The sequence below is a fragment of the Gymnogyps californianus genome, chromosome 1, assembly GCF_018139145.2.
Source record: "Gymnogyps californianus isolate 813 chromosome 1, ASM1813914v2, whole genome shotgun sequence".
NCBI classification, from domain to species: Eukaryota; Metazoa; Chordata; class Aves; order Accipitriformes; family Cathartidae; genus Gymnogyps; species Gymnogyps californianus.
Window position 1 is genome coordinate 179,941,142 of NC_059471.1, and position 72,089 is coordinate 180,013,230.

General features: G+C 43.4%; 1 protein-coding gene across 2 annotated transcripts; it reads right to left on the reverse strand.

Moving 5' to 3' along the window:
* Positions 1–39,706: 39,706 nt before the first annotated feature.
* Positions 39,707–55,067, reverse strand: DYRK2 (dual specificity tyrosine phosphorylation regulated kinase 2). 2 transcript variants are annotated; one of them, XM_050914278.1, is made up of 3 exons: positions 54,922–55,067; positions 53,974–54,110; positions 39,707–45,461 (listed from the first exon to the last, which is right to left on the reverse strand). In XM_050914278.1, the coding sequence occupies exons 1-3, from the start codon at positions 54,974–54,976 to the stop codon at positions 43,860–43,862; spliced, it is 1,794 nt and encodes a 597-aa protein (XP_050770235.1). In that variant the 5' UTR covers positions 54,977–55,067; the 3' UTR covers positions 39,707–43,859. The 2 variants fall into 2 exon arrangements, with proteins under 2 accessions (XP_050770235.1, XP_050770244.1); XM_050914287.1 differs by lacking the exon at positions 53,974–54,110 and having other exon boundaries at positions 54,922–54,981.
* Positions 55,068–72,089: the final 17,022 nt, after the last annotated feature.

A 72,089-nucleotide genomic window follows, 5' to 3' on the forward strand; every position in this document is an offset into this window, starting at 1 on the left:
GTGATTTGGCCCCCACATGCTTTTCCTAGAGATGATGTAGTCGAGTGACTCGCAGATGAGTGGGAACTAGGGGAATCCTGGTTCCATATTTAGCTCTTGACTCAGTACCAGACCTTGGAGGAGTCACTTGACCTTCACAGAGAGCACTCAGTCTGGGTGGAAAATGGGGAGAGAAAACCACAGAACACTGCTCTTGCTGGAAACCAGAAAACCTGCTTTTCTGGATGGAGAACAGCTGTATATTTCCGTTAAAACAAAGTGTGGTTCATCAGATGCATCTGACTGCTACCACACTGAATCCTTTATTAATTAATCATTTAGGAGGCTCTCTCTTGGTTTATGGTCACTAGATGCAAGGGGGCTTGTTTGTTTATAGAGAGGAATATAAGTGTGCTAACAGCAAATGAAAGTCCTCCTGCTCCTAACAGTACTTTCTCACTTTCCTATTTGGGCATTTAAAACATAAGGTGCATCTTTCTCTCATCGTCAAATAACATTCCATGAAAATAAGAAAAAAGAAGAAAAACACAACTGAGTTGTTCACATTATAATAGCTGCCATAATTGCATTTACATGCAATATACTTTTGCTGATTAGTTTGCATGCGACTGAAACAAGAGGGTAAATAAACACTCAACGAGGGCTTTGTTTTGCCGTGCAGTAATTGCTGTTCATCAGAACTATTGTGGTGGAGGTATAAGTCAGCTGAACTGCTTTTCTTTTTATTGAAAAAACAGGAAAATGTAATTTATTTCTGTACAAGACCCTCTAAAGATAGCACAATCCGAGAGTTTCCATCAAGAGTCAAGTGGATTCAAACACATTTTGGCATTCCAGCAGCCCCCTCCCACATTTAAGCTGCTATTCCCATGTGCCTGTTACTAAATATAGCAGCAGCTTTTCAGATTGACAGGAGAGTTCCTGATCCTGGCTCCTGGGCTTTGCTTCATACGCTCCTAATATGGTAGAGCACTGCAGCCAAGTGAGCGCTCAGGGAGGACTCGAGAGGGTAAACTGGGTCCGCAGGATCGTCCCTCCCCAGTTAACCACGCCATGGGAAACTGAGCCGCAACAGCCACAGAGAAGCTGCACCTTAACCTTTTGGTGTCTTGGCTCCGGATCAGCTGTCAGCGAAGCAGACTGGCTTCTCACGAAAGTGCATGACTGTTCAATACTGAATGACGCCAACCTCAAGTTGACACCAGCACCGAGTATTCCCACTTGTCCCCTATCTCTCACAGCAGCAAACCAGCATACAGAAACATCTGGTTAGGGCAAGAAGGGACAAAATGCTGACAGTGTTTGTTGTGAATGTGGTTTAGGCTCATAAATGGACATGTAAAGCAACATGGGGGTCATTTTAGTCACCCTCCCCATCCTAGTTTTATGAGCAAGACAAAACTTGTATGCAGTGCTGGCTTGCACATCTCTGCCAGGGCCTTGAGCTGTGGAGGCCATGCAGATAGAGCCTGAGAGATTATTTCAGAGAGCAATAGTTGATTTAATCTACAACTATTTGCCAATGTTTTTATTACTAATTTTAAAATCTTTCCTGCATGACTGTATGAGTTTAGCAGGAGTCCCTGAAGCCACAGATCCTGGAACTCCATCAACAGAGCTACAAGGAAGAAATTCGCCTCTTTGCAGAGGGTCAGCAGGTTTGCTTGAAAAAAGCTACAAATGTCGGACAGTCCTTTTGCTGCCCCTCATCCTCACAATGAGCATTTTTGCTCCAAAGCCCATTCTCCAAAGTCCCTAGCATCTCTAGCTCATTAAAGATCTCTGCTCCCTTTGCCATCAATCTGCAGACACCTGGGAGCTCTGAGAATACAGTGTTTGGGACTTTCAGCCCCAGGTGGTGGTTTCCCAAACCATAAAAGCACCCTCTGGGCATGCAACAGGACCACTCATTTACACACTCCCAGCTCTTTGGAGGTTCATAGGGAAATATACTTTATAAGTCTGTACTGCACGAAGGCCAGCTGAAACAGAATTCATGATGGGAAAGGCATGGAGAAGGATACTTTAAAGCAGCAGCAAAGTGTAACCAGTTACCAGTACAAAAGTGGGGAGGAGAAGAAGGAAGAACTTCTTTGGCATAAAATTTACTGTTTAGAAATGTATCATTTATAGCACATTGCATCCATTCTTAAGTGGTCATGTATACCACTCATTCCTTTTTATTGATGGGAGGGAGAGGAAACAATGCACAGAAAATGGAAACAATTTATTCAGATTGCAAGGTAGGAGACGAAACATCCCAAATTCCAGAATCTTTGGGTAAAGGACATCTCTAGCAGGGTCAAATGCTCAGGGAAGCGTTTACATCTTGAAAACATTTTTATCTTTGTGGCTGCTGTGGATGGATAAGCTCCTGTAACTCTGGTAGGTAAAGGCAGATGGGAAATCCCTGCAGGAACATCTTTCAGTATGTTAAAGCTCCACTGAAGCTTATGGCAGAGTTTTCATCTTTTTTTCCTGTGTTTCATTTCCACTACCAGTGACGCATGAAGGAAGCTAAAACTGCAGATAAATAAAGGTTCCTGTTGCTCAGGTTCCCTCAGTACTGAAAGTGACAAATACACATCATTTATACTCAGAATAAGCCAGTAGCTACGGTGTGTATTTCTACCACTATAAATTGAATAAATAGATTGCCTTTCACCACCTTGTTAAGCCCCGCTGCAGCAAACTCCTCTTTATACATTGATCCAACCTACCAGCTAGTGTTCATCAACAATAAATCAAAAGTGTGATCTAAAATACCTGCCTTTGGAAGGTAAACTGAAGTGGGCCACCAGAAAAAAGGTTCAGATTGGAGGTATCGCTCTGAAACGAAATACTCTACCAGTGGCTCTTGGACATGCTCACTGAGGGAAGATAATCACCTCATCTCCTTCAGGGTAGTTTAGGTATGCATTTAGGCAATTCAGAGCATCTAAGCTAGACAGTATGAACATCCCCTCACATGGGAGGTTTTTGTTGATCACCATCTCAGCATTCTTCATTCATTGTGCTGTACGTCATTTGTCTTTTCATTCAAATGCCTGTTTACTCAGGATTACTAGCAGGTCAGAAAAGCCTAACTTCATATGTCTATATAAACTGCATATATAGATAAATAATTTCATATCAAAGGCAACATTTTGTTGGCTTGTGAATGTTTATCTTCTTTAGATAAGATCTCCACAAATACGAAAATCAGTTCAACCTACTTTTGCAATGTTTAAGCAGAAACTCTGAGTTTCCAAGCATTTCTTTTCATTCTTGCTTCCCCAAAACAAAAGTTAGGCAATTGAAAAAAAAGGGGGGAGGGGCAAAAAAACCCCAAACCCAAACAAACAAAAAAAAATGATGAAATACAGTCGTAGTGCCAAATCCAGTCTTTCTACAGAAAAGTCTTATTTAAATATCAGCCTGCTACGTTTGTTTCCAGGTCCCAGACTTAGGTTGGTGAGTGCTTCAAATTGTTGCTGGGAGCTGCCCAAATCCCGTAACGAAGCTGATGAGGTAGATTAGGTAGAATGGATTCCAGAAGCAGCTAGAAATAAGTGAGACATTGCTGATGCCCTCTGTGTGGCCAGGCAGTCCCCAGATTCTCTCCTAGAGGAAGCCTCACCAGGCTTGTCACAGGCTGCTGCCAGGGCAGCACCTTGCAGTACTCTAACCTGAAGTTTAGACTAGGAAAAATCAGGGTCCCTCCTGTTGCTTGAGGTGTTGTGTTGGAAGATACTGCCTGGAAAGTTCATTATGTGGGAACCTGAAAGCCAGCAGATTCTGGAAATACTCAAAAACAGCCTAACTCATTGGCAAAGGTGGGTGCAGTTGGGCTGTGACAGTGCAGTCATGACTTGCAACTGCATCCTGGGTTGCTCCTCTTGCCCATCTCCTCGCACCTTGCACCTTGCACCTCCTCTTGCCAGGTTGTCCGCCAGCTGATTCTCATCCAGCCCTCGGTCTTGGCCAGGTTCAGGGAAAAAAGGGAAATTGCACCATCTGGATCTGCTGAAAAAAAGTCACGGAGCAGCATGTCACCAGCATACTGACGACACAGCAGCCAAACCACAGCTGCCACGTGAACGCTCAGCAGGAGCTGTGACAGAGCGGGTCTGGTGGGATGCACCTCTGAGTTTACTGACAAGGGAAAAACTGAGCTAATGATCAAATCTTGCCAGATCCTGTCAGTAGAGGCACTGGGACTCTCTGATCTGCTTCATTCAAAGTTGTTGGCAGAGGAAGCAAAGTTAGCAACGCCATTTTGACTTAATCCATCATTTGCAGCAAGAAGTCCTGCTGAGAGAGCAGGGAGACCTCTAAGTCCTAAACATGATTGCAGGAGGACAGAAGCAGCAGCTGAGCCCTGAGCAGTGCTGGTGTGGCTCCACAGCCTCTCTTGGGCAGGAAGCCTTGCACTGAAGCAGTAATTAGAGGCTGATCAAGACATATTAAGCAGAGGCTGAAATGGTGTTTGCTTAACCATACTTCTGTAGACATCTACAGTTCTCACCCACAGCAGACCAAGGTATTCGCAGTTCTCTCTTTCCTCTTAATGCACTTGCCTTGCAGCCTCCAGTTCCCCTCACATCTGTATAACCAACATAAAGCAGATCCTGGTATGAGCGTGGCCAGGGAAACACACAGCTTGGCACAAACTAAATACCTGATGTTTTACCCACCTTCCTAAGCACTTGAGGCTGCTAGATGAAGGCTGAGTTGGGCGGCTCTCCACGGGGCTGCTGCAAGAAAGATGAGCACCGGGCCATTGTTCGTGAAACTGCTGAATATTTTGACCTTTTAATTCCATTTCATCCCTACAGCTGAGGCATAAAAGGCATCCTGCGTGGAGGAGTTCCTGGTGGAGTGAAGACTTGAATACACAAACTCCTACATTTGTGCATTTGGATGTACTGGCTGGCTTTTTCCATGCCAGCGACAGGCTGTCCTTGAAAATTAAGGTGATTCATCTCAATTCAATCTATACTAAGACATTTTAAAGCCACTCATTTACCCTGCATCATACAGACACTTAACACAGGCACATTATTATTCTTTGTAACTTACAGTGCTCCTTGGTTCTTACTGGCCTCCTGGCTTAACTCCTGGAAGTTTTATGTTCTCTAATATTAGATGAATAATGTATTTGGTCAATTCTTCTTTTAAATCCTGAACCTTCAATTACAGCAATATAATCTAAATCAAGAAAGGGATTTGTGTGGACTTTCTTACACCGACACAGATAGCAGTCCTTGGCCAGTCTTGGATGTAAGAAATGGTCCTGCCAGGCGTATGTGGAGCCTGGCAGGTAACTTTTATGCATCAGGGACTTCCAGAGGATGTTAGGGCAAATGAGCCACATCATTAGATATAATGCCATCTATCTGGTTGCAGACAGGAAAGATTTAACCATTATCAATCTGTATAATCTCCCAGGGATATGCATTTAGGATGTCTTAGTCACTCAGTTATTCCGAGTCTGGAAGATTTCCAATTGCTAAATGCTCTTTCTACCCCTTCATATGAGCTGAGACTTCTTACAACCATGGAAAAGCATATAGATACTGGGATAAAAATCCTCAGCCCATCTATAAAGCTGTATACTGTGACCCCCATCAGCTCAGGTCTGTCCTGCGTGGAGGACCACGGAGCACGAGGAAGGCCATGGAACTTGCCCAAGGTGGTGGCCAAGCTCTTTCTGCGACAGCCCTTGCAGGACGGTCCCTCTCAGGGCATGAGGCACATCTGGCCTGGCATGACGAGACCCCACACCAGTGCTGACAATGCTGTGGAGAAGGATGGGTTCATGGAGGGCCACAGGGATGCTGGCACTAAGGGCCTCCAGTAAGAGGCAGGCTTTGCTGCTCTCACAAGGAAAATATCGTTTTGATTTGGCAGAGATGATGTCCCATTCTCTCTAGAGCTGCCTCCCAAGATTTGCCTTCCTGAAATATCAAGTTTGGGCATATTTTTTAACAAACTGGGCAATTACACCGACTACAGGAAATGCAGATGCTGCCAGCCAGCTCAAACATTTTGCGAACAAAGAGTGAAGCTTCCCGATGCATTATTTATAACCCGCAGGCTGTAATGAGAGGCTGCTCAGTCTAGGGAGTGAAAGACATGGAGAAATCCAGTGAGACCTGGACAGATGAGTTCAGGTGGAGATTCATGAGGCAGCAAGAGAGGGGAAAGGAGAAGGAATGATGGCTAAGGAAGCTTTAAGGCTGCAGGTTTAGTTGTGTGATGGCTGAGAGAGGAAACGAAGTGCTTTAGCAAGTTCTCAGCACTATCCTAACAGAGGATTTAATGCCTTCCCCCAAATGATTTGGACTGAAACCAACTTTCTATTAGCTACAGCATCCCTTGCTCCTTCCACTCTCATATCCCTGACGTTCATTGACAGCCACTACTTCTACCTTTACACCTCCATTCTTGAACAATGCTTACCCTTGAATATGTGTGTTCTAGTGACTTCAGCAGCTCCACCATGTCTCTGCCCTCCCTGTAGTAGCTGGTTTCACATCCTGCACAAGCAGGTCAGGTTCCTCTATTTTGTTGCCTAGGTGCCTGGTGTTTATGTGTGCAAACATTTCCATTGTTTCTTTGCAATCACAGCTGAGCTTGGGCAATAAAAACTCAGTTGACATGGAAAACTGTTAATTTAGTTCACAAGTATGAGATGTGATTGATGAGGGTAGATAATCCTGCTAGAAAAAAAAGGTGCCAGTTTGCCTTGTTACCATCTTAGGGATAAGTAGTTTCCTACACTTACAGCCGGCGGCCGGCAGTCTTGCTTCTGGAATTCACAAATGTAGAGAAATCCAATGTATTTACTGACAAGGCTCAGCTGGGGGAGGCCGGGCTGACAGGCACATAACCTTGTATCCGATCACTCCAATTTCAGGCTTCAGGGCCATGAAGGCAGTAGCTCGGGGAGTTGTATTTAAAGTACACGGTATGGGGAACTGACCTGCAGTGTGTGTGTGTGTATTCAGTGCTGTATCGCCGCTCTGTTACAACTGCTTAAAAATCTTTCAAAGGTTGAAGTCCGCCAGTTTGCACTTAGCTCAACAGAAATGGCAGCCTCAGCAGGTCCGTTCTGTCTGTCTTTATTCCTTTCTCATTTCAAGGGTTAGCGACAAAATGAAGCCATTCTCTCTTTCGTATTCTATCATTAGTAAAGTCTACAATCATCAAGCTATTTTTTTATGCTTGTGCTCATTTTACAGCTGTGTGATGTTTGCGGGAGAGGCCTCGGGGTCACCTCGGGGACACCTACACCTTGATGCAGGGTAGGGAGAGCATAGCACCAAGCAGTGCACATTTTCCTTCCCCTGCCTGCCAACGGGCTTCATTTTCGTCACAGAAAAACCAACTGTGGAGACCAGGAAGCAACAACCTGACTTGCTTGGACTTTCACCCTCTGGGCTCCAGCCCATACTGTAAGACATCGATTACTCAGCTGTGGCAGGTCCCCTTCCCCCCCACCCCCAGTACCATCAGTTCAAAGTCTGCCCAGGAACGAAGCCGATCACAGCAGCTGGCTGGACGAGGCACCTTCCCCACTGGAGTGACTCTGTAATGCTATTATGGGGCAAAAAGCAGCAGATCAGGTTTGTCTCTCTCACGGACTTTGAAGCAGTGTGTCTGCAAATGGACCTCGCTTTTTATTAAAAGGAGCGCAGAACTATATGCTTTTCACTACAAGAACTCATTTTGCATTCTTGTGTTCGGAGGGAACACAAGTAGCAGCTGTATGTGTGGTTGATATGATGCACTGTTATTTGTATAAGGAGCCGGAGCTCAGGGAATTATACTTACTGTTTGTTTGTAGATAGGAAAGATTATTTAAAATTGCTCCCCTATTGTAATCAGCCAATCACCTTTGACATCAAAAATGGTAACAGGAGCTTGCTGCAAAGGTTTGGATTTGCATACATACGTGACTTAAATCTAATTCCGGTGAAAAGCTATCATCTTGCTGCCTTACATGTGAACTTAAAGCCTTAACAAGCTTACCTCAGCCCCATAAGCAAACAATGCCTCCCTCTCAGCAGGCTAATATGCTCTTTATAACCAAGATATCAAAGGGCAGTCCTCCAGCCGAGCTCAAGGCTGTCTGGTGAGCCTACCTGGGATGGCCCTGACACGGGAGCAGGGAAGCCCTTCCCAGCTGAGACACTGGGCAGCGGGACAGAGCCTGAGCCCTCGGCAGCCCGGCATTGGGAGCTATGCAAATGGCTCTCCAATTTCACCTGAAAAACTAAGTGCTGGTCCTCAAAGCCAACATCAAACGCATGCAAAGCCTTATGCAAACAGCACTCGAAGGGAGTTACGTACATAACTAAGGGCTCGGAGAGAGTGCAAGGACAGGCTGGCCTGGTCTCAGCAGCCGCCTGGGGCTGTAAACCAGGGTGGCTCCACTCCCTCTTGGCACAGGCAAACGCCGCGGGAAGCCGGCACACTGCTCCTGCTGGGTTTGTTGGAAAAGCAAGGAAACCACTGTCCTTGGAAGAGCTGGGAAAACCTGGAAATGTGCACCCTGGGGACTCATACCAGACAACAACCCTGCTTTTAGAAAAAACCTCCTGTCATCTGCAGAGTATTGCTGTATTGCATTGGCAATAGTGCAGCAGAGAAAAAAGAGCTAGGGCTGGCTGGAAGGACCCTTCCAACAAAGAAACTCCCAAGGGCAAATGTTTGTTTCTTACTCATGGCAAGCTTTTTTGTGTGAAATTTAATTTTCAGATTTTTTTTTTTTAAATCTCATTCAAAAGTAAACCTTGTCATGGCTGTTGATATAAAAAAAAAAAAACCACTTTTTGCTTATGCTCACAGACTTATACAACTTTCATGACCATCACAACTAACTTTTGCTTCAGAAGGAGAGTAAACAAAACAACTGACATTTATTAGGGTGAGCTTGAAAGTGGCTTTAATAAAAGTGACTTTGAGATGAGCTTAAGGCATTGGTATAAATACCAATGATGCAACTGAATGAAAAATAAAGCAATATGAGATTTTTGCTTATTTTATTCTTCTCCCTGAAGAGAACCTGTATGAATACAGAGCTCTTCTATACCAAGCTACAGATTTATGACATTTATCAGATGTAATAATCATTTCCTCTTACCATATGCAAAAATCCCAACACAACTGAGGCTCTAAGGACCAGAACACTATTTTTAATCTGTGTTTTAGTAGATGAATCAGTGTAACTGCATGGCAGGAAAGGTAAATTATTACTTTAGCCAGAAGTTTTAGCTTTATTTGGTTCAGTTTTAAAAGTACATTCTGATGTGTTTTTCAGTGTGGCAGAAACCTATTAAAATTGTTTTCCACCGACTATGCAAGCTGTCCATTTCACACAAAATATGGGCAAAAGCAACTTAAATTGGCGCTATATCCACTAGCTACAAGAACAAAAAAACTGAGTAATTTGTTGAAGATTGGCTCAGGAAATGACAGTCAGATTAAAAAAACTATATTGCAGACAAGGAGGCATTTTCTAGATGGGAGCAGGATAAAACTTAAATTAAGAACTAGCTAAGCATAAGCCGGAGTCCAGGATCAAATGGGAGCAGAAAAAGGAGAGTATTGGTCTAGCAGGTTCATATTATATTTTAGTCAGGCCAAGATGATCTGAAGGTGAAAATGCAACGACTGATTGAGGAGACGGATAACTGTGAATATGAGATCAGTACAAAAATAGATATAGACAATAAAGGATAACAATATTCAAATATCCTTTAGAGAGTGTCACACAGCCCAGCTGCAACCCACATGTCAGTCCTTAGGCCAGGGCCTCTAAGAGGTCCCCACCAACCACTTGGTCCCAGACCTCATGCGGACCCGAGGCTTCTCAAGACGCTGAGTCACACAGGTCCTCGTGCAAGGAGGGTACAGACTCACATGTACAGAAGGGATTCGTCTGTGAGTAAAATTCTCTTTCAGATTTTGTAGATAGCATTTCAGCTGCTGGTACATGTTGCTGATGCCCCAGTAAAGGAAGCACATGAACACCGTGCTTTGAAATCACCACTTCTTTGTTTGCATTATATATGTAATTGAGTGTTGTGTTGGACCAGTCCTTAAGTTCTTGGAAACTTGGTTTCCCTGAAATAATGCAACTTCCCTTCCTCTCCCCTTTTGCAGGGTTGTCCTTTCAATGAAGAGTTTTAGGGGCACAAGATTTCAGGTACAGCAGCACGTAGTGAAGAGACACACCCCCCCCGCCCCCAGCACTTTAATCACAGATTTGGGTTTCCTTCTGATAGTAACAGCCCAGAAGAAAATAACGCTTTGTTTGGTAAGTAGCAAAAAGTAGCACAAGGGTAGAAAGCTCTAGGGGGGAAACAAAACAATCCCGTTTTTGAATATGGTTATAGGAAAATTTGAACTCCCAGCAATTTTGAGGTGAGATTTTTCTCTTTGTGAGAATGAACTCTAACATGTAGAGTCTTGTGCAGAGAGTCCTTGAAATTGTTTGGCTCTCTGGATACTTCTGCATTAGGGTAAAGGGAAAACCTTGAGGAAAAGCTTCTGAACACCTGCAGAAGGCTTAAGGACACTCGGAGACAGGTTCCTCCTACCTGGCTCCCTCCATGCACCGTGCATTGCCAGCAGTGCTAACTTACTTTACCCGCACAGTTGTATATGGCAATTAAAATGAGCTCTTCTTTCACATGAGCTGGAAACCTGCTTGCTTTGCAGAGTGGTTATGCCCACGGCAATCGTCTCCCAGTGCCTCCCCACAACCCCCTGCCACAGAAGGGCAGACAAATTTAGTGCAGAGAGGGAGGCCCACTGAGCTGCGAGGCGAAGGGATGCTCCCGGGCACAGTGCTACCACAGCATGCCTGCGGCACAGCCTGCACTGCGGTGAGCCCGTATGGCAAATGTTGAGGCACCCACAGTGCCCAGGGCTTGGTTTCCCCTCCCCATTTTTTTTTTTTAAATCTCAAGGGAAAACTAGTGACTCCCGTCCCTCGCTAATGGATGCATTGTACTGGAATACAATAATCTGTTTTCTTGCTTCTTCGCATCGTGCTGCCATTCCCTGGGTGGGAACAGAAGAAGTGGCCCTCTTTACCACAAACAAAGCAGCTTTTAAAACAATTTAAAAAGAGATAGCAATTAAAAAACAGTGAAGAAAGGACTCATCTGTTCTTCTTTAAAGCCTGGGCTAATATCACTGAAAGGAGATCTGGACACAGCTCTGGGAATCTTTTTAGCAGAAACACTTTCTGGGATGTTAAAAAAGAATCGCCCAAAATGTCAAGTGTTTGTTGGTTTTGTTTTTTTTCCCAAAGGGCTCCGCTTATGATGAAAATGCTTTGAAAGAAAATCTGCAACTCCCCTACTCAGCTTTTCAATTCTAGTCAGCTCTGTCCCATACAACACAATAACTTCTTGCTGTTCATATCACAGTAATTTTGGCTAACAGATGTAGGCTCTAAAGTGAAGCAAGCTCAGACGAAGCTACCTGCAGACAGCATAATCACATCTTTAGTGATCTCGACTCTGACATGGATTTTCAGGTTTAAATAGTTACTTCAGCATTTGTTTCACTCAGCCTTTAGCCAGGTGCAGTTTTTAGCTGGGTGTAGTGCTTACTTTCCAAAGCATGCAGTTGTAAAAGCCTGAGCATGGCTGAGCTAGTAGTTTGTGCTCCCTAGAAACTGAGTATCTCCTTTTGTGGCAGCACGCAAGACGCTTCAGTAATATTCAAAGCAGCAAAAAATCAGCAGGAAATTCATGCTTGTGTTTCTCTCATCACCGACCCTCAGCATCCAAACCCATCCCTGCTCATTTTTTGTACCACTATTTCTACTCTGTTGCAGGCTAGTGCATTTGAGGACCGCTCACATCCGTCCTCGTTGAGCTGCTGTGTGTCCCTCTCACAGCCGCTGTCAGAGGTTTTCCAGGTCTGCCAGGACAGCTGGTGCTGGCCAAGGCGCTGCTGCGAGCAGCATCCCTGTGGATGGCATCCCCACTCATGGCATCCCCGCCGATGGCATCCCTGCAGCGCTCGGCTGGGGCCAGGCCTTGAGGGAGCGGGCAGGAGCCCGCACACTCGGATCAATGAGCAGTTCATATACGGCAGTAACACGTGCCCTGCCAAAGCGCTGTAAACACACTCGTGGAAAGTACCTCTCCCAGCTAGCAAATTACATTACCTGCCCACAGCCCTGGCTTCCAGCAGGGCAGAGGCTGGTGCTCGGCGCTCTCACGGGGGATGTGTACTGCCCAGGTCTCCCCCCGATGGGTCCTGCAGGGTGGGTGCCGGCACTGCGCTCTGAGCTGCACTGCCGTGGAAATAATCACCTCGCCCTATAGCCACACATCGAGCAAATGCGATGGATTGACATTTAAACCCCCTTTCTCTGGAGAGGTTGTCGTAAATATATAACGCATAACAGTCTGCCAGAAAACAGGACATACGTATCAGCATTGTGGACTAGCTGCGTGATCACACCAAAGCATGTCACCCTCTCCCTTATTCCCTCCTTTCCTTCTCCTGTCTCTGCTGTGCACTGAGCATCTTGGTGCTCCGTACCAGAAATGGCGATGCCCCTTTCACGGACGAATTTTCCCCCTCCCCTTTGCACTCTCTGGTGCCCCTCTGAAGAGCATTATACTCCCAACTGACAGGACTGGGAGAGGGCTGGAAACAGGATTTTACTGCCCCCACACCCATGTACTTGACCGCCACGTGCACTTTCTGCCTCTTCCCTTAGGAGAGCTCGATCAAACCAGCAGCACAGGGAAGGAATAGAGACTTTCCTCCTGCAACGTCACCAAAAGAAGGGCAGCAGAAATAGCAATCATTCCCATTTCCTCCTCTCACACTTTCCTGAATAGAAAAACCATGAAAGAGTAGAGAACAAGCCACCAGCACTTCTGTGCATGCACTGGCATATGCTGGCAGCTGGCTTACAGGCTAGTACCTGTGCTTTGCTGAGTTCATGTGGATTCGCTGATTTATGGTGAAATTCCAGCTAAGAGCATAAACACAAGATGAGCCACCAGTCACCCTTTTAACGACTGACAAATCACACACTGTTCCTTTTTCATCCCCTGGCCCCTTAACCCAAGATTAGTAGTAAAATGACATTCAGAAAGGCATTTAATTGGGTGGCTTTATCTTAAAGATCACAGGAGATGGACAACCACTAAATAAAACGTTTGTGTCACTGTTCAGTGATGGCTTTCAGAAAGCAGGGGAAACCCTCTTGAGGCTGACTCTTCCCCTGCAAGTTGCTATTTGTAGCCCGCTCTCCACCGGGTCCTGCAAGCCTGCAATTAAATGTGGTGAAAGACAGGCAGTGCTAAGCAACGGAGAGGACAACACACATGGAGCCAGCCCCCAGGCTGGAACAGACTCCGAGCTGTGAACTCAACCTTTCCAGCTTTCGAGGAGCTCTGAACTTCCTCACACAAAGATTAGTAACCAAGCATTCTTCTTAAAATGGCTTAAAGCTAGCAAAGCTGAATTGTGAAGGTCTTTGATGCCAAAACAGAGCTTTCCTTCCCATCCACAGCTGTGCATGAAAAAGATGATAAATTAAATTAGCTTTTGTTTCTCCAACTGTTTGCTGGGACTAAGAGGGTGTTTTTGAAAAAACTCTGGAATTTAACAATGAAATAAAACCAGCCCCATTTTAATATTTGTATACATAAACTGAAAGCAAGAATTCATTTCCATTTGTGCATTGTTCCCTCCCTACTCCCATACCAATTAATGAATATACATCAACTAGCTGAACGATCTGTTGTCCAAGGCTCTGGATTTTTGGCTTAGTGCTGATATGCTTGGCACTGATCAGACTAATTTAGAAGTTATTTGGATGTTCTAGCTTGCTATTATTCCATTTTTTTTTTTAAAGTGAAATCCCAAACAATTATTAATGCTCCAAGGAGAGGCTCAGTTGCTTTAAAAATCTGACCGAATAATACCAAAACAGTGGGACTGTTGCACTCTGAAGAGAAGAGCTCATGATGCCCTTGCCCAGGCTTGTTTTCCCAGAAAGAAAGTGTAGATTGAAGCTGTTGAAGTGGACGGTTCATTCCTCCTTGCCAGGCTCCTGGGCTCTCCACTACCACTGGGAGAGGGGATGTGGGAAGTACAAAGAAGGAAGCATCAGCTTTGCTATTTCAACTCAAAGACCCCGGAGACCCAGCAAATCACTACTACAAGTCAAAGGGCTGTCCCGGGGGACAGAAGCAGAACAAGAAAACCACAGTGAAAAGGTTCCTTAGTAAGGACAAACAGCAAGGTAGCCAAAAGCTGCAGAAGACTGGTGCTGATGGGTCGTGTTCACTGCTCCACAGCAACAATCCCCCACAGAAGAAGGGCTGCAAAGCAGATGAGGGCTTCTCTGAACTTGTGGGAGGGTGGACGACATCCCCTTCCCCAGGGGGCTGGCCATGGAGCTATATTCCCCCATCCCATCTCCAGGAGGATCCCACACCTCGTGTGAACCTTAGACATATCTCCCAGTCCAGTTTTCTCTTGCTGGGATACAAGCAGTCCTTCACTTATATTCTTGGCAGGAAGACTTGCTTCATAAACAAGTGTTTTAAAAGAAGAAGCAGATGCTCTCCTCCTTCAGCATGTAACAACAGCAAATAGCATAATCAGGGGCTGATTACGAGACCGATTTCCGCTCTGTAATTTAAGATGTGGAGCAGGTAATGGCGTGTGCTGCACACCATGTGCCATAGCTTGTGTGCTGATCATTCCACGCCATAACCTCAGCTCCTGCAAGGCAATGCTTTTTCAACAGCATTTCTCATTCCTGGGCAAGTTCTCTTAAGGCTGTGAGAGACGGAATAATGTCCTTATTCCACCTGCAACAAAATGCATGTTCTGAACACATAATCCATAGTTCACAGGCTGAGAAGATCCGAAACCCAGGAGGACTAGGCAATTTTGCAGGATCCATTGTGAAAATGTCAGCAACCGCACAGTTTGTTCCAATGGTAATAAGCTCAAACAGGGTGTTTAAACATAGTGATTTAATCACCCAAATGATAACCCTCGTTATATTGTGTAAACTTTGTCACAAGTTACAGTATGGCAGGGACAGAAAGGGTATCAAAAAAAGGAAGATAACCAAAGCTGTACTTTAAACACTGTTCTGAGCAAAGAAATGCAAAAGACAAGGAGCAGTTTCAATGGGAAGTATCTGAGGTTGCTGAATAGAAATGGACAATGAAATAATAAACAAAATATAACCTGAGCACAACACAGCCCTGGCACTATAAATCAAGCAGGGGCAAAGAGGCACAACATTTTTGAAGGTTGTCAAGCCACACTAAACAGCCAGCTCATCCCTGGAGTGCCACCAGCGTGCCCAGCGCAGCCTGGCAGAGGGACCTGCATGAAATGCACAGGAGATGCTGTAAGAAGCAGAATTCATTGCTTGCATCCAGGCAGAGAGGTTGAGTGGTGGTAATCTCACTGTGTAAGCTGAGAGGTATGCAAAGATAAATAAATGTAACTTAGAAAAGCTTTGGGGTTTTGTTATGTTTTTAAACATATAGCGCTTCAGTAGTTTAGGACCCATTCCACTGAGCTTTAGTTTCACTCTTCACTTCCCAGTTGCAAAGGATTTTAGCAAAGTGGTATGTCCTTCAGCACCTCTCCTTTTCCCCCATCATGGCAGGAGCAGCATGCGATCTATGTTTCTGGCCTGTGTTCTGGTTTCATCTTCTGCTTGTCCCTCGCACCAAAACCTGATATTCAGGCCATCTCTTACAGTTACTGCTTCTTTCTGTGTAACTCCAAAGCCATCTCCTCTCATCCTACCAGATTTTCACCTCTTCCACACTCTTGACTGCTACTGCCTCCTCCTCTCTGGCAACTTCTCTGGAAACATTGCCATCCTTTCCTTTGACATCATGACCAGCACAAGCATAAAAGATAATAATATAAGAAATATTTCTGTTAAGATCATTAGCAGGACTATACTTCCTTCCTGACCCCTTCAAGTCACCCCATTGATTTCACCTTCCACCACATCAAACAGAAGCTTTCTGTCCTACCTCTCAAAACCTCTTGGGATACAATTCCTGTCACGTCATCTCATTTAGAGAAGGTTACTGTCACTCCACCACCAGGAGCATCCTTAGTCGCCTGAATCTCCATTTCTCCCACAAGCCCACGTTTGCCCTCTCCCACTCCTCCCCTTACCATCGGCAAAATCCCTTTCAGCATTCACGGAAGCAACTTTCACCCACCCACCTCAAAGCTTACTTTCCCCATGAACTATCCAGAAGAAACAATCTGAGGAAGGATGGTCATGCAGCGAGCTGGCGCTTCCACTCCCATGAGAGGAAAAGAGGGTTCACACTGCCCCTCTTCCTGCTTCCTTTTGCTTTGCACATCGCATGTGCTTGAAGACCGAGACTATGATTTTCTACGCATAAAACTACACAACGAGACCTCTGCCATGACTGGCTTCAGGTAAGTACCATTAAGTGAAAATATTACTGGGAGTACATTTCTAGTAATGAGACTTATGAAAAAAATTCCCCTTGCCTTTTACATCATCTTGCTACCTTGATCTAATTCATATTAAGAATTTATATTTCCTTTAACTACAGTTTGTGAAAGACTTCAGAATTTGGAATCACAACCAACGCTGCCATGTGCCAATAGCGTATGTGTGTACGCTCATGTATATACACAGAAAGACACTCGATGTTTAGACTCGCAGATTCTCTTATTAAAAAATAAGACCAGTTTTTAATAAAGATTTCTCATCAGAATTCACCAAGATCATGCATCGATTTTAATATTTATTTAAAACAACTGTGACCTTTTAGAGGCTCACTCAAGGGCTTATTACATTTTTCTATCCAAAATGAAATTGCTTTAATTTTAAGGGTTTACTGTTGTTATAAAGATGAGGAATGGCAGGGTACAGTCAATTGTAATATGGCAGAATGCAATAAATATGGTTTAGTGCAGAGGCTGACTGAAGTGACCCACCGACATACAGCACTGAATGAAAGCAAGCGTTTTCAAATAGAAAGAATAATAACTAGCAGAAGTCTTCCAGTAAGTGAAGGAACCAGGGAAGGTGCACTCTGAGTGTTGAACTTCCTTCTTTGTCGCCCTCCAGAAAGCTAATAAGGGAGAGGAAGGGCAAAGGCTTTCATCTCGGGGTCTGCTGTGGAAGCAGTACGACGGGATGCACATGCCACCGGTTTGAGCAAGCTTTATGGACATCCCGGTATCAGCATGCCCCAGGTGTGTTTGTGTCAGCATTAGCCAATTAATGTACGCACTGAGACGTTTCATTAGATTTAAAAAAATGGTTTGACAATTATTTTTTTTTAAATTCGATTTGATTTCCTCTTTCTTTCAAAACGCAGGATCCTAGGAGATCTGAGGCAGCCTGGCAGAAAGGCAGCCAGGTTTCTGGCTGTGTTTTGGCAGAGGTTTGCTGACACATTTCTGCAAAACCTTTTAGTTTTCCTGCAACATTGCTGGGTGGCTCTAACAAACAGCCAGCTTCTTGCTTTCCTCGCTACTGTCCGTGGATACCCAGATCCCTATGGAAATACAGAGGGAATATATACTCATTTGAAAGCAGGGACTGTGATTCTTTCTAGCTACTGGCAAGGAGCGTTGTCAGGGGAAAAGGCTCTCATGTCCCCAGAGAAGTCTTTGTCATTGCAGGGAGCAGGCTGGCCCTAAGCGATACCTTGACCTCACCTCTGGCGCTTGCTGTCAGCGCAGCAGCTGGAGCCTCCTTCAGCCAGAGGGAACAGTTTCACTGCAGATTTCCAGGGCTGGAGAGCTGCGAGCATATCTGTTTACTGAATACTAATAATCTCCATGTCTTATGCGGCTTGACTATCTAATGTCAGTACTCATTCAGCACAGAAGATAATAACTTGAAGAGAAGAGAGCCACCCCCGCCAAATTTAACAATCAGAAATTCACCTCGTCTTCTGTATTACAAGCACAATCCCATATTTTAAAAATCTCATCTGTCTATCAGGATATTTACTGCATTCTGTATTCATCCCCATGGCTGCTGAGCACTCACTTATCAAAGCATTTGTCTGTAAAGTGGTAAAGAGATATCCATTTAATTCTGACCTTTAAAGAAAGGGGGAAAATGCTTAAGTGGCAGACTGGATTGCAAACAGGACAAAGAGCCTTCGCCCTTCAGACCGCCATCTAAAATGAGTAGCTTGCGGAGGTCTTCGGTGAACTCAATCAAATCTGCAGCAGACAGTTGTCTGGACTGCATCAGGCAGATCGCAGTAGCTGTGCAAGGGCTGTAATTCATCTCTCACTGGCTCCTTCCTGGGGAGGGACTGCTCCAAGCTGAGCTGAGGCTGTTTGGCTTAGCTGGGCTGCACCTCTATTGCAAGGGGGCTGAGGGGGTCCAATGAGTAGCTGGAAGGTATCAGCCTCTGAAAAAATGCAGAGTTGGGGCTTTTGCACTTATTTTCCAGAGCTGGGCCTAGGGGTCAAACAAGATCACAAAGAGAGCCTATGTGAAGGGACATAGCGATAAACAGGTTATTGCCAGAATTATTAATGCCTTCTTCCATTTCAAAGCATGAAGCTTAATTTCCTCTTTACACCTACGATATAATTTTGCAGTGTTCAGCACTCTATGGGGACTGTTGATATATAAATAACTAATTAGATAAGGCTCCATTTATCTGAGAAAGCCACAGTCTTCTGAAGGTAGGCTCACAGTGGAGCAGAGACTGCATGAGTTGTATAATGCACTCCTGGCTTTTGAAGGAAAGCCAGGCCAAGTCCTATATCGCTTTGTTGACTGAAGGCATACTTTTCCAAAAAAATCAAAGCTTAAGTTGGATTCCTGAGTCTGTGTTTAAGCTTCAGAAGTGCAGCTGGATTTTCAACCTACCAACACCCTTGAAGTCAGCATATGTTCCAAGTATACTGGAAGTCACACCAGTTATGTAAGAGCCAAGGTCTGGCAGCATGGCCAAGATGTCCAGAATGCTCTTCAGTGTTTCAGAGGCATGCAGGAGGCCTTAGCTAGAAACCCCAGCCAAGGCATGGGCAACCATCATGATTTTCTTCCCTTCCTAATGCAAGAAGCATTTCAGTGAAAACAGTGCTCTGACTTTCTCGTGCCCTGAGGACTGTCCATCTCTGCTGGTGATCAGCATATAGGGTTTGGTCTCCGTTTTAGACTTAGTTAAGTTTTAGATTTGACCCTGGGACTTTAAGTACAGAGGGTGGGAAAGGGAAGAGATGGAAAAGCATTAGCTAAAGTAAAGAACTAGAAGACAACTCTGGCAGCTACCAAGCAAGATTAGCCATATATTTATCTGTCAGAGAAGGGCTTTTTTCAAAAAAAAAACCCCAAACTAAAACCAGACTTGAGAAAGCCTACCTCTAATTATATGTCCTCCCTGTTGTCAGAAAACATTACACTAAGTAAGGGGAGAAAACTCCCCTACCCCCAAAAAGGTATTTCTTACTAAGAAAAAAATTGCTCTGATCATTTTTGTGGATTGAAGGTTGACAAGGCAGCAGCAGAGTCTCTCTCTGGCCTTTAAAGACAGGTCTATGACAACAAGAATGCCTGAAGTTAAGGACACTTTCTGTCTCTGTCTCAGTCCTCAGTGATGAACACAAATCAAATGGTATAAGACCCCAAGGATGTCTACCCAGAGAGGTTTTTAAAAGGATCTAGAGGTGGGAAAATGTCTCCAGGCAACCTACAAAGACTACTTTTCATGCTGGAATCAGCAGGTTTGGGAAAGATGGGACATCCTTCTGCAGAGGGCAGGCAGCAGAGAGACATCCTGCACCTTCAGTACAGAAAGCCTGTGCTGTCAGAGCTTGCCCTAAGCAACCGTCCAGGATCAGGGCCTTATGGGTGAGAGCTTTATAGATGAACAGATGAAAATATCTCTGGCCAGTCTCAATTTATTCTGGATAAGAAGGTTATCTCTGCTGGATTTCCTTTTTTCTGTTTAGGCACCAAACATTTACTCAGCAACGATGTCCCCGTGTGTCTGGTGTACTTCAGTGGCTGTTGGCACACTACCTTCTCATATCCCTTGAATATTTCCTATGGATTTTTTTTATTTTACAGTACCATGCTACCATGATGAGGGTGCCCCATCCCTTGCATTTCCTGGTTTGCATCACTGCAGGATGTCTTGTCATCAAGACAAAGAACACGGAAGTTAAAAGCCAAAGAAATGAGAACCAATTCTGTCATGGCAAAATAAAAATAAATTATGACTAGAGTTGAACACAGTTGGACTGCAGACTCTGCACTGATAGCTGTTGCAAGGGGGTCTGTAGGGACCCCACATGTCCAGATGGTTAAGGTGAAAATACTGAGATAAAGTTTGGGCCAAGAAGGCAGGTCCACCCTACAATAATCTGCAAGATGAAGTGTGTGCAATAGTTAAAATGGGCCAGGATCCAATGGTGTGTTATTCCTGGCACTCCTCAGAAGAGCAAACGAGAATACCCGTGCTTTGCAGAAGGTGGGCTGGTGGGTAGATGGGTTTCACACCGGGACTGCAACTGTTCTGTTCCCTTCACTGCACAGAGGTGTGTGTGATGGGATGAGGAGCGTATTGCCAACGTCATGCTACCTTAGGGCTAGTGTTGGGCCTGATGGAGGAGACAGATGGGCTGGGAGAATGGGCCATGTCGTGGAGCACCAGTTTGGCAGCAGTCACTGGAGCTTGGTGACTGCAGAAAGCCAGCCTCTGGTGTTCACAGAAGGTGCTTCAATGACTGCACTGGCAAAAGGCCCCCTTCTCCTTAGCAAGACATGAAACTCAGGGCAGACACCAGCAAAGCACTGGTGGCTGCTGGCAAGTATCCTTTAAGCCTGTCTGGAAAGAGCTCTATTGGGCATGAAGGGGATGGTTTTGTCTGTCCTTTCAGCCTTTATCTTCTTCGTTCAGTCTGCTAGAAAGGTTCACAAGCTGTTCAAATGACCTTGGCAGCTCTGTGACACAGGTGCCATTACTGGACTGAGACCAACAACTGATTTCAAATAGTCCAAGTAGCCCTACAGTTAAAGAACTTCTAATTTCACCAGTACAGACACAGCAAATGGAGCCTGATGTCACATTGCATGACGGTCTTTCATCCAGCAAGTTTATCCAGACAGTGTACATGAGTTGCAACAAGAGAAATTCCAATTAGATGTTGGGAAAAAAAATCACCACTAGGATGAACAAACACTAGACCAGGTGTCCAGAGAGGCTGTGGAGTTTCCATCCTTGAAGATATTCAAAACCCAACCAAACACAGCCCTGAGCAATGTGATCTAAGTTCGCCCAGTTCTGAGCAGGGGACTGGCTCAGATGATCTCCCGTGGTCCCATCCAACCTAAATTATTCTGTGATTCTGTTATTCTTCTATAATTTCTTAAAGACTCATGATAAAATTACCCAGGCTTAAAGTAGACAGCTTGGGGATATCGGGGCTTTCCTGTACTCCTTTTGATAGGCTCAGCATTAGAGAACACTTACCCAGCCCAAAGGCAGTTACGTGACAAGAAGGTCCTAGAAAGCTATTTTCTCCTGCAAGGTTGAAAGACGATGTCAGATAGAGTGAATTTTGGCATTTTTATATAGACCTCTTAAGCAGACGTGGCTGTTGTCAGAATCCATCCAGGCAGGTCTCCCCCTCGCCTAGCTGATCAGCCCCAGAGAACAAGAAGGGCAAATCAGAGCCTGGGAGATGCACCACGACTGATGCCAAATCAGCATGGTGGTGGAGTAGCTCAACCAGCACCCCATGGGGGACGGGCTGTAGAGCTGCTGAGTGCGGGGATGGGGCCAGTGGGTTGAGGGGGGGCAGGAGGTAGAGTGGCAGCCTCCTCCCCTTCTTCCCATCAGAGACCAGAGCAGATGGAGCACACCACTGCGCTCCACGTTTCTGCAGGGACAGGGGAAGGGTACTATGCCATGAATAAGTAGATGCAGGACACCATAACAGCAGCAGAAATGCGGAGTTCACAGCTGCGTTGAAGCTTTTGTATTGTTCTTTCCAAACCAAGTTCAGTTTTGTATTGCTTTTAATATCTCAAAGACAAGATTTGAGTACATTGGGAATGGCTGAATAAAAATCATCAGCTCCATGCAACTGCAGTAAAACAAATACAAGTTATGCCAGGTGGGATAATAAAGAAATATCATTTTTTAAAATATGCTATTACAGAGTGTGGATGTTGATGGGACGGTGCCTTCAATGTTGTATTCATCATATACGACACTGACTCTCATTAAAAAAGGGGATAGGAAGGAGAGGGTCCCGAAAGGAGGAAATTACTTCTATTGTCATGTTTGGGATGCTGAGATGAGACTCCATGTGAGAGGAGATTTAACAAGCCACCCACCAAACCAGGGACTATACCTCCCACTCCCACTCTGAGGTGCCTGCTTGTCATAAAATTTGACCAAGCACAAATTCTGCCAAAATGTGGTTACCCAGCACCTCTGGAAAATCAGCATCATGAACTATTTAGTTGGGAGAAGAGCTAAGGGAATATACAACAGGCACTGATTTTTGCTATTTTCCACATAAAGGGAGATAGGGAGGTGAGGGGGTGGGAATGCTCCATATGAGAGGGAAACATAGTAAGATTTTTTAAAAGCCCATGTACCTCTTGACATGACTTCTCTTGCTGTTTGCAAAGGGCAAGCAGCAGAGAGACATCCTGCACCTTCAGTATAAAGCCTGTGTTGTATACAGTTAGTGAGATTGAAAGGAGGGTTAGGATTTATTTTTAAAGATGCCATTTTAGTTAAAAAAAAAAAAAGGTATAATTGGCTCAAACCTCTGCACACAAACATGACAACTTATAGTCATGGAGGAACATCTGCGCAGAAAGCACTGCAAAATGCTACTTGGTTTTGACCAAAAGGATTTTTTTATGCCCACTGTCCATTTTTCTCCCCTCCTCATGGCCAATACTTCCCACCTCCAAAGTTAAGGATCAGCAATGCAAGTGTTGTAACAACACACATAAAATTATATACAGGACTCAGAGAGTTACAGTTACTAAATGCCTTGATTACAAAACACAGCATGAACAGCCTCTAGATGATGAAATCCATTCCAGCAGATCTGTGCCAGAAAGCTAACTGGGACCTTGATCTGAGCAGTTAAAGCAGACCACAACATTGTTTTACTGCACTCACCACCCTCAAAAGATTCAGCTCAGTTGCTAAAATGATTGCAGTGCTCAAAGGGTGAGAGAAATTTTTTCCTTCTGCAATTAAGGAGTCTTAAAAATAAAAGTTGCTCTGTGCTACTGTCTCATATACTGCGCCAATTCCACTCATTATTCACTATTAATATATTTGTTAAATCAGATCAATCTTAAATTATATCAACCCGTGAAGCAGATTTGCAGTTCACTTATTCAAAATTGGTTTGATAAATTAACTTAAGAAAATTAACTTCATTTTGTGTCATTCCTAGAAGCTTGTTTCCATTTAATATCTTCAGAAAGCAAGATACCCTGAGCATAAGTAGGAATTCACAGCAACAAAAGATCATCAAATTTTGGGTTTCCTGGGTTTGTTGTTATGGACATTGGATTCATGTTGTACTGGTCAACAGTGTATCTACCTGTAAGAAGGCCTGAGCTTGGTGAAAAACAACTTTGTCAGATATATTCTGGCATGAAAATTCTATAGTTCTGTACATTTCAGTAAATCAGAGAGGGCTATTGTTTTATTGGTGTTGACCGTCTAATATTTTAGAACACTTCTGATGCAAAAATATCAAGGCAGATTGCAGAAGTGTAGTGTCCTGGTTTCGGCTGGGTCAGTTAACTCTCTTCTTAGTAGCTGGTACAGTGCTGTGTTTTGGATTTAGTGTGAGAATGATGTTGATAACACGCTGATGTTTTAGTTGTTGCTAAGTGGTGCTTATCTTAAGCCAAGGACTTTTCAGTTTCCCATGCTCTGCCAGCAAGCAGGTGTGCAAGAAGCTGGGAGGGAGCAGAGCCGGGGCAGCTGACCTGAACTAGCCAAAGGGATATTCCATACCATGGAACGTCATGCCCAGTATATAAACAGGGGGGAGTTGGCCAGGAGGGGCGGATCACGGCTCTGGCATCGGTCAGCGGGTGGTGAGCAATTGCATTGTGCATCACTGTTTTTCTCCCCCCCCCCCCCCTTTTGGTTATACTCCTTTTCATTACTATTATTATTATTATATTTCATTATTACTATTGTTAGTATTATATTTTACTTTGGTTATTAAACTGTTCTTATCTCAACCCACGAGTTTTACTTTTTTTTTCCTTTCCTCCTCCTCACCCCACTGGGAAGGGGGAGGGGGAAGCGGCTGCGTGGTGCTCAGTTGCTGACTGGGGTTAAACCACGACATGTAGTTACATAAACTGTACAACATTCAATGGAATAATTGTGCTGCATTTTACATATGATAGGAATGAGCAGCTAGATATCAGAATGATTGAAAGGTGTCCAAAATTGCTGCTTGCCAACAGAGAATTATATTCCATATGAGGTTTTTTTTGTACAAGCCTTATCATCAAAACATCTTTTAAAAAGTGGTTAACACCTTCCATAATTTTGCTTTCCCTTTTCTTATTCTCTCCTAAGAGTGGATTATATTCACTTTCTACTATTATGTCCTAATGATGATTATTTTAATGACTTCTGCTGTTGTTCTACATGTTCCCCTCTTTTTGACACAGGCTGGCATGTACTTACATTAGAGAAGCCAAAGTCACTTGGGGTGACCTGCAATCAGGTCACCCAGTTGGGTTTGGCAGGACTCAGGGAAGCTGAAGGTAAATGCTTGGGCTTGGAGGGTTGCAAGTGGAGCAAGTGGAGCCTATCCAAGCTCTCGTGCTGTCTGTCACCCTGGGGCAGTGAACACCATGGACTCCAAAACTGGTGGCAGTACTACAGAGATGAAGAAGTAGGTAAGAGTAGTTGGATGTTACACAGTTATAGCTTCACATGAAATACTTTCTTTCCACATTGAAAATAAGCACATGCTGTGCGTGATATCTGTGGAGGACTCTGATTTAACAGATAAATACTTACAAAAGGTTCAGTATAAGACATTACAGTAATGCTTGTATTACTCTGAAATGCAATCCGAATCCTAAACCCTAGGCGTTGACTACTTTGCAGAATGACTTGCAAAGCCTCTGAAGTACATATCAAACTAGCCCGGGGGCGGGGGGTAAGTAATGAAATGATGCTATTTGATGGGTGCGTGCGCGCGTGTGTGTGTGTATTCAGGTCACCCAAGCCAGTGTGCTAGCACTCTGCGTGACACTCCAAGAACCTCACCCAGTTTCAGATAAAATGTTGCATCACATTGCAATGTGGATTTTATTGTCTCATCTTTCTGAAGCAGCAGGAGGCACTGAGACAATCTGCAGTACAGTTAAAACTACTCGATATCTAATAGAGTACTTTATTAGATCCTTCCTTATGGGAGTCTTCTGTTAAACATTTGAAATATAATGTATTGCCTTAGATAAATATGTAATAGGAATTGGGAGTTATTAATGCATCATAAGAAGTCTATTCCAGCAAGGGTGTTTACCTTATTAATTAGGAATAGCAATCCTGAAGATTCAGTTATTTATATGATTTTAATTTAGTTCCAATTCTAAACAAAAGTTTAATTATAATTGCACCTAATTCACCCAGAGGATGAAAGGGCCCATTTAACAAAGGACATTCTGGCTTCATTAAATGATTACAAAAGGAACTAGGAATTGATGGTATTTTACAATATTGTTCCAGATCCCAGGGGATTTGCATCAGATATGCTCCATAACATTTAAGGAAATCAATTCTGGAACCCCAGTAAATGAATCCATAAATTACACTTTAATATCTCAAAGTGCTCCCTTCCTCAGTTGGAATTTGTCACTCCCAGGATCGATACAGAGAGTACAGGGTTAGACGGGCTTTATGGAGAGCAATTCATGCGACTGCATCATTATACTATGTTTCAGCGTGTCACGTTGCCAATGCATTTGTATGTAAACAAGCAGACACCCCTGTCTTGGAGTGAAGTCTAGATATAAAAATTATATAGGTTAATTCTCTGTTTCAGAGGAAATAATGGAAATTAATGTTAATCAAACTTGACAAATGCATGGGGAAAAGCAACACCCGTAAAAATGATTGAAGCACTTAACACTTCGTAGAGTGGCCGTTGTGGTCTCAGTGCACAAAAATCAAAACAAACGCTTCTTTTTAGCACCAACTTATTGAAAAAATATCTCTCTCTGGAGAATTAGACAAGCAAAATTGCCCTCCAGTGATGTCCAGATATCATCAGCAAATGGACGGCTTGTTTAAACCCCACACAAGGCAAGGGTTTGCGGCATCCCTTTGTTTAACTACACCGGCAGCGAGCAGAGTGCCGCAAGGGATTTATTTGGCGAGAGTGTCAGGTTTTTGATAGGCAGTCTTGTACTGGGACTCCGGACCGAAGTGCCTCACTTCAAAGGCATTTTGCGTGGGTAATGCTATAGTAGCTTTGGTGGGGGCAGTGGGACCTGCTGCCATTTCTGTGCTGACACCGAAAGTCGGACAGCTGACAGCAAGGGAGACCTATATAAAAACATAAGATGAATTGTATGCTGCAGCTAGGAAGTGCCAGCACGTATCCACGTGTCTGGCCCTGAAAAGGAAATGCAGCACTATATTTTCACACTACGAGGGCAGGAAAGGAGAGAGTGTCTAGGGATGGAGAGGCAAAATGAGTTAAATCCTCATTTTCTCTCTCTATTATAATTTTGTGGTTGAAACCATCCACATTAGCAAGAGCCATAGTCCAGCAGTAACCCATTGCTGCTGGGAATCCTACTCCTGCTTTATAAGTATCTGGTTTTTTTTACTGTGGACTGGACATAGCCCATGTCCTCCTGGACCCCCTGCGCATGTGGTGGGGGGTCCTGGTTGGAGGACAGCTGCCCCTGGGCGACCACACCAAGTGCCGTGCTGGCCTTTCCTCTGCCTCACACTGGCTGCGGGAGCATCTCTCTGCCTGCCATTGCTCACTCAAGGCCTAGCACAGAGGAAACCTCTTTTCCTCCTCCGACTCACACTCCTGGCTTGTTTCTGCTTGTTTTGGTTCAGCGCATTTACAAGTGACGGTGCAGCGCCCGCTAGCCCAAGGGCTCACTGGCCAAGCCGAGGAGCGGGTGAGCAGCATAGGCTGTGCTCAGTCTTACAGCAATGGGAGCAGCTGGGGGGGTCCTTGGCCCCTGCACCCTGCCCCATACACTGCAGGGTCCTGCCACCACCCTGTGCCCCATCAGGGCTGCACTGTGATTTCTAACCTCATCCCCTGTTCTTCAAAGGGAGAGCGAATTAATGGGGGCAGACAGCAACAGACACCGCTGGGCATTGCAGGAGATGGGCAAAAGCTGGCACTGTGCTGCCTTGTGGTTATAACAGCTGAAAGTTTCCATTCTTGATTGTCATGTACATCTGCAAAATTGTCAATCAATGCCGGGTTTGTTGCACAAGAAAACGTGAGAAGAGCTCGCTGGTACGTTCCCAGCAAGCAGCCCTGTGTAAGCACTCTGCTTCTCACACTCTGCTGCTTGCTCAGTCAAGAAAACATGCTCCTCTTTGGCAACAGCCGAGATCCCTTGCACAGGGCTCAGCCTCCTCTTGCTTTCTGAGAAGTGGTGCAGCAGCTTTTCCTCCTTCCTTATTTTCTGGCACCACCGCCATGAAAGTGGTGCCCACTATTACAAGCTTTACCTAGTGGATTAAAAGGAGTGATTTTGAAGCATCCAGAGTAAAAGGGGTTGCTTGGATGTTTCCACTGTAGAAATGGCCTGGACAGACACCAGCATCCAGCCACTGGCCGGTCCTATCATGGGTCGCAGGGCTTTTATTTATCATGTCATTGCTTCTCATCTGGCTCTGAAAATTGCAGTATAACTGACAGGAGAGGCAGGCTTTTTTGTCTTAAAGAAAAAAAACCCTACAGAGTCCCTTCTGTCCCTCCTTTAATGCTACCTGCACCCAGCATGAATTCAGTAATAAGAGAGAGCATTAATCTTGAGATCAGCACAATTCATCAGGGTATCCTTCTATTTATTTTTGGAAACTGGTACGTTACCACATGTGCATCCTTTTTCCCTAAATCACAACAAAACCTCTGCATATAAGAGACAACATCGCATTTTAACTTGTAATCAGATCAGAAAATGAGAAATGACTCCTTGTGGAAAGGTGCAAGCAGGCAAGGGGAAAATGCAGCGAGAAAGCAGCAAACTCCCTGCCTTTTACAAGGTTAGCACAAAAAAAATTTTAACATTTTAAATGTTTTACTTTCTGATTCCCCTCATCCCATTATGTTCGAAGGAGATTTTCTCTGGATTACTCAGCTAAATAGGAATAAGACGCACCAAACTGAACTCTTTTCAGATGGCATCACGTACAGTGAGGTACCAGCCAGCCTCATGGATTTTTGTAACAATGGATGATCCTTCTCCCACACATTTTTGCTTTAAAATAATTGAGGTAGTTAAAGTGTCTCTCCTTTTATTCTCATAGTTGCAGTCTGCAAGTGATTATACAGGAAAATAAAGTTTGTTGTGGGTTTTTTTTCCTGGGTCTGGATAGGAAGGAGACCTTTGATCTAAGGCAATATCAAAGTCCCCAGAAAAGAAAGTTTCCCAGATTTAGGGAGCACAGAACTTACAGTGTGGAAAGCATTTTATATGTGAGAGCCAGCAGTTCTCAGACAATGACAAAATATGAATCCAGAATAGCACAAAACAAGGGCTGCTCTCTGCAATGAAGCAGACCGGCCTGGAGAAGCTATTCTGGGGACCATAAAGTATACATGCTCAGACTCGGGGGTAGGCAACATCTCTGAAAGTCAGCCTCCGGGAGACTAAATTTGGATACCCAAAATTAGAGGCCATTTTTGAAAATATGAGCCTGGGTGGAAAGTTTTGCGCTGCACATAAGCAACATGCCATTTTCACAGGCTTATAACAACTTATTCCTAAGCCAGCATTTCTTCAAATACGACAAAAACACCCGTCTTCAGTCAGGATGAAGTTATTTGACTAGTCAGAGTTCACAAACTAAGGCAAACATAAAACCCAAACACAAACAGTTGCAGAATTATAGCCTGGTATGTGGAAAAATAGTCACCTTGTGCTCGGCGAGCTCAAAAAGAGCTTCATCAAGAAATGTTTTTAAAAGCAGTCCCAGAGAAACAGACCTTAAATTTGCTCAGTTGACGCATTGTTGTTTTTCCTTGGGGAACACTGAGCTGCATGGGGCATGGCGGCTTTCCTCCTTCTGGAAAACCGGCCTCTGAGGGCATTTTTGGAGGTAGAAGCCGCACTGTGGGAAACTCAAAGCCCCTCACATTGGGATGCAGCCCCAGAACGGCACTGGATGATGCGGGGCGACTTAGTCCATGGCACAGCCAGTGGGGAATGGCTTCGGCCACCCTGCGGGTTAGTCCCTTGCAGATGTCATCTGCGGGAGCCACAACGATGTCCCACACCGGCACTTCTGTCCTTCCCACACAGACAGACAGCATTTCCTTACTCAGACACATGAAATATTTGGGGGAGATTAATCAGCTCCTAACTACAGGTAAGTTACCGAGCTGATTACTAAGAAGACACTCTTCTGTGTGACTATATGATATATATACATTGTGCAACAGTATGGACCTGTGACAACTCACTCTGCTGTTGCCATTACCCAGCATCTCTCCGGCACCGTTATCAAGCAGCAGTTTCAGTTACTGATATTTCCTTAATCATCCTTCCCTTTTTTATTTCTTGTGTCTCTCTTACTTTGGTTTCAGGTAATAGGAACAATGTCATATTCTTCACTTACATTTAATTTGCCTGTATTTCCCCCCCGCATAGTTTGTACAAAAACAGTCTGTCAATTCCTCCCTCAGAGAGTTAATACTCAGGCTTTCTTCAATTTCTTTTGACCCCTACTACAAAATTCATTTTGATGAATTATTTATGTCTGGAGCTCCCCAAGGAATTATCATTTGCATCTTCTGTAGTTTCTGCCTGTCACCAGCTATTACCGAATTACATCAGCTGGACAGCAGCTGCCAGTAATCAAACCAGGTTCCTCCTCCGCCTTGGCTTTTTGCATCACCCAACGGACACAAACCAACCAGCTCCTGGAGCAGGTTATTTTACAAGCCTGCTCCCTTGCCCATTTTGCAGGTTAAAGTTGGGTTGATGTTATTTCCTAATAACCTTGGTATGAAAGGCAGCAATAAAGAAAAAAATAGATGCTGCTACTTCTGTGCGTTTAGGTGGGCAAATAGTGCCAAAACTAAAATCTATCCCTGCCTCGGACCAGAATATAGTTGTATCTGGCTATGCTCATTGTCAAGTAGAAACAACTGTATTCTCCTAAACTGACTTAATTCAAACATTGTCTTCAGGAAGCAAACGTACCCACAAGCTCCCTAAGCTCTCCTTGAAAAATAAAGCAAACCCTTGGGTGTGAGTATTTACTTATCCAGCAATGGGCCTTGCTTGTCATCTCCTCAGTCATTCATCCAAAGCCAGACAGTCATATTGTCATATTTTCCAGCCACCACAAGAAGTGGGTTCTTCTGGGCTTAAGGTCCTTATTGTTAGATCTCAGAGGAATTAAAATCTTCACAGAAGCCCTTTGAACATGACTTCTAATCCATCCTGGCAATAATAAATGTTTATGTATATTAAGCTAAACAGGCAATAAAATCTTCGTAGGATGGGAGTTTTAGTCAGACAAAACCTCTGTGTACAGAAAATCCACATGTAGACCTGTGTCCTGGTTTCAGCTGGGACAGAGTTAACTTTCTTTTTAGTAGCTGGTACAGTGCTGTGTTTTGGATTTAGTGTGAGAATGATGTTGATAACACGCTGATGTTTTAGTTGTTGCTAAGTAGCGCTTATCTTAAGCCAAGGACTTTTCAGTTTCCCATGCTCTGCCAGCAAGCAGGTGTGCAAGAAGCTGGGAGGGAGCAGAGCCAGGACAGCTGACCTGAACTAGCCAAAGGGGTATTCCATACCATAGAACATCACGCCCAGTATATAAACAGGGGGGAGCTGGCCGGGCGGCGCGGATCGTGGCTCGGGAACTAACTGGGCATCGGTCAGCGGGTGGTGAGCAACTGCATGGTGCATCACTGGTGGGGTTTTTTTGGTTGTTTGTTTGTTTGTTTTCCCTTCCTCCCCCTCCTTTTTTGTTATATTCCTTTTCATTACTATTATTATTATTATTATTATATTTCATTATTACTATTGTTAGTATTATATTTTACTTTAGTTATTAAACTGTTCTTATCTCAACCCACGAGTTTTACTTTTTTTTCTTTCCTTTCCTCCTCCTCACCCCACTGGGAGGGGGAAGGGGGAAGCGGCTGCGTGGTGCTTAGTTGCTGGCTGGGGTTAAACCACGACAACCTGTTTCATTTGTTTAACTGAATTTTTTTCAGTGAATTTTCTGTGTGTCTGAAAATGAAAACTCTATGCAAAATTTTTGCAGTGTTTTCAGTTTCACATTTAAATTGACTTCCACTGGCTTCTTTCAGTTTTAATCTGTTTTCTCCCTCTCTCCAGATTCCTGTAGCAAAATGAGCGAGTGCTGAAAAGGAAAGAAAAAATTGTGAAGCATGGGAAGAAAAACAAAAGCAAAACCTAACACTTAAAAATTCATGCTTTTGACAGTATTTCAAAATAAATATTCAAAAAGTGTTTGAAAAAATGTTTTTTTCAGCTTTAAAGCAGCCATCCATAATACTTTCTTGCCTTTCCATTCCCTGTATTCTCTTAGCTTGTCCAGGAAACTTTGTATTGAAGGAAAGCGCAGAAACAATCCCAAGCAGAAGTCTTTCTTTGCAAGAAAACTCCATTCTTCTGTACAGGAGGGAGTTCACTGTTAAACAAAGTAAAAAGAACGGGCAGTGAAGACTTACACCGAGGCTTCCTCCCTGGTCATCGATGTGGGCTTTGATTTTTTTAGGGAAGTCCCTACATTTGAGATGCACATTGTACAGAACAGCTAGCACTAGAGGTCAATACAGTCTAAACACACCACCTTTGAAGACACGGCTCCAAACCTTGACTTAAACTCATTAGTGAATCCTACTAAAGCCCACAAGTTGGCACATCCCACCCCTCTCACCAGCTGGAACCCTTTTGAGTGACACAGAAGTGGGAATTGGCAGAGGCAGGGGCCAGCCCGTATCTCGCTTTCTCATGACCCGTGATAAGAGCATGCCCCACAAAGTTCAGTCTCATTACTAGTTCTTCATAGGGACTAAATTCACTCCAGCAATTTTATGTATTCCCCATTTTCCACAGCCACTTTATTATTATCATCTTCCTTCTTTGTGCCTTTTTAAGAGAGTAAGAACAGTGTACCTGAGTGCTCAGTGTAAGACATTTCGATGCAAGATGGCCAGGTATGGGACAACAGTACCACCACATCTGGCTTGATGTCTCTCCATGAAGTAACTCTCAATTAAGTGTGTAGAAAACCAGGATTTTTGCTTCAAATCATACTATTTCACATGGTTTTGATAACACCAAGGACTCTGAACACTCAGAAAACCTTAGCAATATTGATACATGTCCTGAAAATTCATTAGTCTAGATTTTAAATCTGCTTTCCTTTTCTAATCTGTTCCTTTTAAGTTCATAGGAATTGTTCTCCGGATTTGGGGTTTACAATATACTTCTTTCCAGACACAGCTCTGAGACTAGAAACTTTTATTTCAGTAAAAGGTCAGAAAATGTAACTGTATAATAACAATTCTAGGAGCGAGGATTTAAGGAAAAACACCAGTTGAAGTCATGAGAGCTGGCAGCATAATAGTCAAAACATCTTTGCTATTTTTTTTGGTGTAACAGCAACACCTTGATATGTCAGTGTTGATTAGAGCCAACTGCATCACATCCTGAAACATATCTTTGAAAAATGAATGCTGAATATGATTATTTTTTCTTGAAGTCACATCATTTCTAATGTTTTCCTAAAAGCTCCAGCTTCTCAAATTACATATACTCATGAGAATCACGGGGTTTCATTTCTCACGATAAGGTGATGGAAATCTAATAGAACAAGTCAAGCAGTTAGATACCAGCCAAGAGAAATTTTGCTGTAACTTGCATCTCATCAGCTGTACGCAGCAGAAGGGAGGAGACGCAGGGGAGCAGCCAAAGGACTGAGGAATGGCCCTGAGCTGCCAGCGTGACACAGAGGAGAAAAATCCTGGGATGTACTGGGTGAAGTACCGCGGAGCACAGGGGGAGGTATTTTTCATACTGTACATATCCCAGGCGGGACCACAACCAGAATGCCATCCACAGCTCTAACAAAGCCGAACTCAAGCTAGAACAGGTGCAGAGACCTAGTAGGATGGGAATGGGGAGTCAGTTTTACTGATGAGACAAATATAGCTTAATAGGATTAGCCTAGCAAAAGAAAGGTTGAGAGGGATACGATTACACTTTATAAATACATGCCCAAATACTAGCGGGGCTAAAGAATCATTCAAGCTATAAGATAATGCTGGCACAAGAACAAAGAGCATGAAAAAAGTCATCAACTATTTTTAAGCTAAAAGCACATTTCTAACCATCAGAGAAACAGTGGTTTATAACAGTCTTCCAACAGCAGCAGTAGGTGCTAGTAAGCTAACTATTTTTATAGCAGAAAAATAGTAAATTTATGTAAGGGATTTTATGACATGGTATCTGCTGTAATAATGGGTGTCCCTTAGGCTCTATGCTCCTAGAAAGGTTCTAGTTGTCATGGTTGGAAGGTAGAAAAGAAATATGTAAATGTAAACTCTGAAAGCTGAGATCCGTGAAGGCAATTAAACAAAAATAAACAGGTAACTTTTTTTTTAATCTCCTGAGTTTATGTGGTTTGAATCTGTTTTTTTAATACAAAGGGTGCTCATGGCTCAAGCAACGAGACCCAAGTCAAACGCAATAGAGAGTTGAATGAACTCTACTGAGGGGAAAAAAGTGATCCCTTGTTTATTGCTTATTGCCCTTCCTTTGCACCATGCTCCCTGTCACTCCAACCTGCCCATCTATGGAGAGGCTGGCTCATGAGGATTTCCTGGCCAAAAGGGGAGTTTGTCTGCCCAACACTGCCAGACCCACCTCAGGCAAGGGAAAACCAAGAAAGTGGGAACAAACAGTCTTATCTTGACCCTCTGCTATAGCCGGGGATGGATTATGTGCCCAGCTCCTTCCCGCTCAGAACGTCCCAGGTGCCTGTTATGCCATAGTTTTGTCAGAGGAGAAAAAAAAAACCCCTACATTTGTATCTCCTCAAAGCCCCATAGCAGCCGTCTCTTTCCTGTTTCTAATCTTGCCCAAGTGAGCCCACCCCAGAGCCACCTTTTTGGCAAGCAGGCCAAGTGGCTTCTACCAGGCGGGGAAAGGTTTCTGCTTCACATCCATCAAAGGCAGAGGCACACTTGCCTTCAGCTTGATTTCACGCACATTTCATTCACAGGCTCTGAAAAGGCTACCAGCATCGCTACTCCCACACAATAGATCATAAATAACTGCACGAGTAAGTATTTCACTGAAGGCCCTTGGAGTGCAACCCTGTAACTCCTGTAGAGTCATTGGCCATAAAGATAATTTGTCTGAGTCAGTACCAGAGGAAGGAGGAAATTTGGGGTTGAAAGGTATCTGCTGTGAGAAGACATCAGCGTTCCTTTCTGGTAGCTCTGCCTGCATTGATTTGCTGCAGGCAATTCTCAATCAACATATGAAGAGCACTGGCAGGAACTACCTGCTAATTATAAATCATTTAGTCAATCAAAATAGAGCTCCTCAGCTACGCAAAGATCTCATTTCTTCTCAAGAGCCTTACATGGAAAGAAAAATGGAAATGTTGTACCAGGAGGAGGGAAAAACTTTAAAGTGACAAAAAAGGAAAGCTTCAGGATCCCATTTGTGGTGTAACTTACAGCAACTTAGGTACTTGTCAAAGCTAATTAAGACAGGCCATCTGCAAACGCTGACGATTGGAAACATTCCCCCCCTGCCCCGTGCCAGCAGTACAGTGTGTTACAGCCTCCTCCCATCCCACCCTGACAAGCGCTAAGCTGCTTTGCCTGATGCTACCCGTCCTGGGGTAGGGAGCACTTTCCTCTTCCTGCAGTGTGAGAGAGCATTACTTGAACATCACCCTTCGGTTCTGCCATGCAGGAAAGGACAGGGGAAGCGTCCCTGCCCCGCACACACCCTTAGGGACAGGAGCACCCCGCGGGGAGCAGGGCCAGTGCCGCCCTCGCACACGTGCGCAGCTCCTGGGCACAGCCCGCTCTCGGGCCAGCTCCTACCGGTGGGATGGGAGACCTTGCTGGGTACCCTATGGCAGCAACTTCACCTTGAAAGCACCGTACTAGCAGTTCACTGCCTTTGGCAAGTGATTTGCAGGCGGAGCTGTGGGCAGTGACAGGCTAGCTCGGGAGGAATGAGGCCTGCTGGTCCACCCCAACATGGCGGACAGATCGGTGCTGGCAGGCCTGGGAGGTGTCTGTGGAGGAGCAGGTCCAGTGGGGCAAAACAGCTCACAGGACTGACACCCAGGCAAATAGCAGCGCAACGTCCCGTTGCTAGCGTGCAGTGCCCTTGATACACAAATGTTTAGTTTCTCCTTAGCAACACCTCTTTTTTTTTTTTGTCCACGAAGTGCTCTTTGTACCCTGAGGAAGCCAGAAGTGCTGGAAGCTCGTGAGGAGTGCCAGCCTCGCAGGGGAGCCAGAGGCACCGCCACCTGTGTGCAGGGTAAGCAGGGCCACCAGCCCAGGGACGTCCTGGGCAAAGCTGTCTCTGCACAGACCTTTGGAAAGGTCTTTCAAATCTTAGAGGCCATTTTGGAAGTGTCACAGTTGAATGTGACGAGTACTGGGATGCTTAGAAATCCATTTTTATTCTAGTTGTGGGCTTTACAAACGTTGCCTTGGCCTCAGGATTTCTTTCTCAGCTGAAGTTTATCAACCCAGTCTAAGCACATGGACTCAAGCTTTAATCCCAAAGGAGAAATTTCAGTTGCCAAGCAGGGTAAGCTACAAGACACCTCTCCCACTGCTGAAGGTCCACTGCGGAAAAAGTGACAAAGACCGCCTGTCGTTGGGGTGACACCCGCCTCCTGCTCACCAAGCACCCTCTGCCTCCAGCAGGAAAGCTGAGCTTCGTGCTGTGCATCCCGCCAGTGAAACAGGGACTCCAGCGGTGAGAGCTGGCTTTGACATGTGCGTAACGCAAAGATGCTGGGCTTATACTGAACCTTCAGAGAGGCAAAGGGAAAACGAAGCCACATCTCTTCTCTTTGTAAAGCACTACAAAGAATGCCTGCAGAGTTTTTGGTTTTGTTTTTCCAAGAATCATATATATATATGTACACACGTACATACATACATATGTATGTTGTACACATATTCTTTAATTTTAGGTCCTACTCATTTGTCAGGAGATGATATTAGAGTAGATCTCTATACCTAGATGGCTTGAGCAAAGTTTATTTGTAGTGTCTGCGAGCACCCAACACACTCGGGGGGGGGGGGGGGGAAATCAAATGTGGAATTTTTACTGCCACACTGAAGCTGAAATAAAAATCTTAATATTATCTCTTTATTCAGATCATTTTTATTAAATTAAAGAAGTCTTATTAAATAAATCAATACTATACTTGAAAACTGAGTTTGCCCAAAAGTCTTTATAATACAATTGTCAATTCCTTTGCTTTTCTGCCTGGTGGACACTTCTCTCACACATTATGTTTAATCAAGGTTTAATACTTCACTGCAATGCTTTGCATTTAGACAGTCTTGTATGAGCTCTGTGGGTGCTATGCACAGGGCACTGTCAGGTCAGACAGTCTCTGAATGAGAACCTCTGGTTTTCCCAGCGCCGATATGTTAGTTATAAAGTAATACTTCACTGTTTGCAGCTGCTCCAGACAGTATCTTTAGGTACATAAAATATGCATAGTCATGTCCAGCTTGCAGATAACCAAACCAAAGCAAAGCAATGAAAACACAGTCTACAAAAAACGGAAAACAGTTCCCACTCTGTTAGCAGGAACACCGCGTTTGCCACCTCCCAGGGTGTCATGTAGAGCTCCCAGCCCAAGAACTTCTCAGCAGAACCTCTCCCTAGCTCCAGCTATATCCCAAACTTTCTCCAAAAAGATGTCATGACCTTGCTTTTGTAGTTTCTTTTTCCCCCTCAAAGTGATGGACACAAGCCATTTCATTCTGCAGCACTTGGCATTTCTGGTGAACTTCATGCATAAGTTAAAGAACAAGGTTAACGGCTGGTGTGGAGACTGGAACCCAGCAGCTGGAGGTGAATGTGCATTCCCTGTCTTTGGTACGAAGGTAGACTTTCTGTTTATTGTTGGGAAAAAGCTAAAGAAACATTATTTTTGCAGTACTCCCTATCCTGAAGTGCTTGACAGTCAGCAGAGATCCAAGACTCACAACAGCCAGAGGCTGGAAAGCACTTCTTAAAAACAAACAAATGAACAAGCAAACAAACAAACAACAGACAAAACCAAATAAGGAAAACGACACAGAGAAACCCCAGTTCCAAGAGTTGCAAAGGATTTCTGTGAAAGAACAGAAACCAGTTCTATCAATGCCACTTTTACTCTGCTATAGCCTATCTGATGGCTGGGAGACGTCTACCACCACGTACTCAAGACAAAGACAAGGAATGTTCTTCCTTTCAGGAACATTAAAACATAAAACACAAGACTATGCTAGCAGTATAATAGCATTATAAATCACATTTTTTAAAGAAATGTATAATAATGTTTTTAAAGTTCTAGCTACAGAAAAGAGCCTTTAATGTTATCCTTTAATTATTAGCACAGTTTTAAATGACAGGCTCTCAAAGAAAGCTATTTTTCCACTGAAATAATAGGTTATCAATGGTTTTCAGACACTGAGATGCATTTAAGACTTTCCCAATCTCAACCTGATATTGCCGAAATTCTTGAACGTTCACTGAACCCAGGAAAGGTCACGCTTACCTCTAACTTGGGCCTATTTGCCTTACAGCTATCTTTTTTTCCCTCTAAATAGCAGCTCCTGACCACAGACAGCCCTATACAGATACTTCCCTTAGTATTTACCTGCTTTTTCATTTCTCAGGTTCTGAGGAACAGTAAAATTCATGCTGGATCTTTCAATAAGTAGATCTTAAAAAAATGGGACAAGATGATATTTTTAAGAAAAGCAGCAGCACCTAGAAGTGAATCACATGGTACCTGATCATAATTACACCTCTCGCATTCTTTACTTGATTTGCTGTAAAAACAAGAGATGCACAGCTGCCATCCAAAGGAAGCCACAATTTCTTCGCCACAGGAAGTACTGTGGAGATAACAGCAGATACAGACCATCATTCAGGGTGGGATTCCGAGGCCCCCATTTTAGACAGGGATCCGAGCTCTCCGTTAGAGACCAGGGAAGGGAGCAGTGCTGGCAGGGGGCAACGCAGTTTCCCCACCAGCTACTGGGAGTCTTAGCAAACGGCACAGGCCAAAACCCAACTTCCAGACAACTGAAATCAGGTTAGATGGCCCCTACCCTTCTTCAAAGGAAAAAACAGATGTGACAGAAGTGTACAAGAGTTGGCAAGAGGGATAGATGGCTGGAGGAGAAGGTGAGAGACAGATTAGAAGGAAAAAAAATCCATAAAAAAAGCTAAACTAACTTAAAAAAAAAAAAAAGCCTTTGTCCTGAAAAGAACACAGTAATTAACAAATAGGCTTTAATCCACAAAGATGTAATTTTTGGCTTGCCACTCCTTGGGGCTGTAAACTGTGTTTATCTGTATTTAATCTTGATGGTTTTTGTGCTCTGGAATCTCCCAGCTATGCTGAAAAGGAGACACTGAAGTGCAGTTAAAATCCTTTGATTTCAGCCCAGGCTCACCTGAATCAGAAAGCTTTTCGGTGAAACTGCTCTGGGTGTACATCGTCATTGCCAGGAAGAGAATGTGGCCAATTACTCACAAGACAGTTCTGCACTAAACAGTGACATTACTCCGGATGTATATGTGAACAGAATTCAGCTCAGTCTAGCCTACCAGCTTTGTGTAGTATGTTCTCATTATCCTGGGACTTTACAAAGTCTGACAAGTTCTGAAAAGTCAGTCTGACTCAAAAATCATTGCAGAAATCTGGGCTATTTTAAAGCAGTTTTAAGAAAAAGAATATACACTGCACCTTTCTCAATCAAATATTTCTTATAAAATCACATCTATTGTTATTTTAAAAAATCTTTAAAAAGCAGCTAAAAAAAATTAAAACACCCATGTAGGCAAAGTTCCTGCCAAAGATGCTTCCTCTCATGTATGGGGCAAATAAAAATACAAAACGTATTACTTTCCAAGTCCTGAGAAGAACTTTAGAAACCTCAGGGCAAAAGCAGCCTTTGGGCAATATTCAAGGCCGTCAAGACACATAAAGCAGCAGCAAAGTCATCCTCCAGCAAGGGGTAATTACTATATACAGATACCAGTATGCATGCTGGGGGACAAAGGCACTGCTGGCATTGACTTCAGCAGGCTAGGAGAAGGCCTTTCCATGTTTAAGAAATGCCAGCACTCCGAGGGCTCTCTTTTCAACCAGAAAAAAACCCAAACTACAGTGGAGAGAAGTAAAGTAGGACATAAAATTTTATTCTGAAATGATCTCTGGCCACAACAATAAAATGTAACAAATATTCACTAGAACAGTCTTAACTCCTGTCATCAGCTGTACAATACATACAGTATCATAAAACTGGCCACTAGGATTAAAACCCACTACAACATCTTTAATGTTAAGTGGCAACAGCAGCATCTCACAGAAAATTATACATACATATATACACAGTCCACATTCAGTCGTTTTTCACGTTTTGAGTACACACAGTTGCAGCATATTACAGTCACGTGTCTAAGTCGTTGCCCAATAAAAACCCAAGCTACTGCTTAGACGTAATCATAGCAGTTGAACTGAGAAATTACAATTTGTAGCAGAGATGTACAAGCCCCTAGAAACAATAATTCACAAATGTTGTTTTATTTAAATGCTACCATAGCATTAAACTGGGCAATATTCTAATCTTTGCTGACTGGAAAAAGACTTCTTTTTGTACTTAGCACAAATATTACTGATGGAAAAAAAATACTAAAAAATGGAGAGCATTAAATAATGCACACCCTTTCCTAAAGATTCTAATATTGCCCGATGCTACTTATGTCTAAAGTGTTTTCAACATTCCCATGAAGTCATTTATAACTCCAAACCACCCACCAAGTTAAAAGTGGCTTAAGTGCCTTGCACCCAAATTGTAAAAATCCCTGGCCACCTTTATAAGAGCCAGGCACATATAAAAGGAATGCACTTTGGTTCATACCAAATGCCCTGGGATTAAATCACACTATAAAACTAAAGAGTTTGAGGTAAATTTTTACAAATACAGTTGATTTCTGTCTAGTGTCATCATAACAAAAAATTATTAAAAAAAAAATCAATTTGATGTTGAAGTACAACCAATGAGGAAGGGCCATCTTTAACCCCTTAATGAGACATACTACAAGAACAGAGCGTCCTCTCCACCCTAGCAGTGTGATTGCCTTATTGTTTCTATTAAGGCCTCGATCATCTACAGGATGTTTTAAGACAGGTATAGCATTTAAAAATAGATTTCATCCCTACGATCCAGTATTCAAAGGGTTAAAGAGGCCAAGATGCATGCCCTACAACACGGCATTTGTAACAAAAGGCACATTGTTAACACCAAGGGCACAAGCCATCCTCTATTGTTAATCTACACATCTTGCATCACTCTGTTGTTCCAATACACTTAAGTGGTAATGAACACTCCAGTGGTGCAAGAAACTGAGCCAAGTGAGACTGCAACCAAAGACAACGCTGTGCTATTACTAAATCTGAAAATAGCTGAGACGTCCCCAGACAATGGTAACATGTGAGACTAAGCACTGTTTCCAAGCCAACTTCCATCAGCCTAATTATCAGAGCCCTTAGAAAAAAATCACATCAAAGCAAGAGGCAACGGCCTTTCCCTCCCTCCCTCGCTCGTTTTTACAGGTATAAATAAGCTACAATAAAAAGCAGCTACATCACTTAAAAACCTTGATGCAGCTGCTCCTTTAGTATAGAGGAAGTTCCACTGTATCTGGGTTAAAAAAATAGCTCTGCACACTATATTTTGGCCTTAAAGTTTCCGGTAGCATTTATGAAGAAGGTGGATCATAAATGCATTATTGGCATTAAGAACTGGTTACATGAAAAAGAAAATTTAGTGGTTTTAGCCCATCAATGACCCATGAACACTATGAATGTTTTCACCTTAAATTGCCACGAAAGGCAGGAACATGTATCAATGTTCCCTTTAAAATATATTAAGGGAGGTGATTCTTCTTCCACCCCTAACATAAGCATCCCTATTTCTTAACTTTTGCAGGAAGAGTTAAGGTAGAAAGGAGTGGTAAAGCCAAGTAGGTGGTGGAGGAAGTAAAGATTCCCAATTACTGTAGAAAAATACACAGTATTGTATTCCCACAGTCATGAGAGTCAGTTAATCTTATATGAAAATTAATATATCTCTTTTCCAGACTTAGAATTTACTGACCATAACTTACTGGATATTCATATTCCAAAAGCCACTTTTCTTAGCTGTATTACTATATTTCATTTTTAACATGATTTCATACATGTTTACATATTGCACTTACACACATTGTATAAAGTTGTGAACATTTAACACTAAATAATTTAATTTGACTAGAGGCAGGAAACGATCTTTCTTTAAAAAAAAATAAGAAAAATGGTTGACTGATGCTCTAATTTTTACAGTTATCAATCAACAAATACCATCCTTTACTCAGAAATTATTTTTGGAGCTTCTTTATGTGTTGACTTTTTGGCAAGAAGTTAAGCGATATGTTTCCTGAGAATTCCGTCATTTTGCATTTATCTCCCTCCCCCAGTCTTACATTAAATTAAAAATAAATCAAACAAACAAACAAACAAACAAATTAAGCTGTAAGTGGTAAAGTAACGAATATGAAGTAGAACTTAACCGGAAACTTTCTTGGCCTCTCAGGGGACCATGCTTTAAGTATTTTTCATAATTTGTACAAGTAACTCAGAAAAATCTGTGCATATAAATGTTGCTTATAGTAAAGTTATTGAGGTTTAATGCAATCCATTCTAGTATGTCTTGTTCTAACATCAATAAACCCTTCTAGATTATGTTCTACTTTGTTTAAAATTCCCTTTTCATGTGTTTTATACATCCAAGGTAGACCACAGCCATTGTACATGATGAAATACTGATCTTAGATTTCAAACTGTTCCTGCTGAAAACATGCTACAATGCGTGAATATTTCTCTCATAGGTCTAGATATTATTCCTCAGTAAAGACCACCTTTCTTCCATGAATGCAGTTAAAAGTAAAAAAGAAAAACCAAGCATTAGCACACACACACGTGAACAAATCTACACATATCTCTAACTGTTCCTTCAAAGTTAATTTCCAGCTACAAATGCCAAAGATTAAATCAAATTCCAACCATTTCACTGTCCTTCGATAATTCTGCTGTATTAGAAGGTATCTAGGATGGTGTCTGCCAACTGAAAAGCTTTCCACTGAGGATCTTTCCATCTACAGTTATGCTGTCTAAGGTGAAGTACTTTTTTACAGAAAGCAATGTAGTAACATAGTGTTTGCCCCTACATGCAGATTTGATCTGAAGTGTAAATGTACCAGGGAGGTCACACTCGCTCAGAAAAACACTGTCAGAAGAAATAAAAGCAATCTGTGAAATCCATGTAGCATAACAGTCTGGAAGCTACAGTATAAAACTGACAGAACGAGCACTTCTGCCTATGTGATTTAAGGAGACCAAGCTGCACATCAGGAGAGAAAAGAAAACGGAGGGGGGGAGAAGAGAAGCCCAGGGTGAATGCTCAATGTTATATACCTGAAATGAAGTCCACAACATTTTGCTTTACCAACTCATCAGTCACTTTCAGATTTAGAGGAACAGACATACTTCCATCTTCATTCTCTCTGACACTGCCCGTTCCTCTCACTCTACCACACGGCATGCAAGGTAAGAGAGTCATTTTAGCCCTGGAAGTTCTTATTTTTTGCATTATATTTAAATGCTCATTTTAATCAAAAACCATTACTTTCGAATAGAGAAAGCATTCCACAGGAGGTGACTGCAGTGATACCACTACTTTCTCTAGGCTACCATACAGAAAATGACAATGTAACATGCTATGGCTCCACTTCAAATTACAAGTTTGCAGGTGCTTAACTGTATTTCTTTGAGTATTCTCCCTGGAGTCCAGTCAGGCATAGGTGTGACTGTTCGCAGAATCAAGACCCATACCCATAAAATCCAAAAGGTCGAGTCTTACAAATTTACCCCAGGTGAAACCTAATATGAACCATGGAAGAGAAAGGTTAATACCTTTGACACCACGCTGCAATGCATGACAGTCATGTTGTAACCAGTGGCCTGCCACTGATGTTTATTACTGTGTCATACTAGTTACAGTAAGGCTAATTGTACTGTAGAAGACAAACATTTTAAAAAATAAGTATAAAAACTTAAAGCATTGTCCCCATGTTTTTATAAAAACAAAATCAACATTTCTTACATTTAAAATGAGTGCTGAAAGATACAAATGAATAAAGTTATTGAGCAAATAAAAATGTATATCTGAGCTACTTTTTCATACAAATAAGGCTCAGCCACATTGTATCTCTCGTATTAACAGCATTGGGTTTTTCAAACTCAGCTAACGAGTTTTGGCAACACTGTTCTTTGCTGAATATTTCCATTGGCATCTGTCATCTGTGCCAAGTTAGTCCTCAGTTTTGAAGCTGAGCTTGAAGTCGGAGGTAACTTGGAAATCGACGTTATAGCACCAGTGCTCTCTGTAATTCTCTTCGATGAGGCCTTTTCCCCAGTTGGAGGCTTTGGCAACCGTCTCCTGAGCCAGGGATGCCGCAAAGCCTGGCTGGGTGTCATACGGATAGCAGGATCCCATTCTAAACACTGTTTTAAGAAGTCAAGGAACAGGGGATCATCACATCCCTTTAATGCATTACCCCATTCTCTGCTCTCTGGTGGGCCACGTAGTTTTCCCCTCCGAGAGCGTCCACCATTAAGTATTACAGAGCCATCAGACAAGGTTGTGATGCTGCAATAGCGGGGATAACCCTTAGAGCTCACGAAGTTTTTGGCTCGCTTGGATGAATCTAAGAGTTTTGGAGAAGGCATGCCCAATAGCTCAATCATACAAGCCAGCTGGTCTCCTTCATCTTCTCCAGGTAAAAGTGGATAACCGGTGAGAAGCTCTGCTAGAATACAGCCCAAGCTCCACATATCTATGGGCATCCCATAACGAGCACCAAGGATGACTTCAGGTGCACGGTAAAAACGTGACTGAATGTAAGTGTAGACACGCTGATGCTCGTAACAACTTGAGCCAAAATCAATCACTTTAATACCACTTCTACCCTGTTGCTTCAACAGAATGTTCTCAGGTTTAAGGTCACAGTGGATGATTCTGTTTTTGTGCAAAGCATCCAAGCACTGTAAAATTGAGTGGGCAAACTTGCGGACCAAAGGCAGGCTAAAGCCCTGAAACTTGTTTTTCTTTATTAATTCATACAGGTTCATGCTCAGCAATTCAAATGTCATGCAGATATGGCTGCGGAATGTGAAGTTTTCCAACATGTGAATAACATTCATGTTGTTATCCTTATCTTGTTTCCGGAGATGCTCCAGGATCTTAATTTCTTCCGCAGCTTGGCGGTGGAAACGTTTTTCATTTCTCACCATTTTTAGTGCCACATGCTGATGCATCTTGTGATCGTAGGCCTTCACCACCTGCCCAAAGCTTCCTTTCCCTATAACTTTCAGGACTTCATACCTGTACGCAATATGATCATGGGGTACTTGTATATAAGACCCTTGGTCATCATCATACCCGCAATTGTTTGAACCACCAATCACACCTTGCCGCTTCTTTGCATTTGGACCCAAAAAGTATATTTCAGGGTAGCTAAAAATCTCATGATGCTCAAAAGCTGTTAATTTTTGCATGTATTGCTTCATTGCCTGCTCTGGTGTCATAACGGAGGCTTTCACCTTCCCTGTTCCATCTGTAGATTTTAAAGAGCTGGAGCTCCCTTGTCGTCTGTGAGCACTCTCTGACTGTCTGTCCTGAACCACTGGCAATCCAGATTTGCCTAGCGTTGTAAGTCCATTCGGCTGTGTCGTCAGAACCGTCCTCTTGTTACTATTATCTTCGAACAGCTGCTGAACCTGGATTTGTCCATGGCTACCAACATGGAGGTGCTCATTCATTGTGTGCTTACTGCCTCCAACCTAAAATCGAAAATAAATACATACCCAGTTAACAAGAAAGGCATGAACTTTATGCTTCACCGTTCATTCTGCAATCCGCCATCCTGCCTAAACCACCTCAAAACTAAGTATTTTCTTAGCAGTCACCTGTCTACAGGTAATCTAAAAAATACAGCACATATACTGTGATACTGCTAGATGCTATTAAATTTTCTAGATCCTTGTTTCTCAAATGCCACTTTCATGACTCTCTAAAATGTTTGCAACAGGGCAATCACAGATGTGCTACCATGATAAGCTAACAATTCCACCAAGGAATCTTCAAGGTAATAGTCCTGTAACATCACGAACTATGCTTGAGGGCCATTAGACTTTACAGAACATAGTAGCAGTTTTATTGATGCTGGAGATCAATATATAATGCCTGCTAGAACTTACATGGCTAAGGCTCTCCTAGTCACCTGTTCTCAGAAATCAAGATTTTAACTTGTTCCTAAATTTGCTGTATATCAAAAGCTCCAGATACAATTTTAAGCAATAAGGAATGTGCTGTGACATGCACAAAGAGGAAAAGAACCTGCACATTTCTGAAGTCCAAGAGATGCCATTTACTGCTTGCAATTGAGACGGTCACTATTCAGGAAAGCATGCAGATCAACGAAGCATAAGCATATCCTTTAGCACGTTCCCAAACCAGTCTTATAGTAACTTTTAACCAAGATAAGATTTGGGGCCTGATGCAGACTTGAGTGGAAAGAAAATCTTTGCCTTGAAGAATATACAAGTAACTTTATTTTAAAGGAATGGAAAAAAGGATTAGTTGATTTTAGAAATTACATTTGTTCTTGACAGTTTTCACAGGGGAATAAACAGCAGCAATCAGCATTTTCAAGCAAAGAAACACCGGAAGTACGGGGTGTGAAAACAACCATTGCTCAAAACCTGTTATTTTTAAGGAGAAACAAGAAATTTACAAGCATATACTTAGAATTCCTCATTTGCTCTAAAGCAGAGGATAATCAGTTTGTCTTCTGCCTGGTCTTATACAAACATGGGAAGAATTCCCCTGCTGTCTCGCCAGCTGATTCACTAGTCTTAATATTTATGCCAAATTAGTAACCAAAAGTTCACCAATACTGTCAGACAGATGATCAAGCCAGGGTTGAGAGCACTTTTAATCTGAACCTTATTTTTTTTAGGCAGCTAAGGATAACACATTCCCTGTTCACGTAAGGTTGCTGAAATGAAATCAGAAAATGACAGTTGTGTGCTGTGATATGAGGCAATGAAATCTGTGCTGCAACCGCAGAAGTGCTTCCTAATGAGAAAACCAGGATATGCAACACAGACTCTAGCATACTTTGTGCTTCTGTTAAGGTATCAGTCTGATATGGCAGAAGCATTTTTTTGTAAATTCAGTAACTTGTTCCCAAGGAGTAGCCAGATGGACACCAGCTTAACCTTTGGATAATATTTTGAAATTTGCAGCTCTGAAACTCACACAACGTAAGAACAAGAGCTCTCAGAGATTGATTCTACTGAGTTCACTACTCTTCTGTTTCCATTTTGACTCACATTGAATAACTGGTCCATTTTATTTCATCATTGCAGTTTGACTGTGTATGTTTATTTGCAGAGCAATTTGGGCTCACACTATCAAATTTGATCAATCTCATAGAAAGCATTACCACACAATTGCAATTCAGAGTAAAGACATTTGTAACATTTAAGCACAGTGAAGATACACAGGATATCAACATTAATTCCCTTCCTAGTTTGATGTCTCAAAAGCACCAGGAATTAAATCATCAAGGGGACTTAATGAGCCTATGATGCCTACAGGGAATTCCTTCAGGTCAAGTTTGAAGTACACTGCAGTAGCAGTTTCCTGAAGGTTGCCCTGATCCTCAATATAAACAGCAGTTATTGAAAAAAAAAAAAAAAGAATTCGGCCCCAAGAGCTGCTAAATGACGCATCTCAGAAGAACCGGATCTAGTTAATGTGTCGGAGGTTCAGCACATGCAGTATTGCAGAACTGCGTAAGTACGAAATGCACAATGAAGCACCAGAGTAACTGTACAGATTACAAGTACTCAAGCTAGGAAATTCCAGGCACAAATGTTTCTTCTGCGGCACTGGTTGAACAACAAAGCAGAACATATCTGGACAAACTGGGAGTAGACAATACTAACGTACAGACAACGAGGAAGAAAGAGCATAGCAGAGAAAACCATCTTTAAGAATTTCTTAACCCAAGTACTCATTGCCACAGTTCACATCTTGAAATAATTTTTTTTTTCACTTGAGTCACCTGTTTTCAGAATTAACTATTGTCTGCCCTTCCTAAGCACTACTTGTTTCAATAGATGTACTGGGGAATTCTTCAAACTTCAGTTACTTGCTTTGTATCAGGGCTTGGAAAAAACCCAAATATTTAACCACTCTCAACAGGGACTAAACAGTTCTTTTTCCTAAAAGCATGTTTGCAAACACATTCTAAAGTGTAAACCATGTAGCTCTGCTTCCTGCACCTTCAGGCAGCCTCATGGTTTCTCCTGCTGCTCACAGGTTGGCTTTTTTTCCCCAAGCAGCAGAAAGAAATCACCAGCATTATCCCAGCTTCACCCCAAATCCGAAGTGACTGGTTTTGCCAGTTTCAGTCAGCTGCTGCTTGGGAATGCAAATGCAGATGCAGACAGTAGCACCGGTTTTCTATGTGGAAGAAAAGACACCAAATTAGCACAGGCTCTATTCCAAAAGCTGTGGGGGAGAAGAGAGCTCACTCTTCTTTCAAAAACCCCAACAGGAGTTTCAGAGCTATCAGACACATCACAACCACAAAGTCAAAATGAAAAATGGACTTTCCTCATCTCAGGGTACTGCCTGCACAAGAATCACCACATCTTCTTCTATTTCCAGCTTGGATGAGGGTTGGATTCTCAGCAGCCCTTTGCTGTGCCTATCTACTTCTGACTACCGGGTGTCTGAGATTGCTGTCAAGTTCAGGCTTGCACTGCTTACAAGCTCCACAGGCTTCACCAGTGACGCTCTAAGTTCCCTGAACCACAACTAATGGGCTTGGGAAGCTACAGAGGACTACAGCCTTCTTAGTCCAGTACCAAACTGTTCACGGTACACAGAAGCTCCATCAGCCTTTCATCCGAAACCATAAGCCTGAGAGGTTTATAACGCGTCTCCCTTTTGCTTCTGCAGATGGGCCCGTAAATTCCAGAACCAACAACCTACACAGCTGACAACCTGCATGCACTTATGCAGCTTACTTCTTATATATTTTACTGCCTGTGCTCAGACCCATCTACACCTTCAAAGATTTACATATTTTTATAGCGCACATCTTCAAAAACTTACTGATGTACACATTTCTCCATAAAACATACTGAAATAACAGGTAAGCTTGAACTCAAAGAACTCATCTTCCTGAATCTTCTGGCAACATCAATTACAAAACAGCAAATGTCACAATGTTTTTTTTCCCTCTCTCAGTAGTTTTTCATAACTCCGAAATCGTTGCTACGATTTTGCTTTAACTTTGGTTTGCTCAGTTTATGCAAGCTGATGGCTTTGCCGAAAACCTAACCTTTGAAGTAGAGACACCAGATAAAACAAAAAAACCCCAAACTTTTTTTTGGGCGGTGGGAGTATTTGGGGTTTTTTTGTTTTGTTTTCACAAATGGGTTTAGGGACAGAAGTAGAACAGTAACTTACTATACTTAGACTACAGACCTGTAACAACACAGAAGTAGCATAAAACTAAGTCCACCCTGCCAACAAGAAAGCAAACTCACTGACAATTCCTCTGTGGTAACGCTCAGCCAATACAATAGTCCGTTCCAAGACCTTCTACAAGACTATGACTATAGGATTGAACATCACTGGAGCATACACCTCTTCTCAAATGTATCTTCCAAAAGCATCAAGACGTTATGTAGTTGTACCATATTCCATCTTTGTAAAAGTCACTTGGTGTGATATTAGCACCCTGTAAAACTATCAAAGACAGACACACACTTCAGCTATATATTATCATTTTATTTTGAGCAAAACCCCAGAAAGAAAGATTCTGATGTCAATCAGAATCTAAAAAGGTTTATAAAATGAATCTTAATAATAAAGCAATCACAATGGCCTGCTGAAATACCGCACAGGAATAAGACGTCTTTATCTGCTATTGCTTTGCACAGATGAGGACAAGGGAGAAATAATGTTCCAAAGTAGTAACTTCATTAAAGAATAAATGTTACACTATATATCCCTTTCTTTACAGTCTTTCTGAACATGCCAGTTTCAGCCCTACCATGTCTAACATGCTAGAGGCATACGGTATCAGGCAGCTTCACTGCCTATTTTGTTGACTACAGCCTGAGCAAATGTACAAAAGGCCTTTTTTTTCTTGATAAATGAATTCAACAGCATTCCTCTGTTCAGAACTAAAAATAGCTGCTAATTAGCAGGATAACAATAATGCAGGATTATCATAATGGTTTTATTATGAGTATGTGTTTTATACACCAAAAAAGACTAAGTCCTTGTCCTAAAGAGCTTGTGGCTCAGTAAGAGCTGTTGAAAAAACACACCATTTAGATTTTTTGCTGCTGTCATATCTGGTCCATATAAGCCTATTTTTTGAAAAGTTAACTTTGACTTTATATAGCAAATATTTTCACAGACAGAACTATGCCTCAAGAGTGATACTGATTCACAAACTTTTTTCCTCCTGTCAGAATTATGCAGGTGCAGTAAGTCTGAATACTTCTGGGACACACTGCATGTATTACACATGTTGAAACTAACAAGGACAGTCAGTGCACACTAAATTGAACCCTTCAGGTAAGCTGAAGTGTACACATACAAGAGATGTGTCCAGCTGTACTGCAGTCCCCATAGCACAGTCACCAACTGTTGGAACCCAAATTTCAGAGCCCCCCCATTAAAAGTTAAGATAGCTTCATATTCCCCCTAGACTCAAGTTTTATGTAGAAGAAGAAACATCAAAAGAAATCCATATATAACAAATTCCAGGTCATGACTGTATAGTTATTTCCACTGAAACGTGACAGCATTTATGTGGCAATTTATTACATGAAAACACCACAATAGGAAGGTATTTTCTTTGGTTTTACCTGCTTTAAAGCAGCTGCCCACAATAAAAATTTGCAGCATGTGACCCACCAGATCGTCATATTAAGAGAGTCCGGGAATCTCTGTTCCATTACAATGTAAATTAGTTTTTAAAAATTTTTAAATTTAAAATTTTTAAGATTAAGACTGAATGACTGATGCAAAACTATATGGATAGACATTCATCCCTGATGGCAAAAGAAAACAGCCTTGCTGTAGGGAAATCTTAGAAAGGGCTTGAAGAGGGAGGGCACTGAATCATGCACTGTCAAAGGGTTGTTGTTACAGTACTAGACAGGAGGAGAAAAAGATTAAGACTGCTTTACTGCAAGAGAAACAGGAAGAGTGCAGAATGCAGGGATACGTGCCAAATAAGAAAGAACAGAGATGGAGGTAGGCAGAAGACAGAGACAAGAGGCTGGGAGAGGGACTCACAGATGGGTGGGGATTTACACGAGCAGAGCAGCAGGCAAGCAAGATAATCTCTACTGCAGCATGTCAAGTGGATGTAAGAACACCACAATGAAACAGGAGAGAGTGAATGGAAAAAGGTTCCAATCATCAAGGCAAGAACTTAAGGCTTCAGAAGAGAAAGCAATGACTTTGGAGAGGAAAATGAAGAGCACAAGAGGTTGGAAATGGGTTCATGTTTTCCACCATGAGCCAAAAAGATAGTCAGGGATGGAAGCAGACACAAGTAAGCCCAGGATGAAGCCACAATTTTTTTAAAACATAAACAAAACCTTTCCCTGGTACAAGACACAACAGCCTGCTTAGCAATAAAGGTTGCTGTGATTGCAGACACTGCAGCCAAAACCTCTGCCCTGTTACATGAAGCCTGTGTAAAACAGCATCTTCCCGGCTTCTACCCATGCTACTATATTCTACCAAACAATGAACTTCACTTGAAAGTAGGAGACCACAGTTTCACTAGAGGCTAGATCACACAACTCACCACTGCAAGAAATATGGCAGGTAGTGGTAGATTTCTTCTCTGTCTGAACTGAAAGAAAAACTTTTTAGCTTAAACAAAAACCTAACTTCAATCTCAGTCTCTCTTCACAACTAGTGTATATACAATGCAGACGCTTACATCCAGCCACCAGCAAGTTCAACCACTTAAGCAAACTATACCTTCTGAAAGTTTGAAACACAAATACTCCTAATTTTTACCTATTACAGAAGTCACACAGATACAGCAGGGATGAAAACGGAATAAGCAAATGAACACAAAGAAGGAAAATGGTTTAAGAAAACTGAAATGTTCCGTTTTAAATAGGTCTGATTGGAGGAAGTAGTGGGATGCAAAACCAATGGTTTCAATCAGTCAGTGTCAGCTGAGGTCAGTAGGCCTGAAGTTTATAGAAAGATCACATAACATATATAGCCCCCCCCCCTTTTTTTTTTTAGGTTAAAAGCCAGCATTCTGATGTCACATCTGATCCTTACCGCAAAAAGTTATGTTAGCCAACCACAAAATAACCACCTACAAAATTCAGGAAGGCAGTCTGAGGTATTTCTGTAATAGTACCCAAGGCTAAATAAATACTATAGAGTAGGCTCTGTATGACAAAGGAAAGGCAGAGTTTGCAACAGTCAGAATCTAGAGGGACACGAAACACAGCAATATAATGCTTGATCATCCTGGTGTGCTTCCCTATTTCATCTCTATGTCTATATATACACACAGACATATATGCTATATATAAACATATGCATACATACACAACAATATGTGTATAAAAATACTCGAAACACAGAAATGTAACACTTGAACACCCCTTGCATGCTTTCCTAAAGACTTCATCTTTATATATGTATGTATATATGCTCAGACACTATATATAATACACACACATACACATATAAATCTATGTATAAAAATACCAAAGTTCTGTACTTCCAAAATTAGTAAGTAGTCCCAGATATACAGCTGGACCTCCATGCTTTCACAATCCTAAATTAAGTCTGGGCTCCACTACATGTGGGCCCCTGTTATTTGTGGGCCCATCTGTACGTGCAGTTTCATGATTGGTGTCCAGGCTGTTTGTACTATGTTCCTTCTTTTCTGTTTTTATAAAAAAATTAAGCTGCTGCCCCAACTCTAAAATCAACCAGCACTTAACTGGTATACAAATGTGGAAAGATTGGCCTTTGATACTAATGAACACTTCAGATATATACCCTAGCTACATAAATATACAATGATGTTGATCTCAAGTATGCAGCTCCACCTTGAATTTGCAGAATATTCATCATTCCTTTTGAGAATATCCTACATATACTGATTTTTTTTAATTTAAGCCAATTCTTTCTATAAATGGATTTGAATAAGATGCTTTTACCCCCGAAGCTACATAGAAAGTCAGTGAAATACTAATATCTAAATGCATAGTTTCACCTTCCACTAGCCCATAATCACATTACCATTTAAAGCTCTGCCATATGTTTACAAAGATAGTATGTGAGTATCCATGAAGAACTCATTAATTCTAAGAAAAGTATGCCATCAATGCCTTTCAGGGTCAGTATGAAATCTTTCATAATTTAAAAGGAAATGTATGCAATAAAAATTTCAGATATTTAGTGTTAACACGACAGCATATAGACCCCTCTCTCTACTCTGTCATGCCTTCAGGACAGAGATACCCTCTCTCATCCATATATAGTGGCATACTTGGGAAGTTTCATTCCTAGTAGATTAACTAGGAGTGGGAGATAATGTGAGATATCACAGAACCGGAAAATAACATCCTTTTCATGCCATCAGTGCTTATTTCTTTAGGTAAACTACTGCAGCAATAAAGTCGGATTCATCCAATCATTGTCCCCGAGTACAATGATAGCTATTTCTAGGGAAGACAGCTATCGGCCTGAGCTAATCAGACATAGAAGGGGAGAGCCGCCTTCATTTTTCACCACAGTTCATGAGACCCTTTAATCACAGTGACTAACCTCATTGCCAAAATAATGTAATCTCAAAAAATGCATTTACCAGAACAGCTCCTCTACGCAAGTGTGGAAGATCGAATTTGTCACTGAAAATAAGACACAAAACCAGACTCAAGGGTGGCTGGGGAGGGGGAGGGAGAAAGCTGCTTCTCAGTGCAGTCACAGGGTCCCAGTCTCACAACAAACAGGCACATTTGATCGGAGTCTGCAGAAATTAGATGTACTTTGCTTAAGCACCAAGTGCCTCGTTAGGCGGGACGGGGCGCCCGCGGCGGCGGGGCCCCTGCCCTCTCCCGCCCCGGGGTGCCCGTGAGGGCTCGGTCCCGCCGCGGGGGGCACCCGGTGAAAGGAGAGCGGCGGCGGCACGGCAAGCCCCGGGGGTCGGACGCCTCTTCCCCCCACCACCCCTGCCCCGGCCCCCCGCCCCGTGCCCGGGCTCACCGTGTGGGAGGCGTTGCTGGCCCTGAGCGGCGGCAATGCGAGGGGCGACGGCGGGCCGGTCCCAGCTCCTGCCCGGGAGACCCCGGCTCCGGTGCCCGGGGAAGACTGCAGCGAGCGGCCGCTGTCCCCTGCCCTGCCTGCGGAGAGCAGAAGGGTGAGCGCGGAGGGCAGCGGCGGCGGCCCCTCAGGCAGCGCGGCCGTCGGGGCGGCCGCGGCCCGCGGCCCCGGTGCTTCGCCGGCACCGCCGCCCGTCTTGCTTCAGGCAGAAGCCATTAAAAGCTAATCACCGCCGCGGCGCACACACGCACCGATCCGGCTAATAGCGCGGGCGGCCCATGCTCGCCCGGCTAAACCCTTCATCCGAGATTAACCCGCCACCGGCAGGCGCCTAACCGGGAGAACAAGCCGGCTCTGCCCCGCACACGCCTCGGGGCTGGACGGCCGCCCGGCCCCCCCCCCACCGAGCCGTCTGGCCCGGCGAAATCCCGGCGCCGCCGGGGACCCGCCAGGAGTTCACAAGTCTGCAGCGGGAAGAGGAGACGAGCCCCGCTGCCCCCTGTCAAACGCGGCCGCTCCGGCAAACGCAGCGATTCCCTATTTCTCCCGGGTCGTTTTTCTAAGTCATTTCTCTTCCACCCCCCCACCCCACCCCCCGAGGCGAACTCGCCACCCCGCACAACAACAGCACGCCGGAGCCGAACACGCAGCCCCCCGCCGGCCCCCCGGGCTCGGTTGCCGGGGGGAGGGTGGATCATTGTTCCGACACGCACGGCCCCGCTGCGGCGGCAGCTGCAGGGGCAGCCGCGGGGCGCCCGAGCCTCTCCCCCCCCCCCGCTCCCCTCCCCTCCCCGCGCCGCACGGCCCAGCCCGGCCCGGCCCAGCGCGGCAGGGTCGGCGCGGGGATCCCGCAGCCCGGCGCGGTGGCGATCGCGGCCGCCCTCTCCTTACCGGCTGGGTAGGCAGCACCAGCGGCGGCGCTAGCTGAGGGTTTTCTGGTTAACATGGCCGCTGGAGAGGAGGGAGAGGAAAAGGCATGTCAGGGTGGCTCTCCTCCGCTGCTCCTCGGCCTCTCCGGTCGGCGGCTGCCTCTCTTCTCCGATCAGCTACACCCAGACCCAGACACGTCCTCCGCTGCATCCCCCTGGCCTCGGGCCGGCCGGACAGACCCTCCAACGGCCCGCCGTCGCCTCCCGCCGCCGCAGCAGCCGCAGCAGCCGCAGCAGCAGCAGCAGCCGCGCCGCCGCCGCAGCCCCCGGCCCAAGCTCATCACCTCCCCCGCCCCCGCCCCGGTCGCCCCGGTCCCCTCACACGGAGGAGGGGGCAACAGAAGGCGGCCGGACAGGGCCCTCCTCCTCCCGCGGCGGAACAGGGACAAACAGCGCACTGGCGGGGCAGTCCCCGCCCCGTCGGCCGCCTCCCCTCCCTCCGTCCCTCCCTGCCGCCCCGCTCCGCTCCCCTCCCCTACCGCTCCGCTCCGCGGCGGCGGCGGCGGCGCGGCCCGCCGCTCCCGCCGAGCACCCGCGCGTTCCCGCAGCGCGGGGTGGGGCGCGCGCCCCGGCCCCCCCCCCAGCCCCCCGCCTGCCCAACGGCCGCCTCCCGCGCGCCGCCCGCCCAACGGCCGCCTAGCGCCGGGCCCTGGGCGCGGGGGGGGGGGAGAGGGGGGCGCGCGTGCCTGCCCGGCCGTTGGTCACCCCCCCGGGGTCACAGCCATCTTGGCCGCCGGCAGGCAGCCTGCGCCTCTCCCCGTCCCGTCCCCCCCGTCCCGTCCCCCCCTCGCCTGTGCGGGGCAGGGGCAGGGGCAGGTTGCCCCGACAGCGCCGGTGTGTGCGGCGGGGAGGGGGGCGATGCCGGTGGGGAAATCGGTGTGTGTGGGAGTCGGGGCGGGGGGGGGTAGGGGGGGAGAGAAGTCGGGGCTCAGGCAGCGAGGGTCACTTGTATCAAACTGGGAGGACAAAGATGGCACCGTGGGAGCAAGGATAAATAACTGGATGAAAACTTTAAAAATGGCAGTGAGGGAAAAGAGCTTTTGGGATTTGCCCTGGAGTCACAAGTGCCTCAGGCTAGAATGAGGGAAATGAGAGTGCGAGGGGTGTTATTTGCCCTGTTTTCCAAACTGTACGACGTGCTTTGTGGAGTACAATGCTTTGAATTCCTGGTTTGTCAGTTTGAACGTCATTAGAGCCAAAAATAGATATCTGAACATTTGCTCAGCTTGGGACAGCGTTGAAATGAACTCTCCTACCTACGCTCAAACCGTTTTGAAGTCTGTACAGACCACGCATATTTTCCTTTTTGAAACAGCTGGTAGATATGTAGACAGACCGCCCTTCATCCTTGTCCACAGAAAAAGAAAAATAAATCTCCCCTTTTCCTATGCCTAGAAAAAAAAATAAAAATGATCCATCCCTGCTGCCAGAGAGAAAGACTTTGCCTCTTCCAGTGCCACAGATACATGCATAAACAAAGACATTTCCTGTACTGGTACAGAGAAATAAACAATTTCCCTAACCCCTCCTGTCATGCAGAGAAAACAATCATACCTTCTCCTGCCCACACCCACCTAATCTTTTCCCTTCACTGTAGCGGGAAGAAAGCTTCGTCTTCCTCAATATCCCCCGAGATGTCCGCAGGCACTCCCAGTGTCCCTTCCCCTTGGCTGCCAGGTGTATAAACGCTGTTTTCTGATTACTCTCAGTATTTTTCCATCATTTTCACAAGCAGCGCATGCACATCAAAAGTATCTGAATATCAAGCACTGTGGTAATATTAGTGTTCTTTGTGAGATACCTTAAATGTTTCAGGAATGGCAAGAAAAGGATACTTTTCTAGTTAGTCTAAGGAGAGGAAGGGGGAAGAAGCTTGTTCACATTCACGCTAGATAAGAAAAACTGAAGTTGATATCAATCTTTTCGTAGGGCTTGCAGGAGTTCTTACTTCATCTTAAATGACATGTCTTCTCTGACTGTCAAAGTCACAGATGGCTTCATGCGTGTTCTGGGGTTAGTCACACCTAAACATCAAGATAAGAGAAAGCCCGTTAAGTGTCCTGTTTCAACCCCTTTCCAGTCAGGTATACCATTCACAATATGCCTTCCACAGTTTGTTCAAACAATCTTGGACCACTACGAATACTATGTGAAAAATTGAGTTAGCCTATCACATCGTAAACAATCTTCTAATGAAGTCAGGGGGAAGACATTACATTGGTACCTGTCCAGCTATTCCCTTTCTAAAACTGCGTGCGTTGTAAGCTTCCAGCATTAGTCTTTAAGCCTCAGAGTGGGCTTGGGCCTGCCTAGATGCCTCTTTTTCTTTCTCTCCATCTCTTTCTCCATCTGCAATCCATCCTGGCGTCTGCTGTCAAGGATAGTACCTGATGGAGTCTGAACTGGAAGTCAAGATGAGGGCAAGCCCATCTTGATTCCTTCTGAATGCAATACAAGAAACTTCAATTTAAAAGCCTCTTTCATGCAGGATTTGGGTTGATAAAGAGGAGGAACATGCTAATATAATTGTAAAATACCTTGGCTGCAAATAGCAATGCCTTTAACAGCCTTCTTCAAAATCAGAGTCGCAGATCTACAAAGAAAAGAAGAAAGCAAAGCCTAAATACTCAAAGCAAAGATTAATTCTTTCACGCGAAGTGTTACACTCAGGAATCTGAACTATGTCCTGTTGAGTGGCCTCAAAACTTTCTTCTTTCTGATACTGGCCAACTGAACATACCAGCACTTTCCAGACCAGTACTACACAAGATGAGATCAACAGACTTCAGTTCCCAGGACAGAAGTAAGTATTAGGCACCTGACAGGAGAAAGTGTACGGTGCTCAGAAATTGGAGAGCAAAATGAATCAGGGTTTTCTTGATCCTTTTTCCTGCTCCCTCAGCTTTTATTACCCAAAAGTGTGAACTAAACTGTCATGACAGAAGATTAGTCCTCCCTTTCTTGCAGACTACTTAGAATCATAGAATCATAGAACAGTTTGGGTTGGAAGGGACCTTTAAAGGTCATCTAGTCCAACCGCCCCTGCAATGAGCAGGGACATCTTCAACTAGATCAGGTTGCTCAGAGCCCCATCCAGCCTGACCTTGAATGTTTCCAGGGATGGGGCATCTACCACCTCTCTAGGCAACCTGTTCCAGTGCCTCACCACCCTCATTGTAAAAGATTTCTTCCTTGTATCTAGTCTAAATCTACCCTCCTTCAGTTTAAAGCCATTACCCCTTGTCCTATCACTACATGCCCTTGTAAAAAGTCCCTCTCCAGCTTTCTTGTAGGCCCCCTTTAGGTACTGGAAGGCTGCTATAAGGTCTCCCCGGAGCCTTCTCTTCTCCAGGCTGAACAACCCCAACTCTCTCAGCCTTTCTTCATAGGAGAGGGGTTCCATCCCTCTGATCATTTTTGTGGCCCTCCTCTGGACCCGCTCCAACAGGATACTTGCAAGGGGCTTCTAGGGTAGTGTCATCAAAGCACTTGTTTTTAAGAGAAACATCTGAAAACTTGCTTTCCAGATGGGTACCCAAACAGGCCTGCAGACTGGAAAGTGTGAGCTCAGTGGGACATGGGCAGTACCAGTTCTGCACCACAGTGGCCACCTAAGGAAGGAGGTGAAAAAGTCAGCAGTTGGAGGTGCAGGTGGGATCAGAAGGCTGCTTGCTGCAGCTGTCTTGAAGAGGCTTAGGTTGGGCTGTTACAGATATCTTCCTGTGATAAACTGTACAAAGTGTTCTAGAACAAAAGTTAGCAATTATTTGGTAAAAATAAAGTGGTTAAATCACAACCATTGAATGAGAAAATTAAAATTCATTAAAAAAAAAACCCCACAAACCAGAACCAGAATAGTCTAGAATAAAACATATTATCTGTAAAACCTTGTCTAAAAGTATTCCTGCCCACATAGTACATTAAAATGCATTACTGAAGATAATATGCTAGTACAGTGAGGAGAGATACAGAGCATGCTGTGTTTCTTGAGCCATTCAGTCAGGGCCCTTGTGACCAAGACAGATATTAATTCCAAGCAAACTGTGAGGGGTTGCTGAGGTCTGTTTTGCCAGGCTGCCTTGAGACCCAGTTCATATCTAGTTGTCCTGTTAGAGCACTGTACCTCCTTAGCATCGCTGTGAAATCTCCCATGCCAGTCCTCTTACCTCTCCAAAGTGGATGCAGGTTAGGGTTTAATTATATGGGGCTTTGGTATGTAGTTGTAGGGCAAGAGAGGCTGGCCGGTCAGTCACACAGCATCTCCGCCACTGTGGTATTAGCAAACACTTACGTGGTCAGACACCAGGGAATTCCTGAGAAGCTGTGCGTGTCCAAAGCTGCGGTGATGACTTCGGGGGCTCCCACAGCGATGGGTGCAGCAGTTGCTCAGCACCTTGCTATGCTCTGACTGTTCTCACCAAGCACAGCAAACTATTTTGGCTGTAGATAACTGACAGCTAGGTAGAGCAAATATGAGGCACCTCAAACATATGATGGGGATGGAGGACATGGCACTTAGGGACATGGTTTAGTGGTGTACTTGGTAGTGTTAGATTGCTGGTTGGATTTGATGATCTTAAGGGTCTTTTCCAACCGAAATGATTCTATGATTCTATGAAAAGGAGAGGTAAGACAAGTCTGGAGCAAAGAAAGTAAAAATGTGGTTTTCTGCCACCTTTTAATCGTCCTCTCATACTAAGCAGAATTTACATAAGAAGGAGAATCTATATTCACTCTCAACATCTTTTAAAATGTTCTAGGACCTAAGCCATTTAAAAATATATTATTTTTCCCATTGTTTTTGTGAAGCAGGCCTTAGATGCTGAGCTGGAGACATTAAAACACTTAGGATATGTCTCACCATCAATTAAACATAGGTCCAAGCCTGTTGTCTCAGCCAGTAATCCATATTTTAAAAGTAAACTCTTAAGCCCAGTAAGTGGTTGCCTCAGGAGGGTCTGAACACAATCAGCACCAGGTTCTCGTTAATGTGTTGTGGATAATTTAGGCATGAGTAGGACTGTGTACACTGCAGTGTGGCCTTTCAGCAGATCGAGCTGAGAACAGCATAGACACTTCAAAATACAGCAACCTACAAATGCAGATGGAAAGCACACAGGTCAGGGCTCAACTGGCTCTCAAACATACACTTCGCTGTGTAGTACATATGCAAGGTTTGCAACTCCACCCTCTCTCCACCCTCCCCAGAAAAAAAAATTCCCAGCAGAGCATCACCTGTAACTTGGAATAAAATTGTACTTCAATACAATTATAAAAAATGAGGTTATGCATTCAGAGCAAGAGTGCAGAGAATCACTGCCACAAATCAGTTTGCTAGTACATATTCATACTGACATGAGGGCATATGAAGCTAAACTGGCTTGCCAGGTTCAGGTGTTTCTTGGCCTTTGTTCCAGTGTGTATTCTGTTGAGGCTAAACTTTGTTCTGTGTTCAAGGGTTTGCTCTTTCTGCTGTTTAGGAACACGTAGGTCACTACTTCAATTACAGTATTAAGACACAACAAAGGATGTTTTAGTGGTCAGTGAATACACCCTGGAGAGATACTCTGAGATCCTATGAGTCTGCAAGCACATGAGTAATTTTTTATTCTTACGCTATTACAGCTATTTTGCGGGAGATTATCTCACAATATATTTGTATTTTAGTGCTGGCAAATTGCATATTAAGGAAAATGCTTTCCCTTTTCACCAGACCATGCCAATGTTTCTAAGTTTCTGTATTATATATTATCTATATCATTTCTGGATTCTTACAGCATTAATACTCATTAGAACATTAGACTTACTCTTTTGTGTAAACTCCCAGCATGTGTAATGGGAGGAGAAATGTTCCTGTTTTCCTGTCTCATACAGGAGAAGCAATCCTGATGGAGTCAGTGGAGTAACATTAATACAAAACTAATCTCAGGGAAAAAGCCTAATGGTGGCTGATTCTTTTCAGCTGCTGGCACACGCTGCTTCATGTACTCAGAAAAAAAGTGAACCTCTGGAACAAGAAAAGAAGGAAATGATGTATGTGTCATTGGCCCTTCTTCTTCTGTGGAGCCTTCCCACCTCGTCTGTGAAGCTCCTCCATTCCCCCAGCTACGCAAACAAGGGAGAAGCGATAATTGCAAAGACATAATTTAAAACTACTGGCTCTCATGTCTCTTGAATGTTAGTCTTTCCTAAAAAAGTCCTATAAAATAACTGTTATTGCAAGTTTAGTATGCAGATGATAATTAGGATTTCTACCAAACTGTTTCAGAGAGAAACCGCAAACTTGTTAAACCTTATGTCATTCCCCGAATTGTTTCCTTTTCTAACCACCTTGAAAATCAATACAGAAACTTGGTGTAAACTTTCTTGCATTCATTGTGTGGGCTACTCAGTTTCAAAACCAGCTGTCCACATACAGGGCTAGTCCCAGCTGTTGAAATCCTGGTAACCTTTGCTTGTCCAATTCCACATGTGAAACGAAAGAGACTTCTCTTTAAAGGGTTTATGGGAGTCAGTTACTCTCTACAGCAGTGTTTCACAGAAGCTGGGATTTAATTCTGTGAGGTGCTGAGAGGTTTCAACTCCCCTGAGTCAGGGAGCCCAATATCTCACAGGGTGCACTGAAATTGAGAAATTACATATCTCACTCACTTGTGATAAAGCTCATTAAAATCATTAAAATCCCTGCTCTACAAAAGTACAAAAGTGAGACATAATTAAAAGATAATGGGTCAGAGGAACTCAGAATCCAGAAAGAACTCTGACCAAGTTCTTTTCTTCACCCAGGCTTTCTCTGGGCAGAATTTATTAATAATAAAAGGAAAACGAATCATTAAGTCCCAGGGCCTAAGTGTTATATTATTAACTAGTATAATCTACTGTCAGGATTTACATGGTGACTTTTGAGTTAAACCATGAGCCACCTGCTGAAAAGTAAATTTAAGGCTACATGCTGGGAAAGAACTTTCTCATTAAAATATAATCAAGGTTTGTTAGGGCAACAAGAAAAGAACCAACCTGATGTGCTGAATTAAACTGAGAGGGAACTGAAGGTATCAGACAGCTGTGGAGAGTTCTTCAGCCCCCCATTTCAAAGAGTGTAAGCCCTACATGGACTTACCTTGGGGAACACAGACTACATCTGTTCAATGCATATGATAAGAGGAGCCCCTGGCCATGTTTCCTAAGGATAGTAGCGCAATATACACAGTAGTTTTTCTTCAGTAATGAGCCTCCTTACCCTTCTCCATTTATCTCAGGAGTGTAGAAAGTATTTGAAGTGGGCATGGTCAGGCTGATATTTGAGTAACAAGAAGGGATGTGCAGGCATATATTTATATTGGGGAGGGAAAGTTAAGAGTGATGTCCCCAACGCCCCCTTCAGTACTTTACTACTGGTCCTTTGGTGTGGAAATACCCTAAGCTGCCCAGCCTCTCATTTAGATTGCTATGTGAATGCTTGGTGGATGTGTGTATTCAGATGTGAAGAGGGGGAGAAGACAGATAGCAAATACATGATGTGAAAATGAAATGGAGGCTTTAATTCACTATCATCATTTGTAATCTCCTTCCAAAGGAATAAATGTGCACATTAACACACAAACAGTTCACAATCAATTCAGAAAATTGCAACTTAAAATCATTGTATAATTTGGAAAATTAAGTAAACAAAGGAGAATTCCTGCAGATGTTCTACAAATAGAGAAAAAGAAAAAGGAGGCCCAAGGGAACACTTCAGTCTGTGTGCTAGTTTATTAGTAAAATTAATCCCAGTGATTTTAAAAGGACCACTCAGACACAGTTCCACCTGTGATTAGGATCCGGACTTTAGATTATAGAACAAATTATTTGCTTAGCTGTGATTTTGATTTTAATTTGCAGAAAGGCAGAGGTTGCTACCTACAGGTAACGCCCTATAAACAGATTTAGTTGTGTGTGAAATGGGCAATGTTAAACATTTGGGGCTAGGTCTAATAAGTGCCTGGCTCATAAAAGGAAATCACATGTGGCAGAAAAGATAGGTGCCAATGCTCATTCCAGTGCTTGGAAAAGTGTGCTGCGAAGTGGTGTCAAAGCAGACAGACAGAAACCACAGGTGACTGGAATACCCTGGAGGTTTCACCCTGCATGAGTAGGCCAGCTCAAGAACATCTTCTGGAGATGTCATCTGCATATTCGTTCGAGAAAAAGAGTCACTATCATCACAGAGTCCCCTTCTGTACAATAAACTAATGGCAAAAGTGCTCATTTGGGAAAGTTCAGTACATTCGACCTTCAGCCTCTGAAGGTGTGCAACAAACTACAAGCTGCTGAATCTGGAAACGGGAATTCGTGACTCACTGGGCCAGAGATACGATGAGTTACAGAAAAGAAATTAAAGTAAAGAAGAAAAAGATCATTGCTGTGAGGTTAGACTTTAAAAGTGTTTTTTGAATGTTGCATACAGCACAGTCATATTCTACCTCCCCAGTCATGCAATGTGGAAAGTTTTTGTCAGTATTTAGAATCAGATGAGTATTTTCAAATAGAGTTAACTTCAGTTTGTAAAGGCTAATGATCTATTTTTGTAAACAGAAAACACACTGAAAAACAGGCAGTAAATACCTAAGAGGCAGGAAAGGAAGGCAATATAGGGTAGGAAAGATAACATGAAAAAGATTATGGAAAGCCACATAGGAAGAGTAAAGAGGATGAAGCAAAGAAGCAAAACATAATCATCTTTTATTTTCTGGCATTAGCTTCCCTGTAGTGTGTCTTTTGTCTTTGTCTCTCCATTCAGTGCTGCTTCCACTTGTGCTCTTCCATTTTAAGTCAACTTTTTGCTCCTACTTCTTCTTGTCTTTGTTTGCTATCCTAGCATTGTCTTTCAGTCAACGGGGAGGCTGCAGAGGGACCACAGCCCTGCATTGCCACACTTCCCAGCCAGGGCTGTCCACCTTCCAACAAATTGTGCCGTCACAGGGCTGCTCCCTTCCAGGAATCAGAGTGGGTGAAGATTGGAGTCCTGCGATAGCTAGGAGAAAGGAGAGCTGTAAGTGTGAGAGGAGGACTGGGCAGGATCAGTGGGCTTAAGAGTGCTGAGCAAAGTTTCAGGGGATTTCCCTGGATGGAAATAACTCACTGTTTCCTCAGTTTCTTTCCTGAGGGCTCTGTGCTAGTCCTGCCCCTACAGCTGCAGAATTTGTGTCTGGGGCACTTACCCATGAGAGTAGCTGCAGCATAAGGAAGCACAGTGGAATGGGCACCCAGGTAGTGGCAGCCTATTGGTGAGGGAATTGGGGCCCTGACAGGTAAATTAAAAAAATGAAATTTTCTAATAAACTGACTTCTTGAAAGCTCATTGGTTTCAGGTCAATCAATTTTTGCTAAATCCATATTTTATTTTATCCCATTTTCCATTTATTTCTAGGTCCTTCCTTCCCTCCCCCCCCCCCCCCCCCCCCAACTTCATAGATTTATCCAGCTTGCAATTGCTGAGATCCTCCTCTTCCTCTGCTATGCTTTTTATTGTCATGGAGGACTATAAAATGAATGGTACCCTGACAGCCAGGTGTTTGTGGTTCCAATGACATCTTCACAATTAGCTTTCTGGGTAAGATTTTCACCTTGCACTTAAATTGCTCAGTAAGGCACACCAAGCTTCTTGTCACTGTGAGATAACCTGTATAGCATGAAGGACTCCCCATTCCTGAGAAATGCTTTACTGCAAGTTGACAAGAATTCAGAGCTTCTGAACCCAAGGGCACCTCAAAATGGCATGGTCAAAGGGATGAATTCCTTAACCATTGGATACATAAAGATTCATTCAGACAGCAAAAAGATGTTGTGAAAAGAAATGTGTGTCTTCTCCTTCTGGAAATTTTAATGGAGTGCCAGACTGGTGACTGTACCTAAATTGCAGTTTCAAGAATATGTACTAAATGGTCTATTTCTGAGAGGTAACACAGGCCGTGTGTGATGTGAGGTTACAGCACAGGTCTAACTAAGACATCTTCAGTACCTGGGGAGTGCCACTGAACAGAGAGGTAATATATATATTGCCAAAAAGAAAGTTAAAACATTTTTTCAAAGCAAATGCTCCTCTCTGGTTTTTTAATGAAGTAATTCAGTATAAATATGTGCCACTGACTTTTTTTTTTTTTTTATTTTAGAGATGAAAGTCTTTATTGGCAAAATGCCAGAACCACAGGAAGCAAACCAGAGAACCGGAGGCACAAGAGCTGATAAGAACGGAGCACACTTCTTCCAAGGATAGCTGGGGGGTTTTTTAATTTTTTTTTTTTTTTAATCATTTTCCTCTTTTGGCTTTTAGCCGAAGTTGTAGTTGCTGCTTCCAAGACTTAAAGTAGAAATTCCACACTGCTCCACAGCTTTTCCCAAATCCTGTAAGAATACAAAATCTTTTGGTCCATTTCCTAGAGTTTTCCCATGGCATTCAGTTCAAAAGAGCTTTCTCTTTTCAGGCTGAAAGTTGGAGTGAAAAGAAGAACGCACAGAGGAAAATCATTGCTTCATATATGTACATTTTTTTTTAAATGGAAAGATAAATGATCAAAACATGTTGATCCCTTCAGAAGATAAGGCTTCTGAGTAAATATTCAACTATCATAGCATTGGGTGTGCTGTAACATTGGTTGAAAGTAACAGATCCCACATACTCACTTCTAGGGAGCTAATTGCAGTGGAGAGGAACTTGTTTGACAAGGCGGCCATTCATAGTGACCATCAACATCAGGCGTGACACCTGACTGCTTCATGCTCTTTACAGAGAAGGCCATAAATGTTTAGAAGTTTGCTGTGCAGATTAGCATTGAGAGATAAAGAAACTTCCTCAATTTATTTTGACCTATCCTCATGAAAATTTGAACACTTTCTTTGCTACTGTGGGGCAAAATCCCCCAAAATGTACATGAGAGGCTAACTGGAGGATCAACAGCATATCTCAGCCATGAAACATGCCAATCTTTGAACACACCTCCAGTTGAGAAGAAACATTTGCTTGGGAAACAAACCCAAAAGTTAACCTCAAGCACTTAAATCTCCCACAAGGAAGCTTTTTCATTTCCCATCTTCCACAAGCACTGTGATGTTAAGTCTTTGAAATGACAGTAGCTGCAAAAGACAAGGGCTCAGGCAGAGAACATGCCCTAGGGACACGCTGTGGTTCCAGCAGCTGTGAGGAAGACATCGACTTACAAAACAGCACCCAATGCAGCACCTCTGCCATGAGCATCACATGGAAGAAGGCGAAGAATCCATCACAAGGAAGAATCCCAAAAAAGCCAGCCGTCTACAATCAATGCACTTGCCAGTAACTTGTGTAAGAAACTTTATCAGTTACATAAACGCCATTCATACTACTCACCAATTAAAACAAAATTGCTTTGGGCATTCATCTATAAGCATAAAGGATCCTGAAATCAGGTGCCTCACTAAACTCTGGACATCACGTTTGTTCTCAAACGTTGCCCTTTCTTCAGAATATTGTATATTTTAACCAGAAAATAATACTGAGGTCCAGTTTTCTGTAAGAGCAGATTTAGAATATGACAACTTCTACTTTTGAAAGTAGATTGCTTTAGACACCTCTGGGCCTTGCTCTAAATATAAATCACCCATGCAGTATGCTTGTCAGCTTAGGCCAGACATGTCATACAAGGGTTGGTTGGTTTTGGTTTTTTTTTCACCTAGATTTAAGCAAACCTTAATGTAGAAACTTGAAAAACAACCAGACTACTGTCATCTTCAGTTGAGAGAAAGAAACAGAAGCACTATGCTTAAGCCCTTCTTTCTCATATGGCTCATAAAATGTCAAGACTGCCATTTTCTTCTCCTGAAGTGATTTTGAGGGTAATTTCCATTTTGATACAGATCCCAGGGAAGTAGACGGAACATCCTGACATTGCTTTTTTCATAGCAGTAGAAGGACCTGGTATGAGACTGACTCATAAGTACCAGACATTATGGCAAACACGGAATTCTCTGTGCCCCAAATGAGAATGCTCAGTATCAGCACAGTCCTGGTAGATCTTTAAACAAGTGTGCTCTTCATCCAGCTCTAATTAGGAAACACGACTTTGCTGTCGTTCCCAGTGATATTGCACGAGATCAACAAAATTACCTTTCTAAAATCTGCATCTTTAAAATCTGTTTCAAATCAGTGATTTGATATCTGCTTCTTAATCATTGGTTCATAGTGCATATAATCTGTGCTTGCAAAAAATTTAGCTTTGTGTCTTTAAGGGTTGCATGTTTCCTTTTGAGACTGACACTAATTTCAGCAGGGCCTTGGGCAAGAATAACATGAGTGCTGCAAGCCTCCACGGGGCTCCCTCCTCAGCAGTGCTGTGGAGAGAGCATCTTTGCACATCCATGACAAGCCCTAACCTTTCCTCCCACCCTCAGCTGTCTGTGACTTTGCCCCCTCGGGCTGTGATTGCCCCATCTTTTCATTTTTGAGGCTTTGCAGGTTTTGATGCTGTTATAGACAGTGCTGGAAGCCAGGAGCAGGGGAAGGATGTGGTAAGGAGAAGGTTGTGATGAGATTGAGAGGCAAACTAAGGAATTCAGTATATGCCACAGCCTGCCAGTATGAAGTTAGTGCACAGTGTGGATGGGGAGGTGCGGTCTGGAGGGATAGATGGACATGCTTGTGGAGCAGAGCCCTGGGAAGATGGGCCTCTTTGTCAATAAGTAGACTGCATACTACAGTTAAGGTTTCTTATTCCATTTAGCAATACCAAGGAATCTTTGTCAGTTCCTGCAGACTTTTTCACAACATATGGGGTACCCTTTTCACCTGCAGTATGAAAGAATCTGGCAGGCACAAACAACTTCTTCAAAAAGAAATGATGACCTTCACTGCAGAAGAATGGATTGATATCCTAAACACTACAAGCTGTGAGAATGGGCCGGTGAGACTCATTCTCACTTTTGACATGAAGGAAATGAACTATTTGGCTCTCCAGGAATCTCCAGTCACACACGAGTGACACACAAAGTTGACAGCTCTATTTGGTAATTCAGATCTTCCTGTAGGTTTTGTCTTTCTAGTCCGTCTGTCAAAAAGATACAAACCCCACACATCTAACAAGATGGTGAAGAGGAGCAGTTATAGCTGTAGACAAGAATTAGTCAAGACTGTGCTACCTGGTGACTCTGGTCTCCTCTCTGTTACCATTTCTTTCACCTTGGAAGCTTTCCTGATCAATGCTTTTTTATCAGAGTCTTGTCCTTGTTCTGTGTTTGAAGATCAGCTGAGATATCCTTAGTGTAACCAATCTATCAGCTGGATCTAGATTAACCGTTCTATTTTCAGCCCACAGGCATTTTTCTTGTTAGACAGCTGAAGAGCAGCTTCTGAATCTAGACTGCCTCTTCAAAGTTCACCTTGCACAACAGCATCTCAACTGGAAGCGAGAGAAAAGGATGTTAGAAAATGCAGCTATTGTCAGAAATGGAGACAACTACAAAAGTTGGTCATGAGAGTATTCTACAGCAGAAGCTCTAAATCTAGGAAATGGGTTAAAATGTAAATTACCCCAGAACTCTCAGCATCTATGTGGGACAAGCATCCATCTGCACACTGATTTCAAAGCTGTTTCAACATGCAGATTCATAGATTTTAAGTTCAGATGGCTCTATGGTGATCACCTGGTCTGAAGTCCTGTGTAATAAGGCCTTAGGACTCACTAAAGAAAAATCCTTCTTTAGACCCCACATCAGTACTTGAAATAGAGTGTATATTAAAAAAAAAAAATCAATCGTATTTCCAGTGGTGGAGAATTCATCATAAGCCCTGTGTGTTGAACTTCAGTGACTATCCCCATTGTTACAACACTTTGATTTTATTTCTGGTCTGAATTTGTCTAGCTTCAACTTGCAACAACTAGTTCTTGTCTGAAGCATTTTGTCTCTGATTTGAGTGCCCTCTGTTACCAACTTTCAGCTCTCCACCTAGATTATCAAAGGCTCAGGCTCCCCCCACATTCATGTTGCATATCATTTCTGTGTGATCACTGGATAGAAAGTAAGATTTATGATGTACACATTCAATAAAAATAATAGGTACTTCAAGATCAGTTAATAAAATATTGCAGAATATATGTATTTTTTCAGAATGGACATTAACAGTCCTCACTCCTGGACCACACAGGTCAGATTTTGCTTGCTGCCTGCAATTTGTATTGTAATTGCTACTGTGTAGAACAACCTGACGTTCTTCCCCTTGATTGCAAAAATCAGATTGTTTTGATTCTTGAGAAAAATGACACAAGCAAAAAAAAATGCAAAAAACACCAACCCAAAAAACCTCATTAAATTTGCCTGACTGCTAGATTATATTTCACCATCCATAGCAAAAAATAAATATGTAACTCAGAAAGTAACAATGGAGACACAAATCTTGCCTCCCAGAGCTATTAGCCATTTATTTCTGAGCATAACCTCGTTTATTTTTGTAACTCTTACCTCGATTTCAAAAGAAATGTATGATATTGCAGCTGATTTCATCGTGATGTCAAAGCTAACTTACCTTGCCTTTACATGTAGCATCATGTAGCTGGAAAAGACTCTTTCATTTGGGCAGAGCTATGGTAAAAGTGCTCAATATTCTGCATGTGTACAGGGTGTTTTCCGTGCAACTTAGAACCAACAGATTCCATTCTGTGCTTCACATTTTTCAGGTCTGATCCTATTCCGTTTTACCCTGTCAGCGATACTATGCTACTCTTTCTAATGACAGCAGCATTGGAGGTTTTAGGCACTACATTAAAATACTGCCAGGTGAGAGGAGAAGCTCTTCGCAGCCTCTGTCAGAGACCAAAACAGCTACAGAAAAAACAAGGCAGAGCACAACCAAGCCCAGTAGGATTATCCATGTAACTATGTTAATAGTATTGGATCTTCTGAAATGCCTTTGGATTCTTTTGGATGAAGTGAGTTATACTCCGGTATATGTAAGTGACCAGTATGGATGTTTTGTTTTTTTTTTTTTTCCTCTGGATGATTCCAAAATACTTTTGACAGTGCAATGGTAAATTAAAAAGTAAGTAAATTCACTTGTTTGATGCTCAGGGCTGAACAGTGAAAAATACATTAACTCTATATTGCCCAGGTTAGGAGTTTAGATGTATTTTTCTTTAAATCAGTTTACCTCACCACTGAAATAAAATCCTTGCTTGTACAAAATAAAGTATCTGTTTAATATCTATTTTATGTGATATTTAATATATCACAGTCACACTACAAAGCTGTTGAGAGTAAAGGCATAAAATATGTTATGTATATGATATAACTAGGTAATTGGATGATGTACGTTCAAAAAATTCCAGCCAATGAGAGGAATGCAAATCTTTCCAAACAGCACAGGGCCCACCAGAACATAAATCAGAATGCATTTAAGTAGATACTATGTTTTCGTGGGTTTTTTCCATTGCTTTTGGAAAAATCTCTGTATAACACTGCGGTAGTTTTAGGTAAATAGAAGTACCAGGATACGTGAAAAACATTTTCTGTAGGTTTATACAAACCAAGAACAATCAAAAGGGATAGCAGCAACAAAATATTTACCCTCCATGCTTCCAGAAGCATTTTTTAATGCAGAATAAAAGAAGAGTGAAATTCAGAAACAGGTGAAAAATACATGAACACACCAACATTGCTTGCTAGTGTTTGTGGACATGAATGGGACCAGACAAGGTACACTGAGGCCACTTCATGTGACTTCACACAACCACGGCAGTGAGAAAGAACCTCACAGAGGCTATAATCATTATTTATGACCTTATTGAGACCTCTCTTCATAGCCAAGAGAGAGGTTAATATCAATGGGAGTTAGGCTTGCAAGTATCCATGCATATACTAGGGAAACATGAATTGAAATAAGATATGTGAAGAAGAGAAACAAATGTGCGTATTACAAAAATTACAAATGCATTTCAGAGCAGGCAGTTACAAATTAATAATGTGGTATTGGCTATTCAGGCATTTACTGGGAAATAAAGAAAAACAACACAGTGTCCTAGTTGCTCGGGCTTTTTCTCTTCCTATCCATGGGCGAGGCATCAGCAGACCCCCAGATCCAGACAGGCACTGGCATCTGTTTGGCTTCCCACCAGAGCTTGTCACACCTTGGGGCAAGGCTGAGAGCAGGAATGGAGCACGATGCACGCTAACACACCAAGAGGGGTACTTGTCACATGAGAAAAAGATCCAGAGGTCTCCTGAGGGAGTCTCACGCTTGTTCTTAGAGGGTCTGAGTGTTTCTGATTGAGCCTGGCCAGGTCTAACCAGGCTTGGCAGGGGAGTAGGACAGGGCTGTCCAGCCCTCAAGGGGCCCTGGCACCGTTCTAGCAGATGGGCACAGAAAGTCTCTGGGGATGTACTCCTGGGGTAAAGACCAATATATTTCAGTCTTGAGATGCACAGCTTGGAAGGCCTTGTTTTATGATGGTGCACATGCCAGACTTTCTGATATGTCTCTGGATAGGAACCTCAAGCTGGGGCACACGAACGCAGCCATCCTTGTTATCCGAAGGTACATAGAAGTTACTTGACTGCTGCTACTACCTTCTGTGGCACATAGAGCAGGTTCCCCTCCAATGCACATGGTGATGGGCTCTGATGGTTGGTATTCAGGTAAAAATATGTTCTGCACTTCTGTCATTTTGTCTGTTGGGGTTGGGTAGGAAGACGAGAAGTTCTGCTTAGCATTGGGTTAGTCCTAGGGGCTTTGGCCCAGCACACTTGTAAATCATCCATGGAAGAAGTAGATACAGCATGACCCTAAAATTAGAGAAGCATAGGATAGACATCAGAATATTGCACTTCAAAATGGAGAGGATCACGAGGGCACACTAATGATAGTAGTGACTACCAAGGAAATCACTTCCATTTTATGTATTATTAAATTTGTTCAATAACTAGGAGCTAGCCATACAAAAATAAAATCTGCCTGATGAAGCTATATCACAGATACATATACAGCAATGATGGTTCAGCTTCAGGCTATGGCTATCAAATCTCAAGGCAGAGTTTCTTCTCAAAAGTGTTGACTATGCGATTACTTTCTTCTCGGATCTTCTGGTGCCAAAGTCTGTCAAGGTCAATCAGCACAAAGTGGCACCGCTC

Coding starts and splice junctions, on each gene's coding strand:
- DYRK2 (XM_050914278.1), bottom strand. CDS start 54,976: ATGTTAACCAGAAAACCCTCAGCTAGCGCCGCCGCTGGTGCTGCCTAC. Junction 54,111..54,921: donor TGGTGCTGCCTACCCAGCCG/GTAAGGAGAGGG, acceptor TGCTCTCCGCAG/GCAGGGCAGGGGACAGCGGC. Junction 45,462..53,973: donor CCAGCAACGCCTCCCACACG/GTGAGCCCGGGC, acceptor TTTCGATTTTAG/GTTGGAGGCAGTAAGCACAC.